Raw genomic sequence first — 71,697 nt, 5'->3', positions numbered from 1 at the left:
GGGGGAGCCGCAGCTTCGAGCACTCAGGCCATTGTTGTGCCCATTGTACTATCCTCGTAAATCGCCTATTCAATAGCTTCCCGCCTACGGCGTTCGCAGGCTTTAGCGAATCTGAGAACCTACTCCAGAGGCAGAGAGTGTGCAGATTCTTCATTGAAGAAAACTTTGCCAAGGTGTCCTCGTCTGAGATCTGAAGAGGCTCCTCCTTCTCACATTGGCTGCACATAGCCGAAACCACTACCCCAATCTTTTCCATATGATAGTTTAAGGAGCAGTGTCCCGTTAAAAGCCCTACTAGGGTTTTCATGTCCCACTTCTTAAGGGACAACAAAAATGCCGCTCTAGTGACTCCATGCTTTTTCACAAAGATTTTCGCCTGCCGGCAAGACTTCAAGTTTCTACACTGGTTCTGGCCCCACCATTGTGGATCCAGACCTTCGACGAGCTAGTCTGTCAACCTCCTCATTACCCCGGCACCCACATCAGGAATGTTTCGTTCAGTCGGCCAAGTTTCAGCAGCACCTGATGACAATTCCACACCAACTGGCTTGATATGTCGTTGCTGTTTAGTTCTAATAATGCCGCCCGACTGTCGGAACAAATTCGAATGGTGCGACCACTCCATTTTTGTCGCAGACGTTCTTCTGCTGCCAATGAAATGGCATATATCCGCCTGAAATATGGTCGCCATTTTTTCGAGTTCTATAATCGGATTCCCCGAGAATACCCCATCGGTGCACAGTATTAAGTCTGTAATCTGAAAAGATTCATTGCCATGTCGACCATCCTTCTCTTTCGGTGATTACGACAGTGTATGTCTTTTCAAAGATGAATCCGGAAACCATATGATCGGCGGGCATCAGAGCTACCGGATGTTTGTCAAGGAGTTTCCAGATAGACGCATGATCGTGTGATTGACCGCCTTTCCACGCTCCAATGATATCGACCCTATACGTGTCATTGGCTGCTTTCCGTTTCACCTCCAGGTGAATGGGGAGTAAATTTAGGATAGCTTCAAGTGCCGCAGTCGGTGTAGTACTCATTGCTCCAGTAATACTTAGGCAACCAAATCTCTGAATCTGCGTTAGCAGCTTCCTTCTGTTAGCAAAGTTTAGCCTCGGCCACCAGACGATGCATGCATACATCAAAATGGGCTTTATTATGGATGTATACATCCAGTATATCCGTTTAGGTGAAAGTCCCCAGGTCTTACCTATCGCATTCCTACAGCACCAGAGCAATCTGCAGGATTTCTGATATTGTTCCTGGATATGGTGCTTCCACGTTAACTTGAAGTCGAAATGTACTTGACTGTTTGTGCCAGCTGGATTTCCGCCCTTGCAAAGGTGGGTATCGTATAGCTGCCCCACCTGACATTCCTAGTGAACATAACTAGTCTAGTTTTCCAGTGTTCACTGTGAGTCCATTGCGGAGGCACCAACTGTGGTTTTTAAGAGGAGCTGAAATGAGACTTTAGCCTCGGCCCCCGTTTTTTTCCTGTCGTTTTGAATGGTCTTCTCATCATGTTGACCGGCCAAGGCTTAGGTCTGCATCAGCATGTCCTTTTCGATTGCTTATGTATATAAAAAAAGCTTTTATTCAGTCTTGTGATGACTCCTCTCCAAGATGCCGAACCTCTCTGCGGGAGGATCTCATACGAGCAACTTCACTGGACACTGATAACATCATAACCGCTGGCATTATAGGCAAAAACCTGTCATTTCATTCACATCGGGAGCCTTCGAAAGCCGGACCGTTGTTGTTAGCATTGCATCGTTAGCTTGTCATGCCCTCGCGAAACAAAACAAACTTACACGAAATCAGTCTCATTTGTGTGGTTTGCCCGATATCGATTTTGCTGTAAGATTCTAACAAAACAGGGGAGGATGTAGGGTGCTGAACGTTGTATGTTGGATATCTCTTTTGACAATACGATCAATAATCGAAGATGCCACTAGGGACAGCATGATACGAGAATTGTTTGACGCTACACTGGCAACGACACAACACGACAAAGATTTTGAACCAACAATGAAAAATTATTGTTTGGGGGTTTGATTGCAAATATATCAAGCAATACTTTGCCCTGGTTGGCCGACGTCATTTGTTTCCAAACGCCTTAAGACAAGGTGAAACTGTACCATTACACCGCTCAGCCTACGTATTTGATGGGCGAAATTGATGCTTAATTATGGTGCGATGATTTCTCCATATTGTTCTCCTTAAAAGTGCGAATCCGAACGAATTAAGAGTCCTGCGGAGCATGCGGAGAAGATAACATGCATTTTGCTCTACTTCAGAAACCTTACTAACTCCGAGGGTACATCTTAGGCGCCTTTATACCCTTTCTGGAATAGAAATACTTTGCCAGAAAACCATTTTGCTATTTTGACAGGATCTCTTTACTGACATTCGAATCATCTGTTACCAAGCATTGTAATCCAATGCTCTCCCTACTGTTATACAATTTTCGTGCCCTGGCTTATTACTATTACTACGATCTAAATTTGCGTTGCACATATTTTTCCAAAGTTATCTTCGTCACAATATTTTCTTAAACGTTTGCAAATGTGCGTTTTCACTGAGGACAACATGATACGAGCATTGTTTGGAACTACGCTGACTACACTACAAAGCGAAAAGCTAAGTTGACAGAGGTACTGTCAGCAGTTGGATGGTTTCAGCCCAACACTCCATGAAAAGGGGTCGACCATGATCAATAGAAAGAATATTATATTGCTCATGATAATGCCCTAGTGAAATGTTCTTTCCATCTCTTCAGTTGTTCATCATCGTGGATCGTTGAGGTCCTTCACAAGACCATCGAAAGATTTGCGACTACATGCAAGTTCTTTCGTGATGCGGTGTACTCTCCTGAAGTAATTGCGTTCTGTAGCTGATAATCGGACCATCGCATTAGCAAATTCCCTTTTGTCGTGGCGCAAACACTACGCTGAACTTTACGGGATTGCACTCGATATCGGAGTTCGAGCGCGTCATGCCCGTCATCACCCGCAACGGTCAATAGAGCCTTCAATCCCTCCCGTTCATCAATCCGCTTCTACGATTCCATCACGTCCCGAAGTGGCGCGACCTCCAAAGTACCCGAGAAAAGATCATTTTTGAAGGCAGTCCAATGTTGATTGATATTCTCAGGCGGGTTACTCAGTGTATCTGCCGCCTGACCAGCAAAATAGCTCCCCTTGTCGAGTGGCAGCTAGATGATACAAGTCTCAGCTCCCCAATCGTGCGAGAAGCGGCGGACCATCACATGGTGATCCCTTGCGAGGCCGAAGTCGGTGCCTATCTTGTTACGTATATTCAGCATATGACTCCTAATCTACTGCTGTTCGCAAAGTGGTCGATCTGATTACTCGTACGGTGTTGATCAGATACAACTAGCCTTATGGCAGGTTTTGTGCTTGAACAATGTGCCACCAATGACAAGGCACTGCACTGCAGAAATCGCAAGCCTTCCACCATTATTGTTACGGTCAACAATATTGTGCTTCCCCATCGCATGTCCGATGCTCCTTAACCTGGACCGGAATCTTTGCAGTCAGAAATTGGCTACCAGGTCAAGGGAGCACGCCTTGCGATAGTTGCCAGAAACAAAACAGCTCCAGATTGGTTTCTGCTACCAATTGGCTTTCCAGAGTACGAAAGCATATTACCGCAAGAGGCGGAAGAGTACTCTCCAGAGTCCCACTTTTACTTTGCTTAGGTCCAAAATTTCCAGCTTATATCGTTGGAATTCCCGCTCAATTTCATTCCAGAAACCAATCATAGTTCGTTTTCGATAGGTAAGGGTCTGCGGCGTTTCAAAATTTTGCAGGTTGCTAGCTCACAAATTTCTATCCGTTTTAGTCGCCTCTTACGGCAAGTAGGGAAGACTTTGAGTGTATGCTAAGGCCACAATTCACAGGGCACCAGTATAATAACATTTGACATCCAGGTCCTCTGAAGGCAAGTTAGTCTAGCTAACGACGGAATCGTTGGAAATTGGAGCTGTAAAGCCTATGGAAGCTGCAGGATTGCTGGTCAATTGTTAATCTCAAAGATCGGTTAGCAAGTTGTAGTGGGAGCGGAATTCTGCGAATATAAAAGCCTTAACATCGGCTACGGTGGAAGTCCATTTGAAGGTTAGATGTTAGTGTAGGTCGAGTTTTACCCAGTGAATATTCTACTGGGAAATCGTTGAAGAGTTACTAGTTCTACTACTAGTTCTTTATAATAGCCTTGAGAAGCAACGATCTGAAGCCAGAGCTAATGGGAAACCTAATCTTTTAATTATTGTTGAATATCTGTAGGCGTTTTCTGCGGAAATTAAATAGCTCCATCTTTGCTACTCTAATCGATGCTGACATTATTAGCTCCAAAAAAGTATGGAGACCTGCAGTTGCCTGCGTTGTCATTGGAGAAAGGAGTTACCGATCTGTTGTGGGCTCGGCCCTGTTACTTTTATCCTACTTTTCTTCATGTTTGCGATTAAATGAGATGAGCAGGGCCATGGAGACATTCATGACAGCCATATCCTGCAACATAGGTTCAATCGTAGAGGCTGTCGGGAAGAGAATATTTGATGACCTTGGTGTGGGTGTTGTCCAAAGTGAAAATGTTGCCAGGTAGGGTTCTCGCGAACGAAGGAGCTGGGTCAACTTGTTATCACAAATTGAAAAATGCATCAAAACATGCATATATAACTTGGCTCGCGCATGTAAAGTGTCAGTGTTGCTGGGGAAAGTTTACCAACCTCCTGAATACTGTGGAGATATGTTTAACAGTGCTTTTGGTGGTTGGTTTGTGATGATCAACTCGATGGAGTCAAGTGGCTCTCAAATCACTATCTACCGTGTCAATCTCATTTTTTCCCGGGCGGCCTTTTGATCGTTTCCCATCGTTTCCGATGTTCAGACTAATCTTGGCCAGTGGGTTTCCATCAGCGTGAATCATATGGCTATACCATTGGAGATCCTTCCCTCGTAATTTTTCCACGACCGATGCAATCCCATATGTCCTGATTTCTCCCTCCCACATGCCATTTTTCTTTCAGGAGTCTGGAATGATTTGTAGTGTCAAGGTCACCTTTTCATTCCTTGCTTCCTTTTCCTTCGTTGCAGAACATGTTGTCGTTTCTACAATCTTATGTCAGATCGTCGTCTCTGGCAAGACATAGATCTATCAAGCGAAAGTCTTCCATATCGCGAGATTAGCATAAGACTTGAACACATGAACGATTTGACAAAACGAATCAGCATTCGGGGGCTAGTCGAAACATATCCTGACAATTCTTGGAATGATGTCACCGTGAATGAAACGTTGCTCCGAAAAATCGCCGAACTATGTCCGTCAATTGAAGCGTTTGAAGTTCACAATGGTTTCATGAATTTGGAAGATGTAAGTGTTGTGATATTAATGTTTCCTGTCGAAGGGGCTCAGCTTCATGCCTAATGCTCTACTTTTTTCTCGACTTTGGCACACAGATTGTCATAACGGATTTTCCGGAAACTCTTAAGAAACTAGTTTTTAACGATTGCTACGTGCAGTTTCCTAGTAAAATTCAAGTAAATAATTTTTTCACGGGAATGGATGCACATTTTGCCGATTTAGAGGTTTGTACCCAAAGTCCCGCCATTCAATGAGAGGAAAAATTATTGTTATCGACTTTCTACCGCAGGAACTAGTAATGGATAACTGCAATTGGTTCGATACTCACGATTTAGTTTTATTTTCAAAACTAAAGAATTTGAAAAAATTAAGTCTGCGCGGATGTGAATCACTGAAAGAGTGCGTTCCCTATGGAAGTATTTCAACGCGTTTTGGATTCAAAAAGCTTGAGGTAATCATCTTTCCTCTAATAAGTATTTGGGTTTGAGTTTAATTTTGTTTGGAACAGGAATTAGACGTTCGAGATACGCCCATATCCGATTCGGACATTCAGTGTTTCAACGTAACGCTAACACTGAAAACGTTGCTTCTGGAGTGTCCAGAAGATCTTCGTGATCCCAACACAAGTAGTTCCTCAAAGCGATCTAGTTCTAGACAACGACCTACTCTTCGTGCGATGAACAATAATAGTGAAGACGCGCAGGATAATGATGACACAAATTTATTCCATATTGTAGTCAATGATTATAGCGCAATTAACGTAAACTTGCCACGCGGAAATCATAATGTTCGACCTAACATCCAAGGTGAGTTCGGTGGAAGGGATTTAGAAAAGTATGGAAGTATGTACTTGTTTGTTTGATTTTTCAGTCTATTTAGTGAATCCTGTAAGGCCTCAACCGCCGGCCGCTGCTGCTGCTGCACAACAAAACGGTGATGATGCTCAGCCAGCACCACAACAAATACCAGCACAACATCCTCCACCGGGGGTTCAACAACTAGCACTCCCACCCGAACCTCAAGCTATACAGCCAGATCAGCCACGTTCGGTTCACCACCTGGCCAACTTGGTCAATCCAAATCGTCTGATATCTCGTACGCTATGGTTTGAGCGACGATATCCACCACCGTTTTCACCTCCTCGTATCTATCCGATAAGCGATCGGGGAGTTTGTAGTTTTGGTTCACCACGAATTCCAGTTCAACCGGGTGTGATTCGAATACAAGCCGAGGCTAGGCCACCAGATACTCATCTCAGAAAGCTCGTTGTGCGATATTATAAACAAGTAACAGACACCTCGTTGTGCCATTTAGCACTGTGCGCACCAAATCTTGTATATTTAGACTTAACAGGGACATCTGTCACACGAGAAGGTCTGTTGACTTTCAAACAACAAAAACCCAATTGTTTCATTGTGTCGGATCATTTCACTGGTTGATTGACTGATTGAGAGACAAAATAAGATAAATGTATTTATTGCAGTGCTGGTGGACGCTAGGCAGGTCCACTCACTATCCTTCCTCCATTTTTTTAAATATTATAGTACGCAACATATTTGTTTAGTTTAAGGGCATAAAACGTATAATAAATTGTATATAAACACATCAAACTGTGCAAATTGGCTTTGCAAATCCATACACCTACATTGTAAGCTCCTTCCTCAACAAGACATGGAGGGATGTCATGTCAAAATAGAAATAATAGGTTCGATACGCACTAATTCATTACGATACCTACATAAATATTTATGGGAACATAGAGAGTATTTTTCATTGTAATTCGGCTTTCGTCATCGGGCCGATCGTGATTTACACGAGTAGGGAAACAAGAAATAATGACAAAATAAAAAACAGTTTATCAGAGAGAAAAAAAGCATTTAATTTCCAAATTCCATTCCATTTCTTTACTGAAAGGAAAAATTCCACGCAGGACGAAAAATAGCTAGTGATTTCTCACCGAAAGAACGACGTGTTGGACGCTGGGATAGACCGATTATTGGATTTATCCATAAATGACATCCTAACGCGCCGGTCCCAACAGGAACATTGGTTCGACAACACCCCGTAAGAAGGGAATACGTTGGACACTCACGTCTGTGTCCAAAATTAAGTGTCTCCAAATTAGTGAGGACCTTACAGGAACAAACTGAAACAGTGCGCAGAGCGTTTGAAAAGATGGAGAACTATTCAAGGATCGCTTGGCGTGAACCCCTTCAAACTGAAAAAACGTTTAGAATTCGCCAGGAAATATCTGCATGCAGAAAAGGAGCTCTGGAACGAAGTGTTATTCATCGACGAGTTGTCGGAGCTGACAGAGGAGTTTAACTGCGTCGATGAACTTTGGCGAAGGAAGTGCCTCCGATGTTCCGGATGTATCAGGACAACAATTCTAAACATACCGTGCTCGACACTCGTCAATGGCTGCTCTGTAAATACCGTTCGGTCTTGTCAGTCCTGTTACAGTTGCCGGAGTTGAACCCTATCGAGAGTCTGCGAGATTTTTTAGACTGCAAGCTGCGTGAGAAACTCACCACCTGCCGACTTCAGTTGAAAAAACGTTCACAGGACAAATGAAACAAAATCCCAGCGGATTATTGCCGGAGTTTGCTCGCGTCGATTAAGAAGTGTATTCAGAGCGAACAGTGCCGGAATACCTCGAACCCAACTACATGACGTTCCCCCTTATTACGAACCGCTGGGCGGGCCCAAACACGAAGGGATGGCTTTGTCTGGATTTGGCGTTTAGGGATAACATTTTTCACTGATTTTGCCAGCTCATGCTGCGAAGAAACCATTCACAACTTCGCATTGCAATCAGTGGTGGTGGATCAAGTTGAGCAAGATTTTACGGCGAATGACCATCAATACATTGCGTTCGAAGTGGTTGACGCTATCTCTCAATGTGCACCAGCCCTGCGCGTGAAATGTTGCAAAGGTGAACATCGGGAAATTCGTCGAAGCTCTTAGAGTAGACACCGTCGTAAATTTAGTTATGGACCTGGTAACAACCCGTTACAGGGCTACTATGTCTTGGAGGGTACCTTCTATTGCCCACCTGCAGAAAGAGCGTCATTATTGATGAAGGTGGTACGCATCACAATTACAAGGTAGGGACTAGCTGAAAGGAGAGCATGATAAAAAATAGTGAAATTCACTGCTAGGCACCAGCTAGTCGGTGGGGTGGATTACTAACTGTGGAGGCTCGAATATAAATTGACTACCAGAAAGTTATAGGTTTTGCCCTAACCCTGTTCATTTAATGCTGAACGGATGGACCCGTTCTGGTTAATAAAAACAGCGTGGAAGGCACCGAGGATTGGGAACTTGTCACCATAAAAGACCAGCAAGAAGCAGGCCCCTATATAAAAAATAAAAAAGCACCAGGACCCGAGAGTATCCCGGCAATGTTGTACAAGCATTCAGCGGAGGGAGCGGGAGGGGGACGCAATTTTCTTGTCGTTGGAGAGTGTCAGCTAAGGCAAACGTCAGCTAAGGCAAAAAAACCCTGTGCTGCCGTCTTCATACCGATCATTCTGCATGTTTGATACAGTCGGGAAAATACCCGAAAAGTTTGTAAGGAGTAGATTCGCTGAAGCGATCTGTGTGTTCGGATGAACAGTGGATGTTCTGGGTGCTATTCATCAGACTGACTGATGCGGAGATTCGTTGATGTTGCTTCTTCGTAACGCATTGCAGATTGCAGATATGCTAGAAAATTCATTTCACATTCCAGGCTACCTGCTCCACATATTGAGGGGTTATCTGAGAGACCGTTCCTGCTCTATAAAATGCTGAGGGGAGGGGGGGCTGAGGAGGATGAAAATCACGCCGCAGGTAGTACAGGAACCCATTGTAGGGTCACACCTCTCGAACACTTCTTACGAAAGCCTACTAAAACTCTACTGCTCTACAAAATCGTACATGGTTTCAGCCTTACGCTGGAAAAAAATCGAAGTAGTTACTTTGACTAAAAAGAAAATTTCGACCATGGGTCCATTATCGATTAGCGAGATTAATAAAGAGTCAAACCGAACGGTTAAGTAAGTACCTTGGATTAACCCTCGATTTGAAAATGAGCTTTTTCGAGTATATCAAAGCAACAGCTAACAAAGCCACAGGTGGAGTCTCGACTTTTAATTGGCTGGTGGGAATCGTTGAGGGTCCCACAGTGAGAGTATGAGTCTTTTCATGAATGCAACGTAACCCGTTTTGTTCTATGGCGCGCATGGTTAGGCGTAGTATTCCACAGGGAGGTGTATCACAATTGCCTTGTGCAAATACAGAAATGGCGAGCTTTGGGGGTGGTTTTTGCCAAACTGTATTAGAATCGGTAGTGATGGTGGTCGTGGGAGTGACTCCCGTTACCTTCTTGCTAAAAAAGTAAAACAGGTTACAAATGGAAACGAAGAGACTCAAGGAAGGGGTTAAGAGTGACAACATATACCCAGAAGGCAGATAGATAGCGCGGCTTATTAGCAACTTAGGTCCGCAGTTGAACAGTAATCATGGTGAGGTTGATTATTTCTCAACCCAGCTTCTAGGTAGGCACGCAGTTTTTCAGTGTTACCTGCACAAGGGGGAAGTCACGATTCCCTGACTATGTATTTTGTAATGGGGTAGTGGAAGACGCCGATCACATCTTTTCTTTTGTGGAAGTTGGCATGTGATTCATCTTCGACTTTACTCAGATACGGCGAAGCTCTTTACGAACAACAGTTGTCAGAAAGATGGTGAGGAGCGCTCACAGATTAACCCGTTTTATGCATTATGTTCAGGTTATTGTTGTGAAGAAGATAAAGCTCGACTGGTAGGGGACCGAATGACAAGGCGTTCTTTGAACTAACAATTCTCTTCCACCTGCCCTTCTCCCTTTGTAGAGAAAGAATTTTCTGACTTGCAGGTTTCCTAAGGCGAGTTGATCCAAAGCAATGTGCCAAGCGGAGGTATTCAGTTAGCAATCCGTGAACACATTCACCTACTCTACCTAAAAAGACAGTAGTAAATCAAAAATGAAATATTAAACTCGAAAATTATATACACCAAAATACCCGAGGACCTCTTACATTTCCTTTCATACTCTCCTTTACTTCTGTGGGGATTGGGTTCATTCAATTAAACTCGAACGTTTTGACATGAAAATAGCCTTACTTGAAGGTGCCATAGCGTTTCAAAGAGGGGCGACCGCCGAGATTAGAAAGGGGGCATTTTTCCTTTCTTCTACATATCTTTATCATCCTGTCCTTCTCACGAAGTAGAATGATCGAAAATTCAAACTTTACCATGATGATAGAAAAAACCCACTTTGAGGGACCATATCTTTTTTAAGGGAGGAAACTTCCATGAGTTTTCACCGGGTTTAGCAGACGGCACCTTGCCCTCGCTATAAAATTTCCACACCCTCCGGGGACGGGATTGAAAGTTCAACCTTTACCGAAGGCATTTTAATGTGCATCTCTCTTTCGGAAAATGCAGGACTAACATATATGATATCTTCAGTATCAGCAAACCCATTCCAAAGTGTGATTAATTTCCGTTCCTTAATATTTCCGAGATTATTCACTTCCTATAAATCAAGCTCCAGACATAAACCACTATCGCTAAATTGAGTGGGTATTACGAAGCCAATATGATCTCTTCAAAATAAACTTGCCTTTTGAGGTAACAAAGTTCAAATCTGGTTATCAGCAATTATTTGGTAATCAGCTCTGTTTAGTAACCTTCACCTTAAATGGTTGAGTCCTAGGAATTGACTGGAAAAATATTTTAAAACTTCCGCCGGTATTCCTGGTAAAAATCGAATTCGCAGAAAAACAGTAGAAAACAAATTTCCCATAAGAGTCGGTCAGCGTTTGTTAAGAGAACAGAGGGCATTTGGGGGCAGTATTTTCTTCAGAATTTTTGAGAGTGTTCTATTCTTTGTGACGTACAGAGTGTTTTTAAATTGCTCTTTCGATTATAGAGTATAGATTAGGAAATTCTACTGAAATTGAGATGAGGTACCCAAATATTTTAGTTCATACTATTTCCAGAATTGCTGATGTGCAATCGTTAGTGCAATCAGGAATGCTAAGCCCCAAGAGCTGAAAAGCTGTACAAGGATGCTTGAGCAGTATAAACCTATCTGAGATAAGGAATGGCAGATATGGAGCTGAAAATCGTGAATCTTGGATGAAAACATCTATGTAATTGGGTTATTATTGAAGCGTAAATTTCTACTTTGAGTCTGCTGTTATGTTATGAATGTCCTAGGTGGAATATGTAGTGCTCTGAAGTAAAGTGTGCAGTTTAAGGTTTAACAAATAGATCTATGTATATATGTAGATCTTTTCAAAAGCGATTGGGGTAATGAAATTTTTAATAGCCATTTGTTACGTACCAACAATTCTTGGCCCATGTTGGACGCTAATTCTGTTATGATGAGAGTAGGGCGTTGGCTAGGGGTATCTGCAGAATGGCGTCGAAAGGCTCGTCCTCTTCTTGAAACCGGCTACTCATGAGTCTCCAGATATCTCCATCGGAAGCTGGCTGAAGCGCTCTAGTAGATTCTCGCACATCAGATTCCATGGCAGAAGATCAGCCCTCCGCCGACAATGCCAATACCATTCCAGTGCAGGTTCTGCTAGCAATAGGTAGAGATGCCGACTCAGGGGGTGGAACCCAGGGGATCTTCCGTCAGCATTGCCACCCGATCGAGGACACTGCCTATCGGCATCGAATCAGAGGCTCCTGAGAACTTCATGCGGACACTATATTACTTACGCGGTCGGCCGGATAATTGGCTCCTTTAGAGAATCTGTTGTATTTTTTGTCGAGAGGGGATAATGGGCATTTTTAAGTCAGAGCTAGATGGTAGATTCGCTGAAGGCGCTGAAAAGGTTGTTCTGGCTCCCTTTCCAATCTTATTTCCAAAAGCCATTTGCCCTATGGGAATTTTAGGCACAGTTCCGGCCGGTTTCGGTTCCACTTCCTTATCTTTCTCCAACTGTAGACAGACAGAGGCTTCATTAAAAGCCATATCGAGATGGTAAAATTTTATTGATAATTACGAGATAAAGAATACAACAGAAAAATTACAGTGAAAGTTCGCGGTATTTCAGCTCCTTCTCAACTCCCAGAAAACGTCAGTCTTCATAAAAAGATTCTCCCATGAAGAAGAAAGCTGCTGGCCTCCCGCCGATCAAGTAGATCAATCAACTCAAAACTTTAATAAGGAATATAAAAGGGATAGGATTGGGAAACTCTACGCTTCGTGGGGAATCTGATCGGAATCGCAGACCTAAATCTAATCTGTGGATGCCTTTAACCTTCGCTCTGATGAAGCCCTCCTCCGAGTTCTCCATTATTTCCTCGGAGGATTGTTCTCCACAAGCCCATAGTGCTGCTTGGCCCGTCTGGTCTTTGACCCTAATTGTACCACCGTGGTTTCGATATGGCCCACTAATTATGTCCACATCGATGTTTTTTTCGCGGATGGTTTGCGAGAATAGATCCTGCGCCGCCTAGCAGTGGTTGAGGTTGATTTGTATCAACCTCATCGGCGATTTGTGTTAAGGGCTCTCCTGAATTCCGGATATCTGCTGCTGCTTGCAATGTGCCGATGGTCCACCCCTCCTTCGCTTTGCACAGTAGGTAATTTGGGTCTGATCCACAGTTCTTGCTGATGTGGCCCTCCGTTCCACATTTCGGCACTGGACATGCCTTCGCGATATGACCGAAATCAATGCATCTAAAACACCGCTTCAGTGACACCTGCTATTTGAGGCGACACATAACCTAGCCTATTTTAACTCTCCTTGCTGTCAACAGTTTGAGTGCTGCCTCCACTGGCAGAGTGATGATAGCGATTTGCGTCCTACCATAGACTTTTCCTAGCGTTTTTATCGCTAACTCTTGAAGTCCAATGGGGTCGAACTTTTTTTCCAAGGCCTCACGAACCTCCTCCTTCGTGGTAACCTCATCTATATCCTTGCAGACTATAGACGTCTTCGGTCTGCTAGCCCTGATTTCGGCTTTCTGTCCCAAGGACTTTCCGATTAGGCTCAAGAATTTTTCCGTCGTTATATATCCTTGGACTTCTTTAGCTCCAGTATAAGGTTTCCTTTCTGAGACCGTCTAATGCGGGTAACATTATCTCCCAGAGTGGTAAGTTGAGGGTCTGCCTTCACTCTCTTCAGAATGGCCTATGACCCTTCGCCACGCCTTTTCCACTTTTTTAGGAGTTGAGCCCTTTTTACTCTTAGGGGATTGCTGACCAGTTGACTTGTTCAATCGTTCGCGATGCCTCTTCCCCGGTTTGTTCTCCCCCGAGTTTTTTTGTAGGCGTCATTTGTGTTGCCTGGCTTACTTTTTCAACCGATGCCTTCACTCCCCTTTCATCCTGGGCCTTGCCGTACGCCAACCATTAGCCTCAAATCATGGCCCTTCATGCCTTCTTTCTGCGTGTTACATTGTTTTAGGTTGAGGTACGTCTGAAGTGATGAGAATTGCATTTCCTTGAAGGTCATTCTTGTTACGAAACCACCTCCAGTGCTGGAAATTCAAATTTATCAATTAAGCTATCAACCGTCCAATACCCCACACCCTGTGACAAACCACATAACCAGGGCGCTGATATGCCTTACATGACTTATCTCTTTTCTTAACTAGATGTTGTCTATTTCCATTTTACGGGTCGGGATCAAAACAAGCTGATTATAGATTCATCTTATAAAATTTGTGTCTCCATTCATGATTCCAGTCAGTCCAGCTTGATCAGTGAAATCGCATACAACGTTTCAGTGGTAATAAGTCGTTCGTTGTGTAAGGCCAAGACTATCTTTCGAATACCCGGTTGTTAACATCTTGTAAGTTATGACTATGTAAATTGAGTGTTTACGTTAAGAGTGTAGAGTAATTAAAACTGAATTAAAAAATTTATTAATTTCGTATGCGCAATGGGTATGGGGGAACGTTGAAAGAAGGAGTTACACATCTACACTTTGTGCCAATCTATAAATTTATTCATCTTTATTCGTATCTTTTGTGGTGTCGAGTACGTTCAGTGTTTGTTTTATTTTGTAATAATACTGCAAATTGTGCTGATTATTTTTGTCCATCTTTTGTACCGACATCTTGGACAATGGACTATGTCTTTTGTATGTTGTTAAAGTTGATTGCGTAACTCTGTGATGTTTTTATGCCGGACAGGCTACTCCAGTTCGCCATTGACCTCTAGTGTGTACATGTTGATAGACTTAAATGGTCTTATTAGGTTTCGTTACAACTATCGTTGTTTTCAATCTACTATTTGAGATACAATTACGTGTGCTTGTATGTACAAGTGAAGTAGGCTTTCATGAAAAGAGTGATATCATCAACAGAACTGATCAATGTGGGAAAGATTTGAGTGTGAAAAGACGTGAGGATAGTGCGCTTATAAAAATGAGAGTTACATTGGCAAACCGGAAGCCAAAAGATTTCAAATCGGAAGTATTTATCCCTCTTCCGAAGGATCTGACCTTCTAGCATTATTAGATACAAGAGCTAACAATTTCGATTATTTGGAACCCATGGGGAGGTTGCAGTAAACTGTTCTATATTAGAACTAACAGAGAAGAACCAGTATATTAAAATAACCGGTCCCGTTGTTGGGTTGATAACCTCTACCTATTTCTAAACTTTTATTTTTAGCGATATATAGAATTGGCGAATCTGATTCACTAATATAGTGCGGAAACTGCCATAGTGCTAATTAGATTTATATGAAAAATATTGAATTTTGTAATTTGAGGGGAACGGTGCGACTCCTGATTTCGTTATCTAGGTATTGCCAACAATTATTTGAAACAAGCTCTCTCATCTGAGTTCACGGATATTCACGGATTCAAGGAAGCAGGATACACACAAGAGGGGGAAGGGAGAAGTTGAATTGACTAACATTAGAAAGAAGAGCGAGGTATCGGATTTTATGAAACAAGATCGATGTTATCTATACTGCTTAGGATTTACTGTAGTTTCTTGATATCAGACATCCTTAAAAGATCTACCTTGTACGACTCATTTGTTACGTACGTAACAACTCTGACCCCACGTTGGGCGCCAACCCTGTTACGTTAAGAGCAAGCCATTGCATAACCTTGGCACCAACATGGTCACCAAGGCTGTGAACCATCCAAACTTCCCTAACAGGTTTGCCTGTCGTGAACAAGTACTGCGCGAGGTAATATGTGGAACCGCTCCAGCACGTGCTGGAGCTAATCCGTATGCTAGCTGTCCTGCGAAATGAGGGCTGGGACTCCTGGTTCTCAAATATTATCTTCCTGTTAGGACTCAATAGTCAAAAAAACTTAACCAATCCGGGGTAAGTTACTCTAATAGAGACGTGACATCTCGAGGCGGGTTGAAACCACCGAAAATTTCAGTCCTAATGGAGCTAAATGGCCTAATAAAGGAGGGGACAAAATCACGAAGGAAACTAACGCACACGGGATGGTTGGGGAAGGACTAGCCTTGAGCCGTTTCTTGCACCTATGCAACGAGTGGCCCCCGCCTTCCTTTCTTCTTTATGGGGGCCAGATGACATGGTGGCCCTGCGGCGACTCAAGCCAACCTAAACGTTCGTCCCCTGCCACTTCAAATATAATCAAGGAATCTGTGAGGAATCTGATCGGAATCGCAGGCCTAAGTCCCTCCCAGACTAGCTATGGAGTGGCGACACAAGCATCCTCTCGACTTCGACTATTCCGGTCGAAACTCAAAACCACGATCCAAACCAGACACCCATAAAGTCAGTAAAATGCGACATTGAACTTTAATTTTTGATGTGTGATGAGTCAATGATTTGAGCTAACTTCTTGCCAAACATTTAAAAGTTGTAGCTCCTGAGATTCGGATGGACAAGGTCCGTTCTACTTCTTTCTACATCCTCCACTCACGCACCTTGGCAATAATTCCAGCCGGCCATGCAGAGGAATCCGCTGAAGAGCCCTGTTTTGAGCGTCAAGCTCGAACTTGGAAGACGATATTCCGTTACCACTTTGGGCATTAATTCTGATACGTACGCAACAAATGGGGCGCCCAACACGACAACAGTTGTTGCATACATAACACATCCTATGGGATTCACATTGATTGATCAATGGTGGCTGCCATCAAGGTTGTGGTTTATCGCATAAAGGAAATAATTGGAGGCCAAGAAGACTCTATACAGAAGGAGCAAATCCAGCGGTCAAGGGATGACGGAATGTCATTGCGTATCTTTGGGGTAGGTCCCGTGACTTATGTAGTAAATATATCGGCGTGTGGACGGAGTTTAGAACGTTTTCTTGTGTGTCCTTTCTGCTTTCTTCATCATATGTCACAAGCTACAAACAGTTATCCAATGCTCTGAGTCATGTGCTCGCAACCAATGTACTGCACTAACACCAGACCTTATGCGCAGAATTACCGTCGCGGTTGAAGATGTGCAATGATTTTCTTGGCCTTACAATTTCGCAGAATGCGCTGGGAAGCGAATTTCCAGTATACAAACTTTTTGCTGAAGGGATAAGTTGGGAAGGCGCTACTGTCAGTAATTCGGAATGCAGCTTAGAAAGAATATCGATCTTCCTTCCTTTTTGGCAGCTCCCTGCCTTACTTGTACTCCTGGACATTTTGAAGATTGTCCTCTTTGTCTGCATCTGTATATACAGGAATTAATCCCAGAAGGACCTCAAGGGATGCCGTTGGGTAAGTTCTCATTGCACCACTGATACACACGCAAGCCAGTCTTTGAAGTTTGTGTAACTGCCTGGCTGTTGTCCTGAGTTCCGTCTTATCTGCCTAGATTACCGTCCATAAATAATCATTGGCCTTACTACTGCAGTGTATATCCAGTGCGGCATTTTCGGGGTGCAGCCCTATTTTTTTTCCTGCTATGGAGCCCTTGTAGTTTTCCGATGTATGTATGTTTTCACCATGTGCCTTCCAGAGTGGTTTTTGGTCTAATGTGGTTCTCAAATATTTGACCTCCTCCTCCATGCCATGTAATCTTAGCCCAGGCCAGGGTGTTTCCCATTCCCTTGCAGGTTAGGGCATCTCGTATCTCTGTGTGCGATGTGCCGTCGAACGATCCCTAGTCTCTAAAGCCTTCCAGATTCAATCAGGGACCTCGGCAGGTTCACACTCTATTCTCCTAATTGTCTTTCCTCGGCTTTTTTTGTGTACGTGCGCAGGTATGTTGCCAAATCTATAGTTAATTTGGCAATTTCGATGCTTAATTGCTTTCAGGGATCGGTCCTCTATCCCGAGCGTGAGAAGTTTACCTTTGCCCTCCACCTTACTTCTGAAGATTTTTCGTAATCGTGTATGGAGATCAAGAACCATTTCTGAGCAATTAGGGGACCTAAAAGATGCTCCGTCTCTACCGTTGCAGCTTTAGGATGAAACACTGTCACCATGTAGGCCACTGGAATATCGTCCCCAGCATATTTAAACAATTCTACTTTACTCCGCTGCTCCCCGCTTTTTTGGCTCCGATAATGATGGCTTAGGTTGTCCTGAGCCTTCTTAAGTGCCGTTTCTGGTTTCAGACTTCCTTCAGATAACGCAGATACCACTAAGCACATGCGCCACTGAGACCTGCCTCCTTGGTGACTTCTCATATTCTGATCTCAGACGTGCTTTTGCTTATCCCCACTTTTCGAGCAGTTGTCTTTGCTGGTTGTGGTGGTGATACCTCGACCTGGTGGGCGATACGGAGTCCCGCTTGTTTGTTTTTAGTTTTTTTAATCTTCAAGAGTACTCATAAAGTTCCCATGAGTCTGGGGATTAGTAGTTCCGCCATGGTAAGTGCAAACTAATCAATGGGTTGAGGGAGGTGTTTTTCAACTCCCCAGTCTAGTTCCGTAGCGTTTTGTTAATAGTAGTGCCACCTCGTACAGGACAACTTTTACCATTCCTCTAACGGTCTTGGTAGACCCAAAAACATGAGGTCTGCATACAGTACAAGGATCTCGATGAAGTGACATCCAAAGGAGAAATTTTCACTGTCTTGACGGAACAGTTCAAGTTGGAGGAACTTGCCGCCTGTTCAGGCCAGTGTCTTTTGAAGATTTTCACCTCCTCAAAAAACAAGAAAAAAAACGGTCTTGGTAGACGTGGGGCTTGGCTCCTCGAAGAGAGAGAGAGAGATTGTGGTAGCAAACCCATGGCACCTGGGATAAACCACTTCCAATTTAGTAATTAAATTTCTACGGGCTGCTGACAAGGATATGACAAGAGCACAAAGATGGTCTCTCAGATACACGGGTGACATTTTGAGTCTAAGGCATTAAAACCTTTGGAAGTCATTTTTCCGGGTACATATTTTTTTCTTTCTGCTTTGATGTCAGAACTAGTTTTCAACGCTACTAGCAGAACTAATTGACAATTTCTCACCAGCTTTAATTACTATTTGTAAATCTAATCACCGTGACGACAGTATGATTAACAATCTTCAGATTATTCGCTGAATATTACTAATTTATCTTCTAAACAAATATGAGAAGTTTTTTTTTGGAAGCTTGACCGATCTAGATGCTACTAAAAATACGTTTCCCCATCATCAATCTTTTTTAGATATTTTTGTTTAGATGACAGTCTGATATGAAATGATTGTAAACTGTTGGCATATTTCCCGATAGTAACGTTAATAATGACTTTAATGATTAATAAATGACACAGAGCCACTTTTATGTGCAGCGTCGTAAACGAAATTCCCAAAGCCTCACAAGTTGAAATGTTGAGCACACGAGTCAATTGAAAGTTAATATTGGACAGTCGAATTGACTCAAATTGTTTTCTCAGATATCTCAGTGAGTAAAGTAGATATAAATGGAAAGCAGCGCCCGGAAAGCTTTTCAGATATATAGAGCGGAAAGTGTTGGCATATGTGGAAATTTAATTTAATTATGTGTCAGGGAAAGCAGTGGGTAGGTCATCTCGTAATATGGAAGACTGCAGTTTTAAGTCCTGAAAGATACAGATCTTTTAGTTGCTTTGTTAGTAGGCGGTGGTTAGAGCGACTAAGAATAAATCTTGTTTAGTCTAGTTTGAAGGGCAAACGATTTATAGCCAGCATTCAGTAATATTTCGGGAATCAGCTCTCCCTTCGACATCAATTATTATAACCAGGTTTGGGGCTGAAGTTGGGGTTGAGATGAACGACTTAGTTTTTCTTGTGCCAACGGAATAGGGCGGTCCTGTAGTTGTCTACATGAATGTCACAAGTTAGTTATCTTTGATAGTCAGCAAGTAGAACACTGGGAAGGATAGTACATTATCTGAGGATTGATTGAAAAGTTAAACTTAGTATGTTTTCCTTTAAAATCCTGAAGATGCAGATATGTCGTTTTCAACCTTGAAAAACTTAAAACATGTCCCTTTGAAGGGTAGTAAGACACGTTCAGTATCTACTTCATTAAAAGAACTAGCAGTAATAAAAGTAATTAGTTATAGTTATCTATATTTATCTTTTTACTAATTTCAATAGCAGTTCATAGTCATTTGAATATACTCAAGTACATTTTCCACTTCTCTTGAACGGAAACCCATATCTAAAAAAAAACACTAACAAATTTCTCTTTGTATCTTTCAGATGATTTAGCCGCCGGCTGGCTCGTATACACTTCAATTTCCTCGAGATAATACCAAGCTTGACGAGATGGCTAAGCTTCGGTTTGGCGGAGATATGGTGAATAAGCTTGGAAAAAATGGATTGCTTCACAGCTCCCAACATTTCCAGAGACTAGCAGTTCTGGTCAGGTAACAGTTCGCGATATATCACTAAACTGCAGACATCTAGTCGTGGCTAGCATTTTAGCTACATTTTTTCAGTAAAGCAGTTGCTACTGCTAATTTTTTTCCCGAAGCTCGTTATTATCTGATTGCAGTGTTTTGTGTATCTTTTGGGTGTATTTTGTGTATCTCGTACGATTCGAGTTGGTTTTATTGCTTAAGTTACCGGTGACGAAATTTCGCTATTAGCCAAGGTCAACTACAGTTAGCGGTTCGTTGTTTATGGTTAATTATGTGTATTTATTCGCTTGTAGATTGTTGTAATGATAGTGTAGCGTGTCCTAGCTGTAAGGATTTCAAATGACAGTATAGGACATTTGGATGAATTTATTTGATAGAGTAGCATTTTTGGCATGGAGAGCTCGAACTGACAGTAAACTCCCACCCAAGGGGTTCTATGTTAAATAAGGGCTTCGTTTTGGGGAGAGCGACTCGCTAGCTGAAAAAAATCTCAGTCCCTGTTTCCCTTCTTCGGGACTGAAAGTTGAGAATGCAGATAGAAATGGGCCTCTCTTCTTTTATTTGGACTGATGCCTTCTTGGTTGACCTCGAATCGAATACAGGGTCCCTTACTAAGTGAGACCTAGACCAGATGCCGGTTGTTACGCCGTTGATGATGATGATAAGACCGTTTTGTCTAAAATTCTATACCAAGACAACATACAATCACTGACGCTATAGTTGCCAAATACCTCCAAAGTTAATATTTGCCCAGATGTTCGCAGTATCTTTTAATGTATATTTGGTTCCGATTTATTTAAACCCCCGACATTAGCACTGACATTCACGTCAACTCCTTCAGAATGTTTCAGTTTTCCATTAGTTTTGATGAGAAAGACCTACGTTCTTCCAGTACTTAGAATTGTAGAAAATTTCATTTGGCAGGTGGCCCGTTATGACGGAAAAAGGGGGTGGTTTCTCTGGGGCCCGAATTTTCCCGGGTGCTGAGAATAGAGACTTTGACAAAATTACAATAGACTGATTGTGTAATTGCTGGGGGTCTGCCTAAACTCCACTCCCGGTTCGGGTTTTCTCCCTACTCGGAGGAGACTAGTGCATGTCGAATACTATAATATCTGGCTCAAACATTTGCTGATTCTTTCTATGATATCGCAATTGCACACTAGAATTTTCGACTGGATATGAGTATTGGAACTAATTTTGCCAATGTACTAAGCGTGTTCAATCAATTTTAAGCTATTATTCAGTAAATCTACAGATTTTTCTTTAGAAGATTTTTCTTCTTTTCTCTGTAATTTGTATTCTTCCATACTTCCATAAGTTAGGAGCGAACAAAGGTAGACTAAAAATCCAGGCCCGAGGTGAAAATTATGTGCACCCTCCTCGAAATTGCACAATCAACCTAATTTTCTTATCTATGACGGAGAGTTGAGGAATAGAGAAATCTCTGGGTTCAGGAGGATTACTTTCTCTTCATCCTTCCTTGTTGATGGGCCAAACAACTGAAACTAATGCAATGAAATCTGCTAATCTATAATACTATCAGATAATGGCTTGGGCAGGCCTTACTAGAGAAGGGTGGAAAGGGAAGGATTGCCTCCCGCCCCTTGGAGTTATATCGCGGCCCGGAATAGAAATTGAAAGAAAGGATAATATCAGGCCTGGAAAGCTTTCTGCTCAGGCCCATATACCTTTTCCACCGGGCCCAGTTTTTTCGTTTAATTTTCATTTAGGACCCGGATTTCCTCTCTATGGCCTTGAGCTTGAGGATTGAGTTTCTAAATATGTGTGCATATACATATGTCCTGGAGGCGGGGGGCCTGAAATGCCTGATCTTGATGCAATCGCGGGGCTTTTAAATCCCCATCCAGCATATTAAGCCACGGTTGTTTTAGTCGCTTACCATCGACTTCGATGCTCAAAGCAATGTTGGCAAGTGAATTCTCCTGAGCGCGAATTACGTGGCCATACCATCGAAAACGCCTCTCTTGCAGTTTTTCCACGATCGGTGCAACCTCATATCGCCTATATCCTCATTTCAGATGAGATGAGATGATGATGAGATGATCAAAACATGTCATGCCATTAGTCCAACGCAACATCTTTGTCTCCATTACCGTAAGACGCCTTTCATTGTTTTTTTAATAGTCGGCCAACACTCAGAACCATAGGGAGCGACAGGACGGACGACACTGCGGTAAATTTAAGATTTGAGACATCCGTTAATACGACGATCACAAAGAACACCAGTTGTGGTTGCGTTGCGTTAATGTGTGAAGCAATTTCATAACGCAGTTCTGCATTGGCTGATAGTGTTGACCCGAGGTATTTAAATCGCTCAGTTCTGGGCAGTTCACTGTCGCTGACAATGATTGTGTTAGCAAAAGTATCTTGTGATTTACAATGTAAATAGTATGAACTTCCTACCGTAACTTTAAACATTTGGTCACAAAGTTGGTGAAGTCGAACAGGCTTGAGGTAGTGGAAGTCCCAGCGAGAAGGCGGTCGCTAATTTTCTAAATGGGGATGATAAGGCCTGCTTCCACATACTTGGCAAATGCTTCTCCTCGAGGATCTTTTTGAAAATAGTGGAGAGGGCAAAGGGAATGAGCTGGTCAGTTTCAATCCTGAAGACTCTGGGAAGATGGTCTTGACCAGGACCAACCTTGGCGTTAAGGTTGCCAATGAAGTACTCGACAAGGAAAATGATAAGGAGAGGATTGGAAGGAAATACGCTGCATCCAGTCGTGGAAGCAAGAAGCATGAGGAAAGGGAGTAAATCACAAGATTGTTGGAGACAATAAGAAGAGAAGTTAGACAATCTAATGCAAGGAGGAGATAACTGGACAACATTGCAGGTGTTACGAATGTTAGACTAGAATGGTTTGAGATTTTCGTGCTCCAGTGAATATTGAACACTGGCCAGATACTGGATTTAAGCATTAAAGATTTGACGGGAATTTTTCCTAGCAGTGAGTTTTTGCGAATGTTTTTTGTGGACTGCAATGGTGAGACAGACTAGGTAAGAGAGCAGGAATTTAGGGGAAGAGGGAACGTACCAAGGAAGGTAATTTCATAGAATACTGTAGAAGGTGCTGAGTTAGAAAGAGGTGGGTGCATAGCTAATTGTCGTCAGGACTGAGTTCAAGTTTTCGAAATTAGTTTTACGAAGGTTAAACTTGGCAAGCTAGCCGATGAAAGGGATCCGAGCATCAAATTCAAAAAAGCAGATGGTCTGAGGCAAAAAAATATGCACAGGGTATGATAAAGTGGTATTTGTTTGGCGCAATGACTTGTACAGTGACAGGATCGTAGGTGGAAGAATAAAAGATGGTTTCGGTACGGAAAGGGGACTTGACAGCTATCAGAGAACCTCCACCGGTTGACTTGCCAAGTGTTGTACAGTTTCTGGTACAATGAAAGATAGAGTAACCTTCAAGAAGCTCGAAATCTAAAATCCTGTTATCCAACCAAGTTTCAATAATGCAGATGACGCAAGCAGACAAAAGGACATTTTAAAGTTTTCTGTAAAACGAGACCAAAAACATGGATTATATCACAGGGTGTATCTCACCTGCCACCTTTCTTCCTTTCAAGACACTTGCTAGCTTGACTTATTAGCCTGTTATTCTTTTGTCAACTTAGGTGAATTAGAGTTTCTCTGGCATCTTCCCCTTGCAAGATTTTCCTTTTTTCTAATGTTCTGTCCTTGTTCCTTCTAAAATTGGCATCATTCTCGCAATAACGAATGGTGCATTATCCGATACGGTTGAGAAGGTACAGCTCACTCCTAGCTTAATTTCCTATAGACCGAAATTAGTTTTTGGGCTCCACATAGGCTCGGTTTTAGTTCTGCGCATACCAATATAGAGTTCCCTAACTTGACTTCAAAGGGCCCTGTGAGACTGCTTCTGCGGGAGCCGATCATCCTGACTATAAGCAACCTTTGGGCATACTATTGACATGCTCCATTTGGCACTATTCTTGTTGGAGCAATATTAGCGCTGAATGTTTTGTCATTGTCATACTGCAAGTCCTGAACTTTCTCCTTTGCGGGGATTTGTTTGCCTATGTTTCGATCTATTTGGCATAGGTATTTTTTGCGGGGACTACTGGTCTCATTGTCATGGAATTTCATGGAGTCAATCGGGCTGACAAAACTACTCATGCTGTGGATGATGTTTTAACTTTACTTTTGACACTTGTTGAAAAGGAGAATAAGAAGAGACTGAAAATTACGGATTTAAGGTATGATCGCCCTGGCTCTCTAGATAGGATCTCCAGTAGTATGCTTACCTAGGACTCGTACCTATAATATTTACATAAAAGCCACACAAAATTTTTCTCACTGAACGTGCCCAGACTCTGGTTTCAGATTTGTTCACGCGTAAACAATTATCTCCCCGAGGGTGGTATTCAAAAATTCATTTTTATTTTAAAATAGGTTCCTTAATGGTGAATCATTGGTCTATTTGAAGATATTACTTTATTTTACCCATTTTTCATACTCTCCGAATTGTTATGAGTCAGTTTGCAGGCCTTGTTTTTTGTTCTGAATACAAAGAGTAAACAGCAAGGAGTCTGGCGCGTGGAGAAGTTGTTTACCCATATAATCCATAGTTATGGCGTGTTCTGTAAATTATATATAAATGAGTGCGTGGAAGCCACCTGACGACTGAAAGGAGCCATGGTATGTGAGTACCTGGGGGCCAGAAATGTATCATTGGAAGAGTTTATGCGTGTCGCTGGACGAAATCGCGAAAGTTGAGATACTTCTTACTCATTGAAGTTTAGGGCTTCTGGAGGTTGAATCATCCCTTGGTTTTACCCCAAAAATACATAGGTCTGGTTTTAAGCAGCCAGAGGGTCATTGTGATTACCTGATCTGAAGGTTTCCTATATATGGTAAAATATACTCTCCTTTTTTCCGTTTGGATTGAAGGAGCCTTGAGTCTACATTCACTTGGTGATGGAGCAAAGGACATCTGGCAACCAATTTAGGCCACATTGCTCCTGGGACAGAGCTGAAACACGAAAGCGTCGATCGTCATTTTTATCTCTTTAAATTTTCGAAATTATGGCGGCCCTGTGTCTTAGCAAAAGCCTTGTTATTTTGCGCATTCAAAGCGTCTTCAATGATATGGAATTTTTCGTCTGTGGAATGAATGTTTGCTGGCTATTGTCTTCGCAACACGGTAAAAGCGGCTATGATATAATTGGCTGATCCTGAAGGACGTTTACTTGAAAGCTTTCTATCCATTTGTTACTTCATCTAGAAATATGTTAGAGCCTTTCATTTCGAGGTTTGAATGGTGTGCTGGGGTGGGGAAAATGGGACCATTATTCTCGCCTGGGAGGTACCACAATTTGACGCAGGTACTCATTTACAATTGCGTAGAATCCAACTTATGATATAAATCCGTTTACTACCGGTGAATTTTGAACTGTGAACTTCGTTTGTGAAAGCCGTCAACCGCTAAATTGGAAATCCGGTTCCTTAAAGGGCGTTTCTACTACCGATCCCAATACGTCCGAGTGGTTTAACGTGAGTTCCTGCGGTGTAGACCTAACCACACGGTCTTCTTACGACAAGGATTGATTTTGTGACCGCAATGAGTGTCCCACTGTGACAAACAACAACAGTACCAGGCAACACTGAGTGCATTGCTTGGCATTCACTAATGGTATATGCAAGACATACCTAAATCTAGTGTGGCACCCGAGTTGTTAACACAACATCACGATTGGGCCCCAAAGATCTCTGCCCCAAGCCTCGGAAAGATGACTATTCAAACATCTTCTGGTAAATCATTGATGTCATTCTTGCTAAAAGACTTGGCGAGACTGATTGAGCGAGGCCACTAAATGAAAATCTACATGTTTACCAACGTGGGAAGTCGATGGATCTATGCTATGCTAACGAATTGGGTGTCGATCGTCACTTAACAGCAGAAGCAACAAGAGGCTGCCCCCAGGGAAGTGTGCTATCACCACTTCCGTGGAGTATGTTGTTAGACTCACTACTATGCGAATTGCAAAATATGCCAATACACGCTCAAGCTTATGCTAATGATATGGCGCGCTAGTTGTTGATCGAGATTTCGGAACGGTACGTCGAAAAATATAACGTACCGTTGATTTGATTGGCAGTTGGTGGTATTATTTACAATAAAGATAACACTGGATGGACTTTGTCTCACAGAGATGAGGGGTACAACTCTTCAACTTTCCGAAGAAGTGAAATATCAAGGGGGTCATTCTAGATAAAAACCTCCTTTGGAACAAACATGTAGAGGTAGAGATGAAACGAGCTCCCACAGCACATGGGGAGTCCAGACGGGCCTTTGTCTGGACATGTGGACTCACGCCTCATGCACCAGTTTGCTTAGATCTATGGAGAAACAACGAACGTGGGGGGCATAGAGCATTGAAAGAGTTATTGGGAGAACTGAATCTAGTTCCTTTAATGCTTTCTGAATCTCGGGTCTCCATACATCTGTTTGGTAGAATATATAAGGTTATCCTGAAATGCAGAGAAAACTGGGAAGTCCAATGGCTCAAAAACAGAACAGGTTTCTGGAGCGGAAGTTTCCCTCTCGAGTAAAAACGAGAAGTGGTTTTTTCCTTTGGGATAATATAGAACGGTTTTTCAAACTGAAGTGTATGCGATCCTAAGGGTGGCAACCTGATCGCAATCTGCATCGATAGTCAGGTTGCACTGAGACCTTTGATCACCTCGAAAATCGTTCCGGAATGTAACAACCGATTTAACTCTATTTTTAGATTCTCTGGGTACGTGGTTACTATGGTAGAGAGGGATCTCGGATGCCTTACCAAGAGAGGGTTCAATATCCTTCATGTCAGAACCGAAACCAGAAATTGCAGTATCAGCTGGGAACAAGCTTTCCCTAATGATGCCAAACTTTTCCTGTTAGAATCAATCAAGTATACTACAAAGTTAACCATGCCAAAAATATCTCCGTTAATATAGAGAATTTCGCGAAAAGGAGCTTAATTCATGATCACTACTATTGGGGAGGATCTGAGCTCCAAAATGGTATATAGGTTGGGGGTCTGGGTACCAGGAAAATCAGTAATTTGGAGGAATCTTGGGGAAAATTTTAAATGCTTATATATTCTTCCGGGAAAAGGAGCTTAATTCGTGATCACTACTATCCGACTATGTTCAGAATAGGAATTATATAAGATAATACGTGTTTCTCCTACAATGAGGATGCGGGATCCACGGAGCATTTGCTATTTGAGGGCTGCTAATCAGCTCCAGTTGCAACGGGTAGCATCTGGGATATTTGGTTAGACGCGAGAGTCGGGCACAAGGACCAGTAGGGTATGAGTGCTCAGAGGCTGTACTTCTCCCCCATATCAAACACGACAAGTAGAAAGGACGTCACATAGGGTGTAGTATAGCTGTTTCTTCCAGATCTTGGTTTCTCACCTGCCTTACTCGATCCTCCAATTGTGAAATCCAAGCATCGATGTTCATCCATAGAACGAGCCCCTTTCATGGGTTTTACCATTGACTTTTCCGTCGTTTTCTTCAAAGAATACGGTTTTAAGTAATTGATCTTTGTTCATTTGCTATACTTGGCTTGCCCGCTTTAAAATGGTTTAGACAGGTCCAGGTTGTATCTTATTCGGCATTCATTTCTTTATCTTTAAAAATTCAACTAAGAAACTGGTTTTCACGCTTATTCAATAAGTTTGAGGAAGCTTGGGTCCGGATACATGTCTCACAACCGGGTCTTCTTGATAACATATAGAATTCTTTGCTTTTTGGTTGGAAGATCATTTTAGTTATCTACACGTTCTTTTTACCATGCGCAACATGTATCTTGGAACATCAGCGTAAATTTAGATTGTCTTTTTTCCCAGACTTTACTGGGTGCTAGTGCAAAGTGTCCCAAAGTGGAGACGATGTGCGTGATGATACGCAGGGAGTCGTCTATAAGCCGGGGTCAGAACAACTCCTATTTTTGATTGTAAGGGATGAATATTTTAAGGGCTTAATATCTTAAAGGGTTATTAAAGAGCTTGAATTATGTCCCCAGCAAATCTTATTACGATATTCACTTAGTTTTCCATAGTTTTTTATTCATTTTGGTATGTATTGTGTCTTCAACCGTATAAAAATTAGCATCTTCTGAATTTCAACTTGTTTAAATACTCGTACAATAGAAAAGATACATTCACATTATACAATGCATGCTTTTAACACATTGTCCTTCAGCATATGAACGTAAAAATCGATAGATGATTCACCCATGACTTTTTTCATTTCATTTCAATTTAGTCTCTTCGGAGTCGTTTTATTGGCCGCAACAGTCTCAGGAGGAACCATACCAAACCGAAGGACTGGTGTCGTAGGAACAGATATTTTAGGAAGCGACACACAGAAGCTAGGGGGCAAGATGCGTCCAACACATCCAGCTTTTCTCAATGCAGGACGTCAAAAGGGCATTGAAATTTGGCGTATTGAGGTGAGTGAAATTTTGCTGTTGACTATTTTTATCTGCTGCTGGTAGTTTGGTAAATAACATTTTCGAAAGCAAAATAATGAAAAAATCGAAAACATTAGGATAGATGCAAGCAAATCTTTAGATAAATAGATTAATTAAACACTCCCACGATGCCAGCTGATGGGGGCATGTGGCTTAATGGTGCTGGTCGTTGTTTTTGTGTATGTCCCGGTGGTGATGTGTTTAAAGACTGTTTACATGGTTCATTTTGTGAAGATTAGCGCCTCCGGGTTCAGTTAACACTGGGAAAATGTGTGATGAGCAGATGGTGTGGAAATAGTCTCTTTGTTTAGTTTGGAATATAAAACAGAGTTTGCTTCAGCAAATGTTTATTATAGACTTTGCGGTCTAGATTCGGAAGCGGAGCAGTAGCACTTTCGTACTACACAAAAAAACTTGCTATAGATATTAATCTTGTAGAGAGATTTTCTGCTATCTTAAAGATACTTCTTCGCAATCTTTTTACAAAACTCAATAATCCTCAACTGACTCAAAATCTTGAAATAATGCAACATTTGCGTGGAGTTCTTCAAGCGCAGCTGGTTCGAATTACACATAAGCCCCTGACCAAAAAAGACCAGCATCCGTCATGGAGGATTCCAGACTGTATAAAATCTTTAAATACGACATGCAAATTTATATCAAAACTGATGCATGCGAAGATCATTTAGTTCCTATTTTCATTCCACACAGTCAGACGGAAACAAATGCAAATAAATCTATTTTGGATTTGAGCTAGGAAGTTAGTTTCCTGTGGGTTTTCAAATAATCAGAGAATTAAGGAGGATTGGTTGAGGAGGATAGATTTGTTTATTAATGACTTTGAAGATGAATATGGGATACATTGTCTCAAATTTCCAAGATTTAATGAAGGACTTGGAATTGGGGGTTTTCATCAAGAATTGAAATTTTGAGATTGTGAATCTTAAATGTAAGCACAGGCCCGTGTGCAAGAATTCTCCGAAGGGACTACATGGAGAAAATGGTTTTCATCTAATTTGTTATCTGTTGCCTTATCGAAATCATCTTACAACAGACCTCAATAGGTTGTAACCCACCCTGACCACTCACCCCCTCCTTGCCCGCGGCCCTGAATCTTACTAAGGCGTCTTTTAGCTTTAGCTGGTTTACTTGTCTTTCCGATGCATTCGAGGGATTAAATGGGATCCTAGTTCCGATTTAAGATTCGGCAAATAAGGACAGGCATACAGGCGGACATACATGAAAGGCAGTTTGGCCTCATCCATCGCGACATTTTAAAGCGAATGAACCTGAAGCTGCTAGGACGGAACAAAGAGAAATATAAACTTGATTATTTAAATATCACTGCCTCCAAACTCCATCTAGATCTAGCTACTAACATAGAGGGTGTTCCTTTTGATCAAATAGGCGTGGTTTGCGCTTCTTTTTTGCACTGCAAACAATCAATTTAGCAACCCAATGATAATGATTTGATTACGCATCTGTATCTGCAATATCATCATCATCAACGGCGCATCAACCGGTATCCGGTCTAGGCCTGCCTTAACAAGAAACTCCATACATCCCGGTTTTGCACCGAGGTCCACCAATTCGATATCCCTAAAAGCTGTCTAGCATCCTGACCCAGACGCCATCGCTCCATCTCAGGCAGGGTCTGCTTCGTCTTCTTTTTCTACCATACATATTGCCCTTATCGACTTTCCGGGCTGGATCATCCTCATCCATACGGATTAAGTGACCCGCCCAACGTAATCTATTGAGCAGGATTTTATCCACAACCTGACGGTCATGGCATCTCTCATAGATTTCGTCGTTATGTAGGCTACGAAATCGCCCATACTCCTGTAGGGGGTCAAAAATTCGTCGGAGGATTCTTCTCGAACGGGGCCAAGAGTTCACAATTTTTCTTGTTAAGAACCCAAATCTCCGAGGAATACATGAGGACTGGCAAGATCATTGTCTTGTACAGTAAGAGCTTTGACCCTATGGTGAGATCTTTCGAGCGGAACAGTTTTTGAAAGTTGAAATAGGCTCTGTTTCATCATCGTATCTGTTATCGGTTGTGATTTTCGACCCTAGATAGGAGAAATTATCAACGGTGTCAAAGTTGTATACTCCTACCGAATATACTGTGCTAAAAGTTATAAATTGTGTGAGACCAATTTTCTGATAAAAACTCGATTTTCAAGGTAAGCAAATTTATTTTATTAAAATTACGATCTAACCATGGTGATGCCATTGCCACTGTTATCGCTAACGGCCTACCTCGTCGAAGCGGTTACTTTGTAATTGTCCACCTGACGACAAAGTGATTGTATTGCGTGGGTACGAGAGCCGTTGCTGGTCTTCAATGTAATATTACGAATGAGACTATCTCTGCCCCTGTGTGGGCGGTCAGTTGTCCTCCTTGATGAAAGCGACGTCTCCCACCTGTAGGTCGGGGAATCGTCTTCACCATTTACAGCGGGGCTGTATGTTGCCAAATACTCGTCGATGATGCATAGATGCGACGAAGCTACTGCCAGTGCTTGAGATGATAACTTGGGAAATCATGTACGGTAGATTCTGCACGGCATAAAACAGGGTCGGGTCGGTCGGGGATAGTGCACATTTGTCGTCTGGGTCGTCTGGTAAAGGAGTGATAGGCCTGGAGCTAAGGCATGCCTTGATGTGCACATCCAGTGTGCAGAAGCTGTTTCTGCCAGATTGACTGGCTACTAACTAAACGGGTTAAGTGATAATGAAAAAAAAGATAAAATTTAATTTTTTTTATGCCGATTAGTGAATTTTTTATGCCTCATATACCGGTATTTCGAGGACCAGTTGTCTAGACAAAAACTCACTGAGTAAGATGACTACTGGTCTTCGGAATACCGATATATGAGGAATGAGAAACCCACTGTACCCCCACACACCACCAAATGTTTAAGTGACTGACGTGACCACTGCCTCCCATAACTGAACTCTTGTAGCTTGACTTGCGCCCCGCGAGTAATGGTATAGCAATACTCGATCTTCCAGATATGGATTGATTAAGAGGACGCCACTCTCTTGTAACCACGGAGTGCCTGCAGCTCCGTCGTGAAAGTCATACCTTGCTCGATCCGTAATATGAGAATAAGTGCTTGGTCCAATCCCTAAGCGCTAATGATAGAGCTGCTAAGAAAATATCGCCATGAAGAACTTCAACGCCGTATCCGATCCGATGTCAAAGCTGGCTAAAGGAGCTACAGGAGCGAGAAAACCATCTTATTGAAAGCCCGATAAGTAGAAGAAGAAACCGCGGACACATTGTATGGACTCGAGGCCATTCCAAACATAAAGGTTATCAGCTGGTAATGCTCAAGAGGATCCAAATGATTCGCTGATATCCACGATCTTCAGGCGCCATCCATACTAGTCTGGACATCTTCTCGAATTCTGCGACCAATAAGGCCGTAAAACAGCTTGTCCTCTTTGAAATCATTAAGGGACATAGTATTACCTAGAAACCGAACCAGAGTCAAAGCAGCCCCTTCGAATTCCGATGTAACAGGAATAGGATGATCTCCACGACACGGAACCTTTCCGCAAATCCGCCAAATATCCCGATCCTGGTGTAGCATAGCATAGTCTGAAAGAAAACCATAGGACATGAATGGACACCATAATGAATGTTAAGCAAGGTATCGTAATGACTTAGTGGAGTTGGTCGATGGTCAAAGATCATGGCCCCCATTATCGCGAATATACTGAATATCCAAATCCACGCGTCGTAACTTCTTTTCTTTCACTGACTTTTTGTTCTGAGTTCTTTCCCACATCTGGTAAAGCGTTGGTTTTTCCTGTCGTAGCAACTAGTATCTAACAGACTATCTTATGGTTCTGTCTGGATGTACTAAACTATCTAATAAGCGCGTGATAGTTTAGCCTTATCTTTTTAGTGCAATTGAAAATACATCTTTACTAGAATTTCACTATCCACATTTTCGTATCTAAAAAGTCTAGTGCTAGGTGGATAGCATGATGGTCCCCATTAGTTCTTGCCACACCATTCCGTAATCTTCTTGGTTGGTCTATCCGGAAGAATTGAATGCTTTCAGAGTATCTAAAAATACATTTTCCAAATTTCCATAGAACTTTTCATCCATTATGAAAAGTTATAATGTACAAATTGAAAATGCGTTTTGGTATGTGTTCCGAAAATAGGGACTAGATAGGGAAGTATAATGAACATAGAAAGCCCGAAAGAAAACTAATTTCTATCTGTCTAGAGATAAATAGATTGTAAAAAACATTTGAAACCCATCCTTAAAACTGTCGGGATGTCTGCAATGTTTATGAACTATAAAAGAAAATACCAGGAAAATTGTATGCTGTAAATTTGTAATTTATGTAAAGACTAACGAGAGCTTATTTAGCACTGAAGTACTATAAACCAGAAAACTAGCAGGAAATCTGTAGTAATATCTTATGATGCGCGACTGCGAGGTGGATTTTTCACTTGAATAGATTTAGCGAAATAATATTAGAGGAAAATATTCTGTCTTCCTTCATTGCAAAAGTGTAAAAGTTACTACAATTTGAAATTTTGTTTTAAAATCTTTGGTTGTTTTCTTGTATCTTAGGGGCAAATAGCAACTATTAATTTTTTGAAGAAAGAACGATGAAAATTTCTACCAGAATACAAAAAAAAATCCCAAAATTCTATAATATTTCAAAAATGAGTAATGAAACAAATTTTTAATATTCAAAAAAATCTTATGAGTTTTGATAAATATTTAATCTAATCCACCATGAAAAAATCCGTTCATCATTACAACTTTGAAACTTTTGAACCAACATTAATTTAATGTTAAATTTTAGAAGAATTAATCTAGTGCTGACATTTCTCGAAGTGTTTTTCAGGAGCAGATTAAATTAGAATTCATTTTCTTGTGAAATTTTTCAAAGTCTTTTTAACAAAAATTGATAGAATTAGAATAAATTTAATCCTGAAATTCCTGACAGGTTCTGTTTTTATCAAGAAATATGTCATATCTTCAAATATCTTTAGTTTTGTATCTATAGACAACATCTGTTATATGATCTGCATATACCACATGTACACAAAACATAAATCTATCAATGCAGCATTTAACTAAACAATCTATAAATATAACACAAAAAATATTTATTTATCTTTTTTTTTCTAATTTCAAATTGAAATTATAAATTGTTTTTCAATGTTGTTGACATTATGTATAGCGTATGGGTGAATAGCTTTCCCTGTCAAAACAATGGAATTTGAACAAATTTTCGCGGGTGCACGCGTCTGAAAGAAATATAAATAATTTAGCTAGAGGTGGTCTCTAGTTATAGTAAAATAAATAGAAAGCATTCCAAGTGGTGACACTTCTTAGAAGTAAATTTATTTCGTGAGTTTGTTTTCCTTGGTTGCTGAATGCTTTTCGGCACGTACATATCTTGAATTGCAGAAACGCATCAATTAGGTGTTTATGGTTCCTACAATTTGCGGAAATCTGTATTACAGATGTTGACCAGATGTGTGGACCTTGGCAGGCGAAAACCTTATGCTGAGAGATGATACCTGGGGGATTTGTAAATTCTAGGCAATTTTTCCAATTGCTTTTCTCGATTTCATTAATTACTGACAGTATAAAGTAGAATCAACCATTTGACTCTGTTGGAAGGGCTCAAATAGATTTGTCCTTTCGAATCCCACCATCATTATACTTCATGTTCAAGGATCTGGGTTTTGCGACTGTTTCTGGAGCTTTAGATTTTTGCATAACCTTTCTCCCTCTTCAAAATCTCCCTGGACAGTGTTCCCCCTATTTTGATATATGTGGTTTATTTTTCGTCACCAGTGATAACTTGTTTCAGCAAACGTCTTTTCTCAAAGTACACTTATCGACTTCCTCAATGGATCCACCTTCAAGTAAAAGTAGTAATTTAGACTAGTTTTTTGGTCGATGTTCAGATCCAAGTAAAGTAATTTTTGATGTGGATTCTATCGACTTTTTGCAGAACACGTCGATTCTTTGGTAACTGGTTGACCAGTGCGAGCCGCTCCCTTCGTGTCAAAATTATCAGAACGCAATCGCTAGAACCCATGGTTACGCTACTTGCACTTTTAAAGAAACCGTCTTATAAATTTCACTATACTTTTTCGCGAGTCTGTGTAGGATTTTTATCTTCTAGGAAGTAAAACATTAAAATAGCATACATTCATTTACTTGACACATCCACTATGCTACTCAAATTTCAATAGCTTTAAAAAAATGACGCATGTTCCCTAAAATGCCACCCGCCAAACGAGCTCTCTCTTTTCATTAAAATAGAATCAAAAACAATCGACTTATCCGGAAAATTGTTTGCCCCGGGCTTAGTTTAAAATAGATTTAGGGTGGCCTCTGGGTACATTTGTTGCATAAACAACAATTCCAGGTGTTGCCCTGAGCTTCGTCTGAGATTGGTGATACTTACATTCCTGACCTGAAATCTCGGGGGAGAGATTCACTTTGTATAACTGGTTGTGGGCACCTGGTTACCACTCAGCGTTGAGGTATTGCTGCTTGAGGTATCAGCTTCATTATGTAATCAGACTAGACTGTTGTTGATTAGTTCACGATAACTGAGAACATCAGGTAGATATTTCAGATAAGAAGTTTTAGGGCAAAAGATAAGCAGCATTTCTCGAGAAGATACCATCGCTGCATTCGAAGGGCAGTTCGTGTTTTGAAGCGAGGCGCCCTAAAGGGCACGAAGAAGGCCTATACAGGAACATAGACTGCTACTATCAGCTTGTCGGCGGGCGTAAGCTCAGAGGTTAGATATCTTTTGTGAAGCACTTCCGATTCATCCAAGTTGTTCACTTAGCAGTAACATTTACTAGTGATCAAGACAGGTGGAGCGTCGTGTCGCGAAGTCCAATAAGATGTAGGAAGTTATCTCCTCCTATTCATTGTAAAGTCCATTAGTCCGTTTAATCTGCCGTTCATTCTGTAATATTAGTTCGCTATGCTTATAGTTTACCGATGAGCTAATGACCATTGTTTTTTTAGAAGCCAAGGTTTTGAAGTTTTGCTAGCATTTTCATATCAGCTTGGATCTGGTCTGGCCAATTATACTTCCTAAGGCGCCTGTCTATGGAGTAAGGATAGTTCCGTCTTCTTCTTTTACCTTTGCCTCGTTCACAAGCGAGGTCGGCTGGTCATTATTGGTTGCGCCATTTCGCTCTGTCATTTGCATGATCTAGATGCAGTAGCAAGTCACTGTTATTTCGGCCAATCTTTTGGTCAATTACCATCGATTTTGATGTTCCACCAATCTTGCCCACTGAATTCTCGTTAGCGCGAATTACGTGACCATACCATCGAAGACGCCTCTTGAAATTTTTCCACGATTGGTACAACCCCATATCTGAGAACAATAGAGGGCGACAGGGCGGCCGACATGCGCGGGAAATGGTATATTTGAAACATTTGTTGATACGTCGATCACAAAGAGCACCAGTTGGAGAACGTAACTTCACCCAGATTGCGCTAATAAATGAAGCAATTTCATATCATTCTCCATTAGCTGATCCGAGCGCGGCATTAATCCAAGATATTTAAACGGCTCAGTTCTGGAAAGGTCATTGCCCCTGACAGTGATAGTGCGTGTGTAATGGGGATCGATCGTCAAAAAGTCAATTTTATTCAAATTCAATCTGAGACTGTGTTGCATGAGGCAATTATCCCACTTTTGAATAAGCTGCTCGCGATCAGTTTTGCTATGATACGCCAGGAAAACATCATCTGTTTAAAGCAGTGTATAGGGCGTTGAACGTTGTATGTCCCGTGTGACAGTGTCCATAACAGGAACAAAGAGAGGAGACACGAAGCGGTTTTGATATACCCGCCCCAATTCGAGCTTTACTTTTCGGATCGAGGTAGAGCAATTGAACTCAGCGCACGAGTTCTTCTGTAGCTCATGGTCAAAAACCTTCTGTAGCTCCAAAAGTGCAATATAAAGAGGGCCATGTTTCCCACAAAAAAGTGAACATTAGAAATTTCTTCCCTCGGACCACATCTGATGTTCACCAATCACTGGTAATTAAAAATGAAACCGACAGCACAAAACTCACAATTCATGTTCATCGAACTTGCCGAACTGGCTCCAATTTGGTTTCTGCATTAATCGGATTGAATATGAACAATTTCCCTTCTTTTGACTGGCAGATTTATTTTCACAAAATTACAAATTTTACAACCATGTACGCTCTATATCTCAAGACTCAGGGTCCGAGACTCGCATACAAATTCAACTCATCAGCTGCCCCTCTAATCAGCCGGCTCCCGGCCTACTAATTTTGTTCCCGGTCCATGACCTTCGACTTAAAAGGGTAGGGTCAACAAGAACGTACACGGTTGCTGAAGTGTCCGGTAGGTCATTCTCCTCAGCCACGAACGATCGCCTGCCTGCACCCAATAATGTGCAATACGTGCAATTTTATAAAAAAAAAAACAGAATTTGAAAAGTCTAAGTGAAATTGAAATATTAATTTTAAGGAAAAGGGACCAGTGACAAAATTAAAGGGGTGGAAAAATGTAAGAATAAAGAGAATATTACACATTATTGAATGCAATGTTTGGTCAACCTATAGCTTAGTTTGAGGCATCTGGGGTGGTGCATCTGGAGAGGGACATGTGAACATAATAAGTTGTACCAGATTATTTTTGAAACTATCGAAGTTTCCCTCTGGTTTCAGTGTTTAAAGGACTTTACAATTCACTCGTCTTTTTTTGTTTCCCTTCTAAAAGGTGTTGATTGATGAAGATCCAATCCACGTGGGATGCTGACTGTGTAAAAATGAGGTTTATTACATTCTTTAAAAGTCCAAATGCAATGGGGTTGATCGTAGAAAATGTTTGTCGCGTCGCTAGAGTACCATATGTAGGTATCCTAAGTACTCTGTACGGTCTCTGGACAATATTAGAACGTTCTCGATATAGAGAAATCTCTGAGGATTGAGTCAATCTAGGTTTGGTGCATTTATGAAGTGCGACCGAACTAGAAAAGTATGGTTGCCCATTCGAAAAGGCCAGAAAGGAATACTGATTGTTGTTTTTTCGATGTTTTCTTCGGCCCATTGCAGCCATTAGTATCGTCACCTGTAGAGTTTGTCACCCCCATTTAAGGTAAGGTCATTTAAATTTAATTGCGTTCGACTTAGTCGTCTCCATTTTCTTAGACGAATGTTATTCGGACCTGTGCTGAATCATAATTTAATGAAGACATTAAATTCATTAAATTCAACGTGTTTTTTATTTTATTATTATTTCGCTTGGAAAGCAACCGCGCTTAATTCTTCAGAAAGCCTAATTCCTGCCAAACGACAGCCAATTAAACCATTAAATTTTCGAACAAGCGAATGCAATGGAAAATAATTCAATCAAGAAACTTTTCTTCAAACGTTTTATAATCTATTATTCACTTTTTATTATTCATAAATTTTAGCTGTGGTGAATTCAGCATTTGCTTTGATAGGGGTTCAACAATTACTAATATAATTCTCCTGGATGAAAATATGTTTTCCTGAAAATCAAGAACTGCCTCGTATGCAGAGCAGTTACATATATTTTTTTTGTAGCTTCTGAAGCTTTTAAACCAAATTTCATATTCTAAAAGAATTTTCGTTTCTACCGTGACATAAAATTATCGTTTAATGAAATGATAAAAAGATAACTCTATCACCTTCGACAATAAACAAACATTTTGTATCTTATCTTAGATCACTTTCACTAGCCGTGACGTAGATTAAATATGTGACATATCTCAAAGATTAGAGCTACACCTTATATTGTTGACAAATAAAAAAAAAATTTTCAAAGGAAATCCGACAATTATTGTTGAACAATAAAATCACAAATTCAATTAATAATTCAATTGATTTGTATGATCTTTTGAGGAACTTACTCGGGCGTGTCAACAGACAGCGTCAAAATCAACTAATAATAATTAATAATCACAAGCATAAATGGAGCTGAACCGAAACCATGTGTGGAAAGATCACACGAAACCGTTGAAAAACGTTTCAAAAAAATCACCAATATTTGAAATCATTAGATTCGCTTGGTAGACCGTCTTCAATATGGAGAATATTAGATTGCGACAATGTGACTCAGTCAATAGGGAAGACCAGATGGTGAGTAATATGACGTAAATGGCCGACATGAAATGTAAATTACTGGATTTCTTAGTAATTTTGTATACTCGTACTTTGTAGTGCTGGAATTGCATGTTGGCGAAACAAATAAGGGGCCCCTATGACAGCTCTGATAAGCCCCATTATCATATGTACATCGAATGTATTATTAGCGAAAATGTCCCAGGTGGAACACTCATTTGCTAATTGTGCAATAATTACAACATTAATGGTTGATTATTCCATTGATGTAGTGGTAGATTAGAAAAGCGAAAAATTTTCCAGAGGAAAATCGATCAATATACATAAGCGCTGAAATATACTCGTATAAATGATGGAGTGACAGCTTATGAGCGATAAATATCTTTTTATCGATATCATAAAAGTTATTGAAAGATATTTAGAAAATACGTGAATGGAAGAGAAAATTGGAAATAAAATGAAACATAAAAATTTGTATCGGGAAAATGTGTTGTTGTACAATGAAAACTTTAAAATGCTTCCTGTATTGGACTATTGTCTTCTTGACGGGGTTTTCTACGAAGTTACCTAAAATTGAATTTCTCGGTTGATCAGTATCTCAGTGCAGCGGTTTTGAATATTCATATATATTCAGAAAGTGAGTAAGATCCTTGGCATCTAGATCGCCCGATGCTTCCTTTCGTTAAGAAGAAGAAGAAAAAGGCTTTTCAGTGAATTTCTCCACAAGAGTCAAAAATAGGAAGATGGTATTTGTCGCTCCCTCACAGGCATAGTCCCGGTGTCCCTTGAAATTGATTTTAGCGTCAATCATCACCCTCAGGTATTTGATAGCCGGTTTCGAAGTGATGATATGACCACCAACACGAATATTAACCGCATTCCTATTCCTACGGTTGCTAATTAAGACCGCCTCCATCGTTTGTTCCGCAAGGTCAAACTGAACCATCTCCAGCCACGCTTTTATAGCGCTCCTGGTTTTGCTAGCATACACTTCAACGTCTTTAGGTTGTTTCGTGATGACAACTAGGACTAGATCATCCGCGAAACCGATTGTCGTGGCCTGCTTTGGCATGGGAAGGACAAGAGCCCCATTACACATCACGTTGCACAACACAGGACCCAACACTGAGCCTTGTGGTACTCCTGTAGTGATGGTATACTCCTTGGATCCTTCACTCTATCGTACGAAAGTGTCGAGGAGCTTAGTCCGATAACTAGGGACGCCCGTTTTATCCTTTGAGCTTTTTATTTACTTCCAGGTGGCCAAATTGAACGCATTTTTGAACACGGCACAACATTTATTAGACGACGTCGCATCTCAAGCCAATGGCGGCGAACGTCGAAATCCAAATTGTCACTCCGATAATTCATCTTTATATTCAAAGATAGGGAGAAGCCTATTGTAGATGGCCAAATTTAAGGCATCTAAAGCAGGGCCTAATAGACACTTGCGCTCTTAGTCGGTAAACGACCCAACCTATTTTTACTTTGCCAGCTGGTAAGCTTATAGTTGCTGTGCGTGCCCCCGTATGTCTTCCTCAGTCTTCTGATTGAGGAATCTTGCAAATCATCTGCAACTGCTTTTCGAAAGCCTCGCGGATATTCTTGGTCGTGATTTCATAAATGTCTTTACAATGTATCACAAGAGATGGAGCGATGGCGTAGGTCAGGACGCCAGACAGCTTTTAGGGATATCGAATTGGTGGACCGCGGCGCAAAACCGGGATGTCTGGAGTTCCTTATTAAGGCAGGCCTAAACCGAATACTGGTTGTTGCACCGTTGATGATAATGATTTGTTTGCCGGTGAGAGGACTTTTTGCGTCCTACGAGGATCCGAAACAATCGTTCGCGCCCTCTCTATTCCTCTTTTCAAGCTTACCGCCCTTTGGATTTTAAAGGTGTTGCCCTTGTGTTGCCTGAGTGACGTTTGCTTTCTTCGAGTAATTTTTTCGTCCTTGGCACTATTGTACAGTACGCGAATGGCTCGGACCATGTTTTTGATGGCCTGGTTCACATTGTGTTTGCTCTTCCTGAAGTGAAGTGCAGGGAAATAAAAATTGATCACGTATTTCACGGGCCTATTCTCAAAAACTATCCAATCCGAAATGGGCATTTAACTCGTTCCATAGATACAAGTCTGCGGGTTCGGATGGCATTATTCCTGCTCTAGTAACGTAGAGAATGGAAGGCCTGGGTCTTGCCTAGCACACGCTAATATTGGCGTGAAGTGAGGGTAATATTTATTCCCAAACCAGGGAAACCCTAGACAGATGTAACAAGCTTCCGACCGAGCCGTCTAATTTCCTTTCTACTAAAAGGACTAGAAAGACTAGTAGATCGGTTCATAAAGAATACAAATATCTCTAGTTGGCCACTTCACTGTAGGCAACATGTCTACTAGAAAGGCAAATACACGGAGACAAAATTCTATGAGCTAACGGCGAAAATTGAGAAGGCAATGTCCGATAAAGGATACTCCTTAGGCATGTTCATAAACATCGAAGGCACCTTCAATCATGCTTCATTCGCGGCGAGTTGTAATACGGCAAGACAGCATGGAATCGATCCGTTGTTAATTACCTGGGTCTTTCACATGCTAGAGTGCACAAAGATACATATATTGGTAGAACAGAAATCTGTGGTGGGTGTCTCAGGGGTTGCCCACAGGGAGGGGTTCTCTCTCCTCTATTATGGCTCCTGGTAATGGATACCTTACTATGGTTCCTGGAGGCTTCTCACAAGCATTTGGGGACGATCTAGCCGTAATGATTATCGGAAAGTTTCCGGGCACAGTAGGTGATCGCCTGAATGAAATACTGCATGTAATCCACAGTTGGTGCCTCTATAATGGTTTCATTGTGAAATTTTTGTGAAGGGACCCGAGGGTGCGGGCGGCCCTAGCAGGGCTTTTGACGGAACACCGCTCCGTAAACTGCCACATGGAAAAGAATTGGAGTAGTGACCTCGGACATATACAACCAATGTAAGGAGGAAGAAGAGAAGAGAAGACAGTCCCACTCCGTATGCAATTGACCGACCTCATGAGACCTCAGACGAGGTTACCTTTGTAAGGTTTTCTTGAACGAAGAGTCTTTGGAGAATGTTCTCAGATTGGCGAAAGCCTGCGGATGCATTTTAGGATAGTACTGTCCAGTAAATCAACTATGATGGTAAGAAATGAATGTCAGGACGAAGATGGAGGCGAAAGCTATGCTGGGCATAACCGAGATCGGTCTGTGCATATGACTACTTAAAAGGGGACTATTACTCATGTATGGAGGTTATTAATATTGCACCATCTAAACTTTACTAAAAATGTTCTTCCAAATCGCAAAAAAGACTGAGATAAACTTAGATCTAATTGTCTTCCTTTTATTTTTTCAGAACTTTGAACCTGTAAGGTATCCCGCAAAGGATTACGGGAAATTCTACACTGGCGATTCGTACATTATTCTCCAGACCAATGAGAACAAGAACAAGGACCTGTCTTGGGATGTTCACTTCTGGCTTGGCTCAGAAACCTCTACCGATGAAGCAGGCGCAGCGGCAATTTTAACAGTTCAATTGGATGATCTACTAAATGGTGACCCCGTTCAGCATCGTGAGGTGCAGGATCATGAGTCTCAAATGTTTTTGGGTTACTTCAAAAATGGTAAGTCCTTCGGCTAAGGGTCAGTTGTATCAAAAACAGTTTGCACGCAATTATTAAAGACATAAATTTGGTAGAAAAAGAACTGAGTGTGCACGCTCCGTAAAATTAAAAAAAAACACTCAAGGTAAATTCTAGAATTGGCACGGATTGCTCAGCTCTCCCTGCTTATTTGACAATCCAACTCCAGTTCATATGTTTCAGTATTGTGCAATCGGGCATTTGTTGCAAATACACGAAAGGAGCAGATATTCCCAAGCACATTATGGCGAAAAAAAATTTTCAGTGGTGAAGATTTAGTAAATATTTAGATAATCACATTCAGTTGAAACGGAAAAAAGTGAAAAAAAGAGAATTGTGTAGAAAAAACATAGCATGGTTTTGCTATCGGGATTTTTCGCATTCCTAGCGGAAAAGAACGTGATACCATGTCATTGGGGACGACCCCCAGCTGCGTTAGCGTCAGTTGACGATGAGTTTGTCTTTGCCTTCCCACCAGCAAATGTTTGCTGCCTCGCGATTTACTCACTGTCACTCCTTGTCTGGTACTTAGTCGATGTGATCGGAGAAGAGAAAGATGGTGAAGGAGGTGGTGAAGATGGAAGTGAACGTGGTAGTGAAGGTGGAGAACGGGATGATACTAGTCCGGATGATGCAGAAGATGGGGCAGCAAAAGAACCATCTGATGACCAAGCTAGCTCAAAATCGGATGCTGACAAGGACGCGGAGAAAGGGCCAGAGTCAGGATCACAGGAAGGACCAGGACCAGAGCCTGAACCAGGACCAGAGCCTGAACCAGAACCGGAAACACAACCTGAACCTGAACCAGAGACAGAGCCACAACCGGAACCTGAGCCACAACCACAACCAGAACCGGAACCTGAACCAGAACCTGAACCAGAACCAGAACCGGAACCTGAACAAGAGCCAGAAGAACCTGCGGGAGAACCAGATGAAGGTAATGAAACCTCCGACGATAAAATTTTGAATAATGTCCCCCATATTGATTCTTAAGTAGTCCTACTCGAAAGACCGGAAAATGTATCGAAGATATCAGACTATAGAATTCGAAAACCTTACGGAAACTATCGCATTCCCCGATATTCTGCAGAAAAAATGACACCATCGAAGATCTTCCAAAGTAAACATAAACTTTCTAAAGACGAGTCCAAAGTATCATTGGAGAAAGTGGTACCACAGAGAATTTCCATGGAAACAGTTCCAAGACAACCAGGAATCAGGCCGTCTATTCTTCGGCAGCCTTCGGAGAAAGACAAGGCAGGTGAAATGCCTCCAAAGGAAGGATCACGTCGCACTGTGCCTAGGTTTAAGACGAACCCGTCTGTGGTTACATTTGGTGAAGATGACCCACACGAGTTGGAGCTTATGGTCAATGCATTGGATACCAACAGGCAACGTAGAAGGTCTAGTAATGTGAGTGATGTGGAGAAGAGATCTAGGCACGATAGAGAGAGAAAATCTGCTGGATTGAATGTACCGAAGAGTCGACTGAGCGAGATGTCAGGCCGGGCTCCCATAGCGACCGACATGGCCGCCCATTTGTCTTCGCACCAGCCGTTGAATGTATCAAATGATTTAACATTGCACAAGCGCAAACCTCCAATGGATGACACTTCAACTAAGGTGTCGAAGACTCTGAAGCCTTCGAAGGCGAGCAAGACGGACGATAGAAAAGATCGAAGACGCTCAAGCTTATCATTGCAGCTACCAGCCGGCGATGGTAACTTATCTTGTTTATTTTGATCTTCTACTTTTGACATATGCAGGATCATGAAAGAGGCGCATTTTTGGTTACCCTTTGATCCTGCACGCCCGTTACTTGGGTCTAGATTGAGAGTTGATGGATTATTTTGTTTTTAGAGCGCCTTAAAGTTGGTAGTAGTACTGGGCCTATGCATCGTCACAGGGACATTAGTGTTATTACTCCGGTTAGTGTTAAGGAAACATCGAACAGTTTGAGACATAGTTCTCCAACTAATCATGAAAGTGGCCATCGTAAGAAGAGGAAACACACTGATTGCTCTTGCACGGATGATAATACGTGCCAAATGCATAAACATAAACATAGGCGCGTGTAAGATCGACCGGCAATCTTCCAAAATATTTGACACTCTTAAAACCCTTCCAATGTCCTGCAGTTATGTGAGTTTCTTCCCTTTTTGTAACGATAATACCATGCAATTATGGTTTGTATGGATTGAGGAGAGAATCACGCGAATTGAGTTCATTTGGTAGTCCGTTACATTCTTAAGTCAAGTTCGCCATATTGTACTGAAAAGGAGATCAGTTTTGCACATTTATTTTTAATTCGGTTTTAATTTTCATTTTTCAACATCTTGGGATGATTCGGGAGTTCCAAGTGTTTTGCTTGTGTTGTTTATTTTTTGATAAGGGGCCCTGCTTGCTATTTCTGCTATTTTAGTGAACCATGAATTCGGATTGGTTTTGGAGTTAGGTAGAAATTGTCTCAATTAGAAATTTAGATAGGGCTAGATTTTGAGAGTATAGGGATGAGCCCTAAGTGTATAGTCGGATGGAGTATCCTTTTGATTAGGGATTTTGAGTCTGGATTGGGCGTTCCGGGTTTGGGCAGGCGTTCTGAGATAGGCGGTGCTGAATTTGGTTTAATCATCTAGGGTTTAGTTGGGTGGTCCTCAGTCAGGCTGGGAAGTTATGAGTTTGATTGGATGGTCCTGAGGTTGGTTAGATGGTCTTGAGTTAGATTGCATGGTCTAGAGTTTAGGTGGGCGGCCCTGAATATGGTTGGAATGGTCTGAGTTTGGCTGGATGGTCCTGAGTTTGGCTGGATGGTCCTGAGTTTGGCTGGATGGTCCTGAGTTTGGCTGGATGGTCCTGAGTTTGGCTGGATGGTCCTGAGTTTAGCTGGATGGTCCTGAGTTTGGCTGGATGGTCCTGAGTTTGGCTGGAGAGTTTTGAGTTTGGCTGGATAGTTTTGAGTTTGGCTGGATAGTTTTGAGTTTGGCTGGATAGTGCTGAATTTGGCTGGATAGTGCTGAATTTGGCTGGATAGTGCTGAATTTGGCTGGATGGTCCTGAATTTGACAGGATGGTCCTGAGTTTGTTTAGGTATGTTATATTCTGTGGGATTGTTTCATTCCGCGAGACATTTTCATTCTGAGGAACAGCTCGATTATTAGTGCCTCGTTATTGCTGGGTGATTGGCCGATCGCAAGGTGCTGGTTGATTTGAATGACTAGTTGATTCTGAGGCACTGGTTGATTCTGAGGTACTGGTTGATTCTGAGGCAATGGTTGATTCTGAGATACTATTTGATTCTCAGATACTAGTTGATAGGGAGGGAGTTTGGTTGATTCTGAGCGGTTGGTTGATTCCGAGAGGACGGTTGATTCCGAGAGGACGGTTGATTCCGAGAGGATGGTTGATTCCGAGAGGACGGTTGATTCCGCGAGAAAGGATGATTCTGAGAGGGGGGTTGATTCTGAGAGGGTAGTTGGTTGTGAGTGGTTGGTTCAAAAAAGTGGTTCCAATTCCATACATTGCATCATCTCCTTTATGTACTTCTAATCCCGTAAATTGCTTCTAATCCCGGAAAGTGTTCCTATTCGAGGAAAGTGTCAACCATTCCCGAAACGAGTTTCCATTCCAGGAAAGTGTTTCCATTCCGGAGAATCTCTCATTCAAGAAAAGTGCTCCCCTTTTAGGAAGGATCTCCTACTTCAGAGCAATGATTCTCTTTCAGGAAATGACTTCCGTCTCGAGAAAGTGTTTCTTTTGAGAAGGTGGTGCAATATCTGGGAAGTGTCCACTACTAAGAAGAGCTTACTTTCGTTCCCAAAACCGCGCATTTTAAGGAAAAGTGTTGCTGGTTCGAAGAAATGCTTTTGTTTGACGAGAGTGTCCACTAGCAGAAGGCGCCGCCTCTATTTGAAGCAGATAGTCTTACCATTCCGAAAAGGAGATTTTTGCATTCCTGCATGGTGCTTGCATTCTTAGAAGGTTATATGATTCAAGAAAAAGACAGGTATTTAGAAAGGAGGTGAGGACTTGGTGAGACCTCGGTTTTCAACTAAAAAGGCACTCGCTTTTCAGAGAGACCCTTCCTCCACTCCGAATATATTTCATTTCAAGAAAGTTTTTTATTATTCCTAGTAACTCTTTCATTTCACTTTGAGTTGGCGCCGCATATTTCTAGATGAGGTTAATATGCAGAAAATATGTGTGCACTTTTCCTCTGTCTCCCCTTGGTATTTGGGGAAAGTCAGTTACTAAGGACATCTTGAAGGTTATACAAATATATGATTATGTTCCTATGAAGAGATATAGGAGGATTAATATGGTAGGTTCAGTAGTTTAGTAGAACCATCCACATCCAGGAAGCGAAGTGCAAAAATTTGTTAGCAGAAGGCTTTATGAATATCAGCGCAAAAGGTCTGTAGGGAGGTGATCTCATAAATCTAGTTTGAAATAAACAATCCATAGTAATAAGTGCGTGTATTCTTAGACCTTGAAGACGGAGATGTCGTAATCCTCTGAGGACGTGCAAATATAGGCTTCACAGAGTCGATTATGACATTGATATTGAAAGACAAGATTTTCCTCCACTTTGCTGTGGTCTTTCCGCATTTTTCACTGTAGTTTACCTGCCATTTCCATTGTAACCTCTCTTTTTGTAGTTCACAGCCTTCTTGACTATAATCTTCCAGCTTAAAACCATAGACTTTTATCCTTTTTAATTATAGTCTTGCGTCGCTTTTGATCATAGCCCTCCGGCCTTTTGAAAATAATCTTCCAGTCTTTTGATTATAGTTTGCTTGCCCTTTGACCATTGTCGTCCAGTCTTTGGGCCAAAATCTTCCGGTTTTTTCCCCATAATTTTTTGGTCTGACCATAGTCTTCCGGCTTTTTGACGCTAGTCTTTCGGTCTTTCGACTATGCTTTGCGTTCCTTTTGGCTATAGTTTTGACTATAATCTTCGGTCATGTTGACTATAATCTTCGGTCATTTTCACCATAGTCTATCAGCCTTTTGGTCATAGTCTTTCAGCCTTTTGGTCATAGTCTTTCAGCCTTTTGACCATAGTCTTTCCGCCTTTTGTTGACCGCAGTTTCCTGGCCTTCTGACACAGTTTTCTGGTGTTCTGGCGTTTTGACCATAGCCTTCTAGCTTTCTGAGCATAGACTTTTGGACTTTCGCCCATAGTCTTCCGGGCTTTCGTCCATAGTCTTCAAGCCTTTCAATCATAGTCTACCAGCGTTTTGACCATAGTCTTGCGCCCCTCCGGGCTTTCCGATGATAGTCTACCGCCCTTTGTGGCTATAGGTTTTCGGTCTTTTCTGCTTAGTATTTCTGGTTTTTGCATTAAGGAAGGGGCGGACTGCTCTCTTGACGGGAGAATGTCTCCTAGGATTTTTCCGACCCCAGTGCTATCATCAATTTATTTATTCAATGGAAGCTGTAAAGTTAGATCTAAGGATTGAATTTGAACGCTGAGTATTCAAAAGAGTTCGAAGTCAATATGCCGTTTAGTCTTAAGTCAGTAAGTTGGAAACCACGACTAAGGGACGTCCATTTATAGTAAGCAGGTGCTCTGCAGCTAGTTCATTACTAATAACGAAGAAACCTCAAACCATGCAAACCAGTACGATTATCGATAAATCCATATTTGAAAACAGAATATTTGAATTTAATTTTTCTATAACTAATTTTGAAGGGATGAATAAATTTAATACAAAAATCTTCCATCTTTTACCAGGAAAAGTAGGACAACGCAAAATTAATGCGGCTAAAGTTGGTTGGGGTGAAATTGTGTATTTTGGGTATTTTTTTATGTGAATCAGCCATTTTTTTTATGTTCTGTGTCTGACCTATCTGGGAAATTTTGTTATTTTACGTTTTTAATTAAGTATTAGATATCTGTCACGAGATGTTTTGAACAGCAATTTGTGAATTTGCCGCTTATCAAATCAAAAAAAGAAATATGTTGTCGAGTCATTTGTTGACAGGACGACATTTTAGAGTTTAGAAATGAACCGAAGTCTTCTGATGAGTCCTACCAAATGGACTTAAAGGAAGCAAATCATGAAATCGAAATGCCTTGGGAATATCAGCTAAAATAGTCTGTTGCAGGTTAGCACTGGATTTTGTGGTCCCCGTTGTGTAAACTTGTGGACAATAGGGCTTTAAATACACTTGAATGGTTTGTTGGAGAATCTCATGTTAAAAGATTGTTTCAGTATCTTTTTGAATAAAAGACAATTGCCCAGTTGATACTATAACCAGATTTAAGGCGCTATTGTTCATTGGTTGGTTTGAACAGTTGTGTTTGTGGTAAATGTGAAATTTCTGTAAAGATAGGGTCGAGGTTTTGAAATATCCCACCCCGGTTGTAATGTAAGCACGTCCTGCATCTTGCGTAAATGTTTTGTTGCTGAAATTTAAGGGGGGCAATCAGAATGTAGTAGGTAAAGTCTGTCAGTGGACAACGTAAAAAAATTTCTCCAAGTCTCAGAGGTGCCTCAGAGGTACTCTTGTATCGCAAGCTGAGATAAACAGGGGTCGACAAATATAAAGGACGATTTTGAAATTCTTTGCCTGTTGGAATATCGCAGTTATTTCACATTTATTCCCAGTAGTGGTTTTTTGGGTTCCAACTAGAAATTTTAAGCCAAAATTTCCTTAACTAAAACTACAATTTTTTCACAGTATTCTGGTAATCGCGACCCCAATATAACGCCGACAGTCTAGAACGGTAATGAATAGCTTATTGTGGCGAGCGTGAACAACTTAAGAACCAAAAATTAGGAGACAGTGACATATTTGCATCAAACCAACTTGAAAGTGATTGAGTTTTTACACTATCGTCAAATTTTCAATTAATTTTTCTTTTTGATTTGCGTGCAAATTTTTTTTGAAACAAAGTGACTGATATAAAAAAAGTATTGGTAAAAATAAATAAAGTATTTTTCATTTATTTAATGCAACTAGGTGTGTTTGGTTTGTTTAAAAACAGAATTTTCATAATTTTTTTATTATTATATCATTTAAGACGAGATTTCCTATTTTTTTACATTTTTTATTTTTCAAATATTTTTTTATAAATGTTATAATTTTTTGTTATTTTTGTATATTTTTTTCCATGACTTTAAAAGGAATTCGCTATGAGAAAGGAGGTGTAGCGAGTGGATTCCAACATGCAGAGGTCAATGCAGCTGGTGAAAAACGTTTGTTCCAGGTTAAGGGTAAGAGGAATGTTCGCGTTCGACAAGTCAACTTGTCCATTTCATCGATGAACCGCGGTGATTGCTTCATTCTGGATGCTGGCAATAATATCTACGTGTATGTTGGATCGTCAGCTAAAAGGGTCGAAAAGTTGAAAGCTATTAGTGCTGCCAATCAAATACGTGATCAGGATCATCATGGACGAGCTAGAGTTCATATTATTGGTAGGTAGAGAGAATAAAATCTAGTGACGTAGCTGCTAAGGTGGACATTGAACTTTGGATGAACTTTTTTAAAGCAGCTGCAGGATACATGATTATGCCTGGTGGCTCTTCCACTATAATTTCATCCTTTTGTTCACATTTTAATTTGGAATGCATCGAAAATTTATACGAAATTGAGAAGAAATTTGTGTTTCGAAAGAGATGCATTGAGGTTGAGCGTAACCAGAGCTCCCGTCAGTTTATCTGCTGAATATAGTATGCGCTTTCCTATTTACTGCCTAACTTTCCCTTTTTGATACTTCACAAGGAATCGACAAAAACTCACCATAAATTTCCTTTAGAAATTGGCATGGACTTTGGTCCATATCATGTTAAGACCTATAGCATGATGAGGCTTTAAAAGAAGGACCGAAGTGCTGGAATTCAGCGTGCCGAAGCTGCATCCAACCTTTGTCCTTTATTTCGTTTGATTTACAGCACTTGGCACGTACCGTATATATCTGCTGAGAACGTTATGCAGTACTTAGTACTACAACTGCTTAAAGATACCAGAATGATACCTAGGATTATCTGAGATTGGTAAGAACGATACATTTTGTAGTGGAGCGGTAGGAAAGACTGATATTCAACTTCAACCTAATTGCACCCCCAAGGTAAGGGTAGGGCGCTCGTTATTTGCTCTGAGATAATTAACATTAACCTTCAGTTAACGCGCTGAAAATTAATTACCTTGACTGGGGAAAGGATACTAAATTTATTCAGGCTTTGTGAACCTAATTTTCTGTATGAGGACTTGTCACGGTTGGCCTACTACTGTCAACCAGTAGCAAAGTGGATAGGTGGATAGTTAACTTATGTAACGAAAAAATTGAGACTGCAGGGTGTGGGCCGCTCGAGTGCAAAGGGCCGGCACCGCCAGTGCTCAGAGGCTATGCTTCTTCCCCACCACAAGCACCGACTGTTTAGGATTGCATTAATGGACCACCACTGGACAGTCTCTTAAACGCGGCGCCAATTGATCTCTCATGGTTAATTTCGGGGGAAGCAGGTTAACTTACAATCAAGTGTTATGGTCATCTCAAAACAGTTTCGATTGAACGTAGAAGGTAAAAATTTTTGCTTAAACGTTGGAGACTGACAATTTGTAATGTCAGTTGAAGCCTGTGGAGCACCTTAAAATATTTTTGAAAGTACACATAGAGCAATGCCTGGCTGTAGCGTCAAAGTGGGTTCTGCTGGGATGTTGGCTAGAGTTCCAAAAAATCGAAAATTCCTGGCCCTGATGGTATTACACTAGTGTCTTGGAATTTTCTGTTCAGTACAACCACCTTCTTTTTGCATCCTAGCTGAGTTTTGGATACCAGTTGCATTACTGATCATATTGCTTTCTAATGAACCGTCTCGGTCTTGAATGAAGTGCATTAATATGCGTCAGAGCTTGGATTCGAATTGGTGCGCCATTGATTGTTACTGCTATTATTAACCTCTGGAAAGTATAAGTCTATAAATTATTCTGCTAACGTAATTTTCATGGGATCCCTCAATCTGGAAGTGCAATAATTTTGGTGCCGATATTAGTCCCTTCAGTACTGTAGGCAAGGTCTCCTCTGGGCAGTAACTCTTCTCTTAATACTGAATTTTAATCACTATTCACTAGGCCCTGAATGCTCTGGGGTGCACCAACACGTAAGTTATGAAGATGTTTGGAGTTAGCGTTCATCTGTTATGGGAATGTTCCCGCTCCATTGCTAGAAAGGTATTAAATTCAGAACATTAACGCCACAACCGCCCATATCTTCTTTTTCCATTGGACGGCCTTCATTTGGGAGACTTCTTACATTCCTTTGCAATGTACCCTTAATATGGTTGCCATTTACCTTTTGGTGGGATATAGCGCGTCAACCGCACCTACTCGCCATCGCCTATGGTTTCCTGAAATGCGCTTCAGCTCCCCCAGAAGAGCCTCCGGATCAGAGTAGGAATGCTCACTGGCCATTGCAGGCTACGCTATCACCTGAGGAAGCTAGGGATATCCACGGATGCTGTCTGTAGATTTAGTGAGAAGAATGACGAAACCTCCACACATGTTCTGGGATAGTGTTCGGGACATGTGCAAAGTAGTGCAGTCCTATATTTGGTTTTTTTTTATAGTCATTTGAGTCCACACTTGAGCAATGTGCATACATCCCTAGTGCTCCGTTCTACGTTGATTTGTGTTCCTGTTCTTCATCATCATCAACGGCGCAACAATCGGTATCCGGTCTAGGCCCTCCTTAATAAGGAACTCCAGACATCCCGGTTTTGCGCTGAGTCCACCAATTCCTTTTCTTGTCCACCTTAATTGTATGAAATTATCTTTTCAAGAGGATTTATACCATCAGAAGGACTATTTCCGCCTCTACCTGTGCTACATTTTTTTGACACTCAAAATACTTACCTTCATTCCAACAGATGACTTCAGTACCCCAATGGACAAAGAGGAATTCTTCACCGTCTTAGGATCTGGTTCACCCGATCAAGTACCAGCCGCATCAGTTGCTGAAGAGGACGCAGAATTCGAAAAGAAGGACGAACGTGGTGTTACACTGTACAAGATTTCAGATGCTAGCGGTTCATTGAAAGTTGACACTATCAGCCAAAAGCCACTGCGACAGGACATGTTGGACACAAGAGATTGCTTCATTTTGGATACCGGATCTGGTCTCTATGTTTGGGTAGGAAAAGGAGCCACGCAACAAGAGAAAACTCAATCTATGGCTAAAGCACAAGGTGGGTATCATGACCAGGGTTTTCGGAAGGAACTCTGTTTTCAATTCAATTTCTTCTTCAGAGTTCTTGAAAATGAAGAAATATCCAGCTTGGACTAATATTGAAAGAGTTGTTGAGGGTGCTGAGTCGGCTCCATTTAAACAATACTTCTCAACATGGAGGGATTATGGAATGAGCCACACACGTCTCATTCGTGCTGCCAATGATGATGGTATGTCGATTGGAATTTTTAAGAACTGGGAGGAATAGGAATTTGATTTTCGTACAATTTTAGATTCAGATACAGCCGAAGATGTTGAATTCGATCCTGCTGTTTTGCATGCTTTGAAGAAGAGTGGAGGTCGTGCTATTGGTTTTATGCCCGACAATGGCGATGGAGAATTGGAAGCGGTAGGTGTTTGAACGTTTTTTAGTTTGAAAGTTAAGGTCTTGGTGGTTTACCGTAGTTTTGCATTTTGATGCATTCCGCGCGTTTGGCTCTAGCTCCATTTTGTAGCACATTTTCAAGAGCGATTTGGCACAGTATATGGTAGTGAGGAACGATGTCACTTCATGTTATCCTTTTTCAGGTTTACCGTATTGAAAACTTTGCATTGGCTGAAATTCCTAAGGAAATGTATGGCATGTTGTTTGGGGGTGATTCATATGTCATTAAGTACCATTATATGAACAAACGAGGTGGACAAGGATATGTTCTTTACTATTGGCAGGTGAGTTGTTCATTTACGTTACCAGGGAAGTTTGGCTCTATGCGGGTTGACAGTCCCTGTATTTGCTGATGTTACCTACCTGGTACATGTATTGGGTATTTCGGGACGATAATCCCCAGATTCATTGTTGGCATGTTTTTTTTTTGATTTTATAATTTAATATTTCTGAAACCTCCAGGGCAAAGAATCCTCTATTGATGAAAAAGCTGCTGCAGCCTTGCATGCTTACAAACTAGACGATGAACTGAATGGCACCGCGGTTCAAGTTCGTGTGACACAAGGATTCGAACCTCGTCACTTCTTGAAGGTCTTCCAAGGGAAACTCATCACATTTATCGGTGGTCATGCCTCCGGTTTCAAAAATGTCGACGATCCTGAAACTTATGAAAGTGGAGTAAGATTGTTCCGAGTGAGAGGTACTTGCCAGGAAGATGTTCGGGCCGATCAACGTCCAGCTATTGCTTCGTCATTGGCATCAGACGATGCGTTTATTTTGGAAGTAGCTGATAAGGTTTACGTTTGGAAAGGAAGGGTGAGTAAATGACTGACATAGGGGGTACCTGAATAAGCTGGATTTTTTCTCTAATATTGAATCATTTTAGGGAGCATCTGACTTCGAAAAAGAAATGGCTGCGAATGTTGTACAACGTATTGCATCCTCAAAGGAGCTTGTTGAAATTAGTGAAGAATCTGAACCAAGTGATTTCTGGGATGCGCTTGGTGGTGAAGGTGATTATGATAAAGTTCTTGATCCTGCATATCCACCATTCTTGGAACCAAGATTATTCCATTGTAAGATTTTGGCAAATGGAAGATTCAAAGTGGAGGAAGTTCATCATTTCGAGCAAGAGGTATAGGTCTCAAATCAAAAAGGGATGCTTTAGTTTAGGGGCTACAATGTTTTGTTTTTTTTTCAAGGATTTGGATGTTGATGACATAATGGTACTTGATGGTGGTGATGAGATCTATGTTTGGATTGGCGATGGATCAACCAAAGAAGAAAAGGAGAAATCAATTGACATGGCGAAGGTAAGGCTCATCTATGTATTTTGTAGCGTTAATAGTGAGACCTTACGGTACACTACAAATAGTAGGGAACACTGTCGACAGTAGGGAGGAAAGTGAAATCCTCCTTAAATTTGTCTCGGGATTATGTTATCTTTTCCTGGGTGATTCCCTCCAATTTTTTATTTTAATTTTTTTATTAAAGTTGTCAAGCTGGGAAGGCGAGGGTTTCCAGGATTTTCTAACTTAATTCTGTAGTTTAACGTCTTATTTTCATCCTTTTTTTCTGCTTTTCCATTCCAGCAATATATCCGAACCGATCCATCTGAACGTAGTGAAGAAACAGTTCCTCTGGTTAAGATCCAACAAGGCAACGAGCCAAGGAGTTTCAAACGTTTGTTCCCTGCATGGGACGATGATGTCTGGACGGTGAGTTTGGAATACATTTTTAACGCTGAAGGGGAGAAACCTATACTACATACGTAGTGGGAAATACAATGGCACTAGACCTTGTTTTTCTAGAAAATTTAATTATTGCTTGGTGGTTTGCGATAGGCATAACACAGTCGTTGTTGTTTGAAATTGTTTATTTGATGACATGAACTGAACTGAAGGGCACTATTCCGACTGCATGTAGTTCGTCAAAAATTACTTAGTATTTCAGTAATTTTGCTTAGTATTACACTAGGTTAATGTATTCGTTGTTATCATGCTTTGATTTTCATGGAACGCATTTCATTTTACAGAATCTAGTAAACTAGATGTATCCTGCTTGAAGCGAATTGTCCATGGCACACTAACATAAAAGTATATTTTTTGTTGATTATCTAAAAGATATGAACCCTGTACATATCAACTGCTATTCTATGCATGCTTTATTCTTCTATATTTCAATGGGATTTTTAGTAATTCAAGGGGTTAATGTTGTATTCTCGATTTCAGTCAATTCCTACTTACGAATCATTGAAGGAAAGCGTCAGGGAGGCTAACAGCCAATTGGATAATGAAGTATAATAGATACATCTGCATCGTTCGTTATGAATTACAGAATCATCTACTTTTATACTGTTTTTAACAAATAAGTTTTAATGTTTTGTAACATGCTACCGTGAAATACAATAATCTGTATGTATATCTCAAATTGGGTATTTAGTTATCCAAAAATTGTACCCTTCAATGTACATTTTCCTTCCTAATCCCTCCCTATGTTGAGATTCACTGACCGGTTTTCCTTCCATCCGTCCATCCCTACCTAGTCTTGATAAAAGAGGAATGGAAAGAGGGGATTCCCCAGGACCAGAGTTTTCTCGAGGGCTCGGAATAGAAATTTGAATAAATGATAATAGCGGGGCTCGAATAATTTTCACCGCAGATCCATATATGGTCGTGTTCACCCCGAGCACCATTTTTCTGCATTATTTTCACCCTTGGCCCGTATTTTCTCTCTATGGCCCTGATCCTGCCCTACTAGCCACCTCCCTTATTGACAGCATTCGTAACTGCAGCTTCCTTGCACCATTCTAGATTGAATCCACTCTCCCTTGTCCCCCTTACTTGTTTTTCAGCTTTCCTGACATATGCATGTATATCTAAGCATTTCCTTAACTAGACTTTCCGGTCCTATTGGATCTAGCACAATGGAGCTGCCCAAATTAAACCTATGGATTTACCTGTAGCATTCTTTATCCCTTGTGAGAAATTACTTAAGATTGTAGTTTATGTTTTCGGGCATTCTTTATATTCGGGTCTTAATGTTATGGACCAAATTGGTATCCAATGACCCTTTTTCTCAAGGCTGTCGTCATCTCCTCAACAATCCCTCTCTTCTAGCGTTTTTTACGTGCCGGGCAGGCGAAGAACTGGGCTTATTTTAGATACACGTTATTTCATAATTCTCATAAGAATCTGGGGTGATATATCTTTTCTGCAGTTTCGGGTATCCCGGTATCTTTCGAGACAGCCCTGATATTTATCTTTTGGAGTTGCATGTAGTATGCAGCGTAGCTTCCCAAATTACCATATCACAGATCAGTATAGACCTCCCCACTTTGGCTATAAGAATAACTTTCAATATTTTTTATCGTTCTTGCCAAGGTTATACTGACATCGGATGCCTCTATGCAAGCATGACGGGGTTATTTTTTGACGTTCATCCTTGGGTCTATATGTACACTCGCATAGGTCCTTTTTGTTTGACTTTTTTTGTCAGCACGACTTCTGTTTTATTCTCTAGGGAAGGAAAGCTTCTACTTTTTAGTCGTTCCTTTGAAACAACGAGGTGCAACTCAGCATCACTGAGATACTTTACAACCACAATATATGTTTAACCGACGCACCCGACTACCATGACCTCCCCAGGAATTGGAACGTCAACGATACTATAATACATAATGCTTCACAATATTGTACCCAATATAGAGTCCTGCTGAGCACACACGCGAACAACTAATTCCTTGGGTCTGTCTTTATCGTGCCAAAGCCTCTTTCCTGTTCGATATCTGATAATATTAGGTTGTTGCAAATGAAATGTCGGATTTTTCAATGAAGTGAAGTTAGTTATGATTTTAATGTTTAAAACTGCCGCAAGGTGACTCTGGTGGTATGGGATAATTGAGTATAAATAGTCGTTCGTTCGATCAAGGAGTCATTTCAGTTTCAATCGTCATTGAAGTTCCAAGTAAAACTCAAAGAAAAAAGCATGGAAGGGAGTCAAAAACGTCTACTTTTTCTATATGAATTTAAACTTGGTCACAACGCAGCGGAGGCAACCAGAAACATTTGCAGAGCATTTGGAGCTGACGCAGCAAACGAACGAACGACACAGCGGTGGTTCGAAAAATTCCGATCAGGCGACATGGCCCTCCAAAGTGAACCTCGTGGACACCCAGGACCATCGATCGACAACGACGAGTTGCGTTTCATAGTGGAATCTGATCCCCGATCATCGATTCGTGACATTGCAGAGAAAATAGGCGTACACTATTCGACAGTATCTCGGCACTTACAACAGCTTGGAAAGGTGAAGAAGCTTGATAAGTGGGTTCCGCATGAACTCAACGAGCAAAACATGGCGCTGCGAATGGAAATATCCAGTTCTCTACTCAACCGCAACAGGAACAATCCCTTTTTGCGCAGAATAGTGACATGCGATGAAAAGTGGATATTGTACGACAACCGTCGCAGATCAGCGCAATGGCTAGATGTCGATCAGCCTCCACACCACATGCCAAAACCGAGCCTTCACCCGAAGAAGGTAATGGTAACTGTTTGGTGGTCTGCATCTGGAATTATTCATTATTCGTTTTTGGAGCGTGGTGAAATAATTAATGCAGAGAAATATTGTGCCCAACTTGATGAAATGCACGAGAAATTACGTGTTCAGCGGCCTAGATTGGTCAACAGAGATGGAGTGATACTGCTCCATGATAACGCCCGACCTCATGTTTCCAGAATGACGGTCCAAAAATTAAATGAATTACGATATGAGACTCTTCCTCATCCACCATATTCACCCGACCTCTCGCCAACCGACTACCACTTTTTTAAGCATTTGGATCACTTTTTGGCGGGGAAACAATTCAGCAATGAAGTAGCTGTCAAAAGTGCCTTTGAAGATATTCTTAGCTCTAGAAACCCAGACTTTTACGAAACTGGAATAAATGCCCTTGTATCTCGTTGGGAGAAGTGCATTGAAGCTGCTGGTTCTTATTTTGACTAATAAAATTAATTTTCATAAAAGTTATAGTTTTTTGAAATTTTACTCAAATATCCGACATTTCATTTGCAACAACCTAATAAATTCGGTAACTTTTTTTGTCATTAGAAGGTGGAAATATTCGAAACCTACCGTTGGCTCCAACTATGTGGCTATGTGAGGTTTTTACTCACTAAAACCACCTCCTTTTCCTTTGCGTACCTCACGGGACTGACATTTCGGTATTACATCGTGGGACAGAATCAGTTACGAACTGCAGTCTTCATTAACTTTTCGACAGCCCTCCAAGATGTTCCAGAGTCTAAGATGTGGTCCACGGTATTCTCGGGTGATAACTGCGCCACAGCGACAATTTTCGCCCCCGCCCTATGTGCGACGAATCCCGGACAGTCAAAAACAACGTGTTGCATATCCTTCTGAATTATATCACGTGCCGGACTATATAGGGGGTTGTCACGCCTGGATCTTCATCACCATCAATTGCCTACAATCAGTATCCCGTTTAGGTCTGCTTTAGTAGTTTTGCGCCAAGGTACTCTAATTCAACATTTCTAAAACCCATCTATAATCCTGGTCATCGTTCCATCTGAGGCAGGGCCTGCCGCGTCTTCTTTCTCTACCATAAATATTGTCCTTATTGATTCTGGGCTGGGTTATCCTCATCTATACAAATTAAGTGACCCGCCCACAACAAGTCGTTGTTGATGTCGAATGGTCTCGAAAGTAATCCTGCTGCTTTCATCTGACCTAGCAATTGGTCAGGATCAATCTAGTCAGTCTAATCAATTTCGCTGGGATACCGAATTCTCTCATGGTCGTGTACAGTTTCACCTTGGCTATACTATCATAGGTGACCCGTGGGGACTCGGTTACAAACTGGTAACCCGAAAAATCGGGGCTCTGCGGAAACGCTGTCTACTTAAGGCCGAGCAGACAGAACGAATAGCTCAATGGTTAGACCACTGGGTTGTCATACGGAAGGCCGCGGCTCAAATCTCGCTGATGGCGGTGGGATTTGTATCGTGACTTGGCGTCGGATACCAGTTGACTCGAACACTAGAGGGTCAGGAGGATGGAGGTCACGTCGGTGTAGCACAGGTATCCATCCTAGGGCCGGACCTCTGGAACGCTACCTATGGTAGCCTACTTAAACTCGACACACCAGAAGGCCCGCGCCTGGTCGGTTATGTAGATGATGTCGGGTGCTTATTGCTGGACGCACTGTCGAACAGGCGCAGAGCAAACTCGACATATTGATGCGACGGGTAAGGTATTCATGGTTTCAACATTGCATTGGAAAAACCCGAAGTAGTCATCCTGACTAAAAATAGAATTCGTCCCATATCGTTCGGCGAGTCGATAATGGAGTCAAAACCAGCGGTAAAGTACCTCGGGCTGACTCTTGACTCAAAGATGAGGTTTTTTGAGCAAATCAAAGCAGTAGCGGCCAAAAAGCTGCAGTTGGAGTTTCGGCGTTAAGTAGGCTAATGGAAAATATTGGGGGTCCTATGTCTAGCAGGCGACGTCTCCTGATGAGTTCAACGCAATTTGTCCAGAGGCGCTCTTGGCAAGGAGATATATCGTAAGAATCTCGCGTAGTTACAGACATGGGTAGCTTTGCGGGTGGCGTCTGCGTACCGCACTGTCACTGAACCGACCGTGATGGTGATTGCGGGAGTGAACCCCGTTGCTCTTCTTGTTAAGGAGCCTCAAGCCATATACAAATGCAAGACAGATGAGCTAAGAGAGGTTGTTGCTCGTGAAGAACGGCAACACACAGACGTGTTGTTTGCCCCTGTCCAGTGCATCCCTTGCAACGTTGTTACATCAGCCTTATATTGAGACAGGGCCTTCCCACTCTCCATTAATAGAATGTGCCTAAGACACTAGAAAAGACGGACTACAAATTACGATTTGGAATAAGAAGTTCTAAGGTCAAAGCCTTTCATGACGACTTACCATTGACCTAGTTAACGTCACAAGGAGATGTTGGAGGAAATGAAAATTAGCCTTCTAAGGGGGATTTCCACCATTGATGCTGAAAGTAATGTAGACCAACCTGCAGCAACGACGTCGTACCACAGTTGGATACTTTTCGACCCTTGGAACAGGTTCCAAAACTATTCAGGAATCGCGATCGACAGGAGGAACTTTGGTCATTATCAAAGTTAAATTTTTCATTTGCACTGGAGTAAAAAAACGCTTTTAGAACCTCATATTCGGTCAAATATAGCAAAAAAGAAACTACCACCGTGGTGGAAGTAAGATCTGTTTAATTTTGTCAGCATGCTTGGGGGAGGTTTTCAATCTCTGTTGCAAGCATAAATGCTGATAGTCCTCTTGGGTAGGAGCGCCATTAGGATTATTTACAAACTGTTCTGACTGGACTATCCTCAAAGAATTGAAATCGTCAGCAACTCTGCAAGGCTTGAAAATATTCTGGCCAATTATCTTTTGAAAAAAATGAGATGGTTCCTGGACTGGATCTTCTTGTGAAACTATAGAACTAGTGGTGCAGCTTTTCCGCAAGCAAGGATGATTGTGGGCTGGAACGACTTTTGGAAGTTAAACAGTCTCAGTAGACAAAAGGCATCGAATTGGTAATCGCCAAGGAAAGGATCAGTTGTGCAATGAGCGCCTTACCGTATAAGTTTCCTAACCTAGACGGTATAATGCAAGTTACTCTACAAAAGCAGCAGGATAGGGTTGTTCTGTGGTAGAGGTAGAGGTCAATTGGAACTGTATTTCTCTCCCGTATGTACCATACATATAGACACATGCACGGGTAGCATTTTTACTGAAGAAGGATAGGTATGGCCATGAATCCGCAAAGGACTTTAGACCAATCAGGCTTATATCCTTTGTATTGAAAAATATAGAGCATATCCTAGATAGTAATTTAGGGGATAATTTGAGTGATTGAATGGATATTAAACCACAACATTCTGGACATATTAGGAGCATTAAAGCATTCAAGAGGCACAAAGGAGAATAGGGTTGGTAGGGGCAGGACGTAGAGAGCAGGGTGAAAATAATGCGGAAAATTTGGACTGGAGTGACAATTTTGTGAGCTCTACTATCATCCTTTGGTCTCATTGAAATTTTTATTCTGAGCTCTGAGAAAATTCTGGGCTCGGGAGGAGTCCTCCTCCCCTCGTATGCACTCTCGTCAGGATTGGCGGGGGGTGGGGCTTATTCATTAGATAGGATTTTCGCTGAGAAGTAAAGTAATCTAATCAGATCTGAGAAGCAGCTACTTAGCGAGGACCAGGAGTTAGGTTGGCGCTATTTCTTCAGTAGCATGGGTTTATGGCCATGGATGACCGTAAGAGTAACAAGGACAGAGGCGAGGGTAGGGGGAAATTGTATGCCAACAATTGGTATTAGGGATATATATTTTCCGTCATCATCAGTCAAATTTTGGACAGTGTACTGGAAAAACTAAGCCTGCAGGATTTAAACTGAGCGATCAACGAATTTGATGCTATTCCAAACGAAAATAAAGGTATTCGAGTGCCAAGAATGGAAACAACTTGCGATGGTTCTGGATGTGAGACGATGTGAGACTGAACATGAAATTGCGAGGGAAAAAGCCGACTTAACTTTCTATGCTTGCAAAAAGTTGTTTTTGAAAAAAATTCCCCTGAAAACGGTTCTATAAATGTAGAGGTAGCTAGTTCGTGCGATCACTACTCTAGATTCTGCTGTGTGGTGGACTGCACTGAGTTGGGAGTACAATAGGATTAAGTTTTTCAGGATCCCAGGAAAGCCTAACAGATGCCGAAGTAATCTTGCACCGCCTGTCACTAGACTTTCATATCGCATATATCCTATCGTTCAGTGCTGAGGGAAACAGGATGCTAGACAGAGAGGCCTTACGGTCATTGCAACGTCTTGTATCTGCTACCAAAGGACTTTCGGCATCTCTAACAAATGGCACTATAAGCTTCTGATCTCCAAGAGAAAATTGGCCACGGTATTCCAGGGTTGAGTGGAAGACGGCTGAAATGCTGCATCCGCAAACTAGTATGTCTCTGGTGACCTAATCAGTCTGGCAATAAACATTGTTTCCTGTAGGAACTTACTCTTTTCCGCTCTTGTTCGTCGTCGCTTCCTGTTGCACAGGACTACATATAACTATATTAACTATAGACTTGTTAACTATAGAATTATCTTTAAAACCGGACTAGTATGACACCAGGGGCATATTATGCATGTAGTTCATCCTCAATAAAGGAACTGAATCTGAACAAACTGCAATCTTAATTTCATCAAATGCACGAAATTAAGCCAGAGATATAGTATCTTTCCTCATATCCATCTCATATCCATAAATTAAACAACTTTCATGGAGTCGACTTGTTGAAGTCAATGCCCGAAAAGCCGCAAGCCAATCGGTCAAATGATGCATGAAAAAGCAATTATGGAATTCATTGAAATCCATTCCATACAGAAGACAATAACGAACTTTCATTAATCCGAACAATAGCTCCCGGGTCCTTACAACCAGCAAATCTGCAGTCTATTGGTATTTTTCCTACTTGCGCGGAAATCACATTCATATGTGGTACGTCGTTATCCTTGCATGCTCTACGTAGCTACACTCACTTATATGGTGGTTACAAATTTTCCTCGTTATCTTATTACAACAATGACCGTAACTGTGTTATCTGCTTTATTGAATTAAGGATACAGAATGGGAAAACAAACTTACACAGGCGAACGCGAAAAGCACATATAGGAGAGATTAACACATGAACAAATGAGCACATGTGTATCACTCAAGTCAATTGGTCCGAAAGTTAGACATTGCAACAAATTGACTCCGGCAGAATGAAGGATTACCGAACGGTCGGGAAAAGCAGATCCTGTGTACTTTAAGTGTTAGTTTGAACCTTTAAAATTTGAAATGTTTACTGTGGAGGTCTATACGGGGGTGGGGGTAGTTGGAAGCTGGGACCAGATTGGGAATTTCCTGTGGGTTCGGATGAGAAAGAATGTCAAGTTGGAGAGATTACCAGGACTCGCTCTATTCTCTCATTAATAATAAATTTGCTGTTTCGCTGGTTGTCCCTAAGTTGACCTTAAAAACGGTCCTTTACTACGTCGCCACTTTGGGAGACACTTTTCAGGAGAATCGTTCGTTAGTCTTCAACTACCTCAACCCAAAAAAACTTGTGCAAAGGAATCTTTCACGCAATACTTGACTTAAGGCTGATTTTACTCCCAAAGGCATCATAGCATGAGGATTTAAAACGCCCTTGCCTAAGGATTATCCATGATTGACCAGTTCGGCGACACATTGCCAACTTATTAATTTTTCAGCCTCCATAATTCATTTGCCCCATATCCGCGCCATTAAATTCATTGCCTCTCATGCGTCTGGTGCTCCCAGGACCTGTTCCAATGAACGGAAAAGTCCTTTAAAAAATCGTCGTCCAACCGAACTACTCATGAAGGCGATCATCAATCATATTTCCACTTAGAGAATGAATTTTATTGGAATTCGAAATATCCCGAGTCTCCTTTCGTATTCAGCGAATTCACCATTGAACGAATGAAATTTTTTAATAAATACGACTGGGAGAAGATAAATTGGAAAATCCTTGTCTTTGTGTCTCCGCTGTAATGATGGCGTGTTATATCACACATTTTTTTTTGCGCTGTTATCTCCGCAAAAGTACTAAGCCGAATAATTCTTTACAGAGAAAACCACCTCGCCCACAATCAGATATCATCCAACACAATGGAGTACGAAGGATATGTGATGTGGATGCAGTTATATTCCCTCATTTGCCCCCCCCCCCCCCCCCCTGCCCGCACGGAAGCCATGCCGTCAGGATATCGACACTGAACACTGAAATTCATATTCCCTGCTAAAGAGTCAAAGAACGAATCGACTAACTGGCGGAATTTTGAATAATAGCACTTTGTTGGGGATGAATATCGAGCATAAGCTGGTGGTTGGCAAATGAATGCGGGTCTATGCAACGGTTTAACGTATTTTCTCTTGTTTATATGAATTGTTGATTCGACAAAACCCAGGGAGGTGAAATGAGCTAAACGACTGGTAAGTAATATGTGTCAGGAACAATGGGGCTCATTAGCTCGTCTCGGGTGGGGCTTTAAAATTTCCTTCGAGTTTAGGTCAAGATTTATGTTTAAATGAGTGAAAGTCTAAGGTTCACTGCTATCCCTCAGTGGCTCAAAAAACTTCTCCTTTGACATATTGCTCCTTTTTTTAATATTTCCTCCGCTCATTAGTGAAGTAATTTTGTCTGGTTAACAGGTTCTCCTAGTCAGGGAGGAATCGAGATGTTTTGAGGTTGTTGTCTATTGTACCAGGTCATCGGGTCATTTCCCATTAACTTAAACGTTGAGGCCAATTGTATCTAGCTGGTTACCATCCTCGCGAATGCCATGCCAGAAGGGCGCTTCTTTAGTAACATCCAGATGATGATCGCCCCCATACTGGCTACGGATTTCGGTTTTGGCCATAGTGAGTTACCTGGTTGGTCAGCAGTAGCATTCCCGTCTCAATAAACGCGGGGTCCCGCTTGTTGACTTAATGCGTACGGTTTTAGGTATTGGTAAGCTTTTTTATTCTGGCACTTAGGTATCACAATTGTATCGCCATTTAAGATTTCCCGGATTAGTAAAAGTATAGGAATGACATGGCTTCGAGGGCTGATGACCTGAACGATGCCGGTCGTAATGATCACGCAGAAATGGCTTGCCTCGGACTTGATGACGAAGTGTTAAAACCCTGAAGGTCTACTAAGGATATCTCTAGACTGATTTACGGCAAGGTTTAGAACGAAGAAAAAATGTAAAGCACCGAGAGGAAAATTGGGAAAACTAAAGCAAGTGACCCCTTTCAAATATAAAAGCGGAATAAGAGGAACCTGATTAAGATGGTTAAAATGTTTGAAAGAATCCTTTTCAGAGAAGCATAACAGGTCAAAAAAGGAGTTGAATTAAATGGAGTAGAACATATGATTCTAGAGGCTGTGAGATGGGGGGACAACATAGGGCCGGAGGAATTGGGTGAAATTATAGTTAATTGTACTGTGCATCCTTCCAGACTTACAAGCTGAGAACCAGTTTTTAGGTCCAGCGGCTCTTTTCCGATCCTTTCATTTATTGCTGCCACCTGATTAGCAATAACTCTTTTCGAGATTCATGCCGTGAGAAAAATTGGGCTTTATATTGTAGATGCGCGTTATCAGATCGACTAGAACGGCGATCGGTGTCATTCCAGTAATTGCATAGGCTGTATCATTGGAAACGGCCTTGAATGTGCCGCACATTTTGTAAGGCTGTTCTTTTGTAATTTCCCACCAGTAAACAGTGTACGTAGCACATGCCACCGATATTTGTAATCACTGTCATGCATGGTCATGCCAGTCCTGGATGCCTCAGTGCAAGCATGTTGTCGGTGCTGGTTGTAATAGCCCTGTGTAACACCCACCCAGCAGTGTATTCTCTGGGACCATCGTTTGTGTCGTACCAGAGCTTTATACCAGTTAAAGAGTTGTTGGAAAGCGCAGTTAACTAAGTGGGTATACCAATCGCGCTTCTTTATAAGTTTCCAGCTGGCCGAATGGAATGCATTTTGCATGCCAAGGACAATCACTGCGCAATAATTGCTAGTGCCATACCTTCCATGCATCGCATTTTCAGTTAAGCTAGCGACCAGGTGAAAGGTTGATTTGTCCGTAGGGAAGCCGAATTGACGGTCTGGTAAGCCTTACAGACTCTCTACAGCCGGGAGCAATTTGTTATACATTCTTCGTTCCAACATTTTTCCCATAGTATTCGATTGACATATAGGTCTGCAGGAAGATGGTTCGCCAGTAGGCCTACCAAGTTTAGGCAATAACACTAACCTTTGTCACAGGAAAGTTCCCATCCACCAAGCATGCTACAAAGATGACCTGGCACTGGGTGGTGTGCACACTTTTCACCCTTACTTACACGAACATCAATAGTAAATGCCCTATTCGCTAGTTGGAGGTGCTCTTATGGGAGTAGGAATCCTTAATTTATATTGAATACTTAAGATTATGGTACTCTACACATTTGAAAGAGTTAGTCAGCTGGCCTTTTATTTTGAGAATAGACCTCACTATTCCTGCGGCTGCTGAGAAACTAATTGATATAATGCTAACAGTTTCACTCCCTCATCCCCGTTAATTCAGAAACTAAGTTTCGTTCAAGAAAAGGGACATGGTGGAATTTGTGGTGCTGGTCGGTATCACCAAAAAAACAGGTATTTTTCATTCCCGGGGAACTCCAGGGAAGACCTGAAATACAAGGTTTTATGGGAGCGTGGTGGAGGCATTGATGATTAACTTCAGGTAGTCTGTTTTAGATAGTTTCTACAAAGGGGAAGATATTTTGACTTGACTGAAGCAATAAGGTAGCAGACGAGCTGGCCAGGAACGGAGCGGGGAAGACTCTACATGGGCCAGAGCCCTTCTATAAAATCGGAAACGGGTTCGGGGCTATGACCTTAAGAAATGAAGAGAAATGGCTGAAGGAACTATACTGGGCGAACTTACCAGGAAGGGAGCAGTCCAGGGTGCTTTTGGAGGGATACGAATCCAAGCGCTCGAGAGATTGTTTAAACCTCACCAAGAAGACGTTCGGGATCATAGTGGGGATACTCACTGGCCCCTGCAGGCAAAACTATCACCTGGAGAAGGTAGGGATATGTACGGGCACTGTCTGTAGACTTTGTGAGGAGAGTGATGTAAGCTCGATACATGTTCTAGGACAATGTCCAACACTTGTGCAAAGTAGATTCAGCTACAGCTAAAGATACATTCCGTAAGTGGCCCCTATTGGAGTCAACGAACACTTCTTTATTCACTTTCCTAAATAATGACCCTTTCATAAAGCTGCGCTATTTACCACTTTCTCTTAAATCAATAGTCCAAGATGCATCCATCCACTATAAATAATCGCAAATTCTTCCGCCTTTGGTGCGCGTAGCTAAACAATTTAGATCCACGATCCAACCAAGATATTTTTAAGCGTGACCTTAAGCCACGCAATTACGGGCTTATCTCGATAAACATATCCATAAATTATGTAATTAAAACTTTAATTAACTCGCTAAAGAGTAAACGACACTTTTCGTGCGACTTAACTGGGCAAAATTGTTCATATTCCAGAATTCCTAATGTAAAAATCAATGGCTGCATGGACATATTGCACGAGAAGTCTGGTGAGACTTTAATGGGTCTAAGTGCGGAAAACATGGGATAAATACGCAGCCATATGATTTCCTGAAAGACTTTATTTGCAGAGAACCAGACAGGGTGGGTGGCACTGTCCTCGACTTTCTATCTTTTGTGGAAAACCTAGACAACTCTGTAAGGTGCATCTCATGCCCCACAAAACCTCCACTTCTTTTCTAGACGCACTACCCCAAAGGACATACTTAGTTGTGGGTTTTCTAAAGCACATTCATCAAGCTACACTTCCTGAAACCACCTGCTCACCCTGCACACTAGCTCCCAGGCAGTAACATGGCCCGCGTCCCCTACCTCCCCTATCTCAATGGTTTAATATGTTTTAATTAATTGCTTTTATGCATGAAATAATTCAGTTCGCAAGTAGTGAACAGTCGTCATCGCCTTTATGTCGTCGACATCGTCCACTCCCATCGAGCCGTTGCTAATCCGCCAAGAAAGCGTTTTAGTCGTTTACAGTAAAAAGGGTATCGCTAATCTATAATATTTTGCATTTTCAAACACGACACTTGTTTTCACGACAGGACTCCGGTCTTTGGTGACCGGGGCTAGTTTATGGTAGACGATTTTTTCGCAATTATATATGCGCATGGAAAGTCGGACCTTCGTTGGGCCTTCGTCGCTGAGGATAATGTAGGGACGTACGTAATTTCTATTCCTACAAGAGTTTAGTGGAATTCATATCACGAGATACATCTACAATAGTTAATCAAAGAAACGAAGAGAAAACCTTTTATGAAATTAAATCCAGTCAAATATGAGTTTAACAGGCAGAAGACGTATTTGTGTTTCAAAGAAGGGAGGAACCTTGGGGTGGGGGTGAGCATATCCGATAAGGAAGTCATACGGGTAAGTATGACAAAATCCGTTACTGGTTTGTGTGAACTAAATGTAATACAATGAGGCCATAATTGCGACATTTTTTCGAAGTACAACTGATGGAATTTAAGGACCTGCTGGACCATCTGGCCTAGCGCTGACTGCGGTAGGAAAAAGGTTTGAAAAATGGTATAGAGTGGAATGCAATTGAAGGTTGCTAGAAGGTTCAAGGTAGTTATTGTCAGTAAGGTACTTCATTGCGGGGCCATTCAGGACTATCAATAACTAAGCGCAGCTTCAACCAGTTGCTACCGAGAGGTGCTTATTAGCCAGTTGAAGGGTAAGTGCCGTAGGATTTAAATTTTCAATTGTCAGCATAGCCTTTTGTGGAGTGGGTATAGTGATTTGAAGGTGCCCTTTACACGGTTTAGTATCTCATGAGGGATGTTGGATAAGTTGGAGGTGATGAGGACGCCTAGACAGACGACTTGTTTAACGGTAGGAATGGAAATTGATTTGATATTGAGGGACAGGTTCTTGGCAGCAGAAGACATTTTCCGAGTCATCCTCATTCTATTTCCGCGGAAGACAATTGTTTGATACTTCCGAGGATTGAGGGCTGGTTTCCATTTGATAAAATACCGGTAAAACTTGTCCAAATTAGAATTCGGACGAGTAAATTATATGGACATCAGCATATTGTAAGATCTTGATAGGACCGTCGTAAGGAGCGGCCTTAGGAATGTCCGCTGTGAAGACCGAAAAGAGGGTTGTTCAGAGAATGGATCCTTTTGGGATTCCAGCAAGACTAGTATAGGACGCGGAGAATTGTTGCTGAACTTTCACTTTGGATTACCGACCATTTAGAAAGCTAAAGATTTGCTTGCAAAGGTGCGGGTAGAAATTAAGGATGTCACTGGGCTTATATTTTAGTCTGTATTGCCATTTGGAGTTGGGAGCTTTTCTTATATCCAGGAGGCAAAATATCGGTTTTGAGAATTAAGGAAGCGTGTTCAACTGGATGACCAGTTCGGTTGGCGAACTGGAAATCTGAGATAGTATTCTGTGCGCTCATCGATGATTAGTTTGATGGTCCGCTCAAAGATTTTCGCGGAGATTGAAAGGATAGAGGTAGGCCTGTAACTATCACGAAGGAGAGAATTTTCATTTTTATTTGGGATAGGAGTGATTTGAGTATACTCGGCGTTCAGTAAGCAATGGTTAATTGGAGGCGACCTTTCCTGATGATTGCAGAGCAATCGACTTTCTGTTTTTACTCTGCTTAATGGTCATTGTAACCGTTTTGGGTTTCACGAAGTTAATTGGTGAAATAGGGCCAGTGAGTCTAGGCGGCGCGGAAATTTGATGCTGGAATAAACTGAACTAGTTGCTTGTTTGGGAATATGATGGATTTAAGGAAAGTGGCTTCGAAGCTTTGTTCATGCATGTGGAGGATGGAAAGTGGGCTTTGAGGAAGTGGTTCGCGAGGACGCTTGCTTTTTCAGGGGAGGAAGTGTTTTGAGGTAGGTTGTCAATGAGACTGGCATCCTTACCAAATCGCTGGGGGACTTTTCGGAGTTCTCTGTATGTATTTGGATTGAGTTAAGTATTAGACAGGCCGTTATATAGGTAGTTGGTAACAGGGTGAGGATCGTTTCACGGATAGAAGTAGCGAGGTCGTTGATCTCGTTCTTTAGAAAGAAATACTGTGGGGAACATATATTTCTAAATAATCTTCGCTGTAGGATTTTCTGTGTATCTTGAAGGATGTCGTGCGGGAGGGAGACAAGGTTTCAGTAGTTGAGGGTGCGGATTGATAAGAGATCATCGCATACTTCCTGAATAGCCTCAGTGTACTGACAAAACGTGCTATCAATCATACCATTTGAGACCCAGTTGTTTTGAGGAAGTTGGACTCGAGATAATTTGTGTCTAAGGGATTGGTTAATGAGCTGCCAGTTAGTGTTCCTGGAGTCAGGTGCTCTTAAAGGGGGTGAGAGCATAATTCTATCAGAGGCAATGACATTGTAGTTAATGATACCAGGTAGGGTTTTCAGCAATGGAAACGTATTCGGGTTCGGATTTATGCTGCAGAAGTGATCAAGGTACGAGTGGCAGTTTCTTACGTTGTAAGTAGGTAGCGGCGGGCTAAATTGAGAGATATTACTTGCAGCAGGATTCGATGTCAGCCAGCCGTGAAACTGACGCTCATTGTTGTTTATGTAGGAGTCAAACCAGGAAGTGTGTTTGGTGTTTAAGCTACGTTCTAAATCTAAGGAACACGATTTTCCAGTTGAGTGAGGTTGGTTCTCACAGAAGAATATGATGATGGAAAGGTCGTTCGGTTGAAAGAGTTAGTTGGGACAGTATAAGGAAACTATGTATACGAAGCTGAACTTGGTTTCTAGTGGCACGATAGTTACTTCGAGGGATTTAAAGGCATTAGGGAACAGAAAGAGAGAACATCATCATAAACTGATGGGATTGCTCGGCGAACTGACGAAGATCAGGGATAACTTGGCTTGACGGAGTTTGTGGAGTTGAAGGAATAGAGTAGCTGCTGCGTATCGCACCAGCGAATGGTACGAATGGTTAAGTGGAGGAAGGCATTGAGAGCACGAGAGGTTTGTTCGGTTATATCGGGTAAGTTCGGGACGGAAGGGTCCGCTTTGTAATAATTTGGGCAAAGTTAGGGCATTTGCGGCAGTTGGCGAGTGGTCACCTGCCTTGCAGCTCACGCACTTGGAACTGTTGTCTGGCGTCTTGGAACATTCACCTGACCTGTGTGCTCCGCTTTCGGTGTGGCGAAGGTGAAAAGAGGGACGAAGACGGTTACGGGTCCGTATCAGGGCAGAGGCAATTCATCAGACGCTGCCTCACCTCCGCCCTGGGAGAAGCGTGACCGAAGCGGCTCGCAGGTGGTGTACGCTCTCCTTTATAAAAAGGATTATCACTGTGGGTGTACTGTTCAGTAACATTCCAGGACATATCGCGAGCTAGTGAAGGACCAACAAAAGTCAGATCCACAACCGAACTGGAGCCTCCTTTCCGGTCAGTATTAACCTGACCATAATTAGCGCACACAACGCCCGCTCGCATTCGTCAGTGAACTTCCATTCTGTGGCCCATACATTGAAGTCACCGGCGATCACTTTTGTCCTTTTGCAACCAGAACCAATCTGTCCAGGATGTCCTCGAATTCGGCCAACGTCAGGCTTAGAGGAACATAGCAGCTGTAGACGTATATGCCGTCCATTTTTGTCCATAAGAACCCACTTGTGGACTGCCTCATACAGTCCTGTATGGCTTGGTCCACGGAGGCCCATAAGGCCGCCCCACCTGTCGCATCGGCTAGCCATACATTATTTTTAGGGTTTCTATAGAGTTCGCTTAGGATAGCCATTTGAACCTCTGATTCATGGGTGGTCTGCGAGAACATATCTTGCGCGACCCTACAGTGATTGATGTAGATTTTGACTAACCTCATTTTCTCGCGGCACTTAGTGGGGA

General features: G+C 41.7%; 3 protein-coding genes across 8 annotated transcripts in view; all 3 read left to right on the top strand.

The window, feature by feature from the left end:
- The window catches only part of LOC119658893, a 9,138-nt gene extending 1,888 nt beyond the window's left edge, over positions 1-7,250 (top strand). The window contains exons 2-6 of the mRNA XM_038066696.1: positions 5,121-5,397; positions 5,484-5,612; positions 5,678-5,839; positions 5,897-6,194; positions 6,259-7,250. Coding sequence (XP_037922624.1) covers positions 5,121-5,397; positions 5,484-5,612; positions 5,678-5,839; positions 5,897-6,194; positions 6,259-6,827 — 1,435 coding nt within the window. The 3' untranslated portion in view covers positions 6,828-7,250. The remainder of the gene's footprint in view (positions 1-5,120; positions 5,398-5,483; positions 5,613-5,677; positions 5,840-5,896; positions 6,195-6,258) is intronic.
- Positions 7,251-14,077: 6,827 nt separating this feature from the next.
- Positions 14,078-55,534, top strand: LOC119658964 (gelsolin). 3 transcript variants are annotated; one of them, XM_038066839.1, is made up of 15 exons: positions 14,078-14,231; positions 19,982-20,148; positions 28,454-28,640; positions 42,200-42,467; positions 49,616-49,909; positions 52,361-52,678; positions 52,740-52,889; positions 52,953-53,068; positions 53,248-53,388; positions 53,567-53,920; positions 53,991-54,239; positions 54,307-54,417; positions 54,697-54,822; positions 55,140-55,200; positions 55,336-55,534. In XM_038066839.1, exons 2-14 carry the CDS (start codon positions 20,048-20,050, stop codon positions 55,152-55,154), a joined length of 2,430 nt encoding a protein of 809 aa, XP_037922767.1. In that variant the 5' UTR covers positions 14,078-14,231; positions 19,982-20,047; the 3' UTR covers positions 55,155-55,200; positions 55,336-55,534. The 3 variants fall into 3 exon arrangements, with proteins under 3 accessions (XP_037922767.1, XP_037922766.1, XP_037922768.1); XM_038066838.1 differs by lacking the exon at positions 55,140-55,200; XM_038066840.1 differs by lacking the exons at positions 14,078-14,231; positions 19,982-20,148; positions 55,140-55,200 and adding an exon at positions 20,155-20,392.
- Positions 42,518-49,512, top strand: LOC119658965 (proteoglycan 4-like). 4 transcript variants are annotated; one of them, XM_038066841.1, is made up of 5 exons: positions 42,519-43,422; positions 43,480-44,205; positions 44,346-44,627; positions 48,220-48,593; positions 49,170-49,512. In XM_038066841.1, exons 1-3 carry the CDS (start codon positions 42,840-42,842, stop codon positions 44,561-44,563), a joined length of 1,527 nt encoding a protein of 508 aa, XP_037922769.1. In that variant the 5' UTR covers positions 42,519-42,839; the 3' UTR covers positions 44,564-44,627; positions 48,220-48,593; positions 49,170-49,512. The 4 variants fall into 4 exon arrangements, with proteins under 4 accessions (XP_037922770.1, XP_037922769.1, XP_037922771.1 ...); XM_038066843.1 differs by having other exon boundaries at positions 42,523-43,422; positions 43,483-44,205; positions 49,170-49,509; XM_038066842.1 differs by lacking the exons at positions 48,220-48,593; positions 49,170-49,512 and having other exon boundaries at positions 42,518-43,422; positions 44,346-48,208.
- Positions 55,535-71,697: the final 16,163 nt, after the last annotated feature.

Source organism: Hermetia illucens, chromosome 6 (genome assembly GCF_905115235.1).
Source record: "Hermetia illucens chromosome 6, iHerIll2.2.curated.20191125, whole genome shotgun sequence".
NCBI classification, from domain to species: Eukaryota; Metazoa; Arthropoda; class Insecta; order Diptera; family Stratiomyidae; genus Hermetia; species Hermetia illucens.
Note: the sequence above shows the minus strand (reverse complement) of the source record. Positions and strands in the feature narration are given on the sequence as shown.

What these genes read in the sequence shown, in the direction of transcription:
- LOC119658964 (XM_038066838.1), top strand. Translation starts at nt 20,048, where the DNA reads ATGGCTAAGCTTCGGTTTGGCGGAGATATGGTGAATAAGCTTGGAAAA. An exon ending in ATGTTCTTTACTATTGGCAG is followed by an intron (nt 53,389 to 53,566) that starts GTGAGTTGTTCA and finishes TGAAACCTCCAG; the next exon opens with GGCAAAGAATCCTCTATTGA. An exon ending in TTTACGTTTGGAAAGGAAGG is followed by an intron (nt 53,921 to 53,990) that starts GTGAGTAAATGA and finishes GAATCATTTTAG; the next exon opens with GGAGCATCTGACTTCGAAAA.
- LOC119658965 (XM_038066841.1), top strand. Translation starts at nt 42,840, where the DNA reads ATGGTTTTGCTATCGGGATTTTTCGCATTCCTAGCGGAAAAGAACGTG. An exon ending in TGCGGGAGAACCAGATGAAG is followed by an intron (nt 43,423 to 43,479) that starts GTAATGAAACCT and finishes TTGATTCTTAAG; the next exon opens with TAGTCCTACTCGAAAGACCG. An exon ending in GCAGCTACCAGCCGGCGATG is followed by an intron (nt 44,206 to 44,345) that starts GTAACTTATCTT and finishes TTTTGTTTTTAG; the next exon opens with AGCGCCTTAAAGTTGGTAGT.